At 37.9% G+C, this 72,033-nt stretch overlaps 1 protein-coding gene across 1 annotated transcript; it reads right to left on the bottom strand.

Annotated features, from left to right (window-relative positions):
* Positions 1-25,121: 25,121 nt before the first annotated feature.
* SGPP1 (sphingosine-1-phosphate phosphatase 1) lies at positions 25,122-62,252 on the bottom strand. The gene is made up of 3 exons (XM_044229504.1): positions 61,407-62,252; positions 36,731-36,820; positions 25,122-26,911 (listed from the first exon to the last, which is right to left on the bottom strand). Exons 1-3 carry the CDS (start codon positions 62,118-62,120, stop codon positions 26,360-26,362), a joined length of 1,356 nt encoding a protein of 451 aa, XP_044085439.1. The 5' UTR covers positions 62,121-62,252; the 3' UTR covers positions 25,122-26,359.
* Positions 62,253-72,033: the final 9,781 nt, after the last annotated feature.

Raw genomic sequence — 72,033 nt, 5'->3', positions numbered from 1 at the left:
ACTTATATACTTTATACTACTTAATACTTTATAATGCTTATGTATATATATAAAGTACATATATATGAAGTATAAAGTATTTAAGTATATAATACTTATATAAAGTATATAAGTATAATATACTTATATATAATATAAATACAAATATATATTACTTTTCCACTTTTTAAAAAATAAATACATAAAAATCTTAAAAAATCATAATTTTTTGAGAGAGAGAGAGGGAGAGAGCACACAGAGGAAGAGAGAGAAGCAGACTCCCCACTGAGCAGGGAGCCCAATGCAGAGCTCCATCCCAGGACGTAGGGATCATGAACTAAGCTAAAGGCAGACACTTAACCCACTGAGTCACCCAGGCACCACAGCACTTTTTCACTCACTGGATGACAAAGCTAAAATAATTTCATAATACATTGGGGTGCATAAAATTGGAGAAATAAATATTTTATGGTGGTCAAATTTGGCAGTAACTGTCAAAATGTAAAACGCACATCTCTTCGACCCAACAATTCTGTTTCTGATAATTTATGCAAAAGATATACTGGTGTATGTGCATAAAGATGCATAAGCAAGAGTTTTTACAGCATTGTAATAATACTATATCCACCATAAGCATTATAAAGTATTAAGTATTATAAAGTATATAAGTATTATATACTTTATATTATTATGTATATTTATATATAATATATATAAATTTTGATTGGCATTTCTACTAGATGCTTTTCATTTCAGTGTTTCTTCTTTTTCTTTTTTTTTTAAAGCTTTTATTTATTATTTATTTGACAGATCACAAGTAGGCAGAGAGGCAGGCAGAGAGAGAGGAAGGGAAGCAGGCTTACTGCCGAGCAGGGAGCCCGATGTGGGGCTCGATCCCAGGACTCTAGGATCGTGCCCTGAGCCGAAGGCAGAGGCTTTTACCCACTGAGCCCCCAGGCGCCCCTCTTACTTACTTTTCTACTGGAACATTGGTTTTACTTATTTGTAGAAACTTTATATAAAGGCAGTGCTGGAAATGGGGTATTCTGGCAAGCCTGAAGATATATTGTAGAAGACAGGCTAATATGGGGCAGGGTGTCCAGATAAGGAACACACAGAAAGGGCAGGTAAAAGGATGTTAAAGACCATTTCTATTTGACATGTCTTATAGACCTGTGGTTTGTAGGTATTGCTGACTGGTGTGGTCATCTCTAAGCTGGAATTTGCAGGGTAAGGCATTGAGATTCAGGAATAAAATATTAGAACTTAGGGGTGCCTGCATGGCTCAGTTGGTTGAGCATCTGTCTTCGGCTCATGTCATGATCCCAGGGTCCTGGAATCAAGTCCTGCATCAGGCTCCCTGCTCCACCGGGAGCCTGCTTCTCCCTCTGCCTCTGCCTCTCTGTCTCTCTCTGTCTCTCATGAAAACATAAATTTAAAAAAATCTTTAAAATGCTAGAACTGATATTTAAATTTATTTTTTACCTACAAACTATAAATTAATTTTTACTAATATTTAATATATGGAATGCCACTTGCATCTTTACTCAGTCTGAAGGTCAGATGGTCACATAAGGAGGAGTGGGTATCCAGGAACAAGAACAAGAATTCAGGTGTCACTCATCTGTGTTTGCTCCTTTTTAGCACATTGCAATGCATTGTACAATGGTAAAGAAAAATATCTACCTATTATATTATCTAGTGTTAACTACACTAACCTCACAAAAGGGGTATTTGGTGTCTTGCCAGGATTCTCTTTCCTGGTCATTGCACTCATTCCCCATATGCTGTTGATTCTTGGCTGCTAACAGCTCATAACTGTACCCTTCCACGTGGGAAAATTGCCTGAAATGAAGGGGGCGACCTAATCAGAGAGGTTAGACACTACCATCCCCCTTCCATCCACACCCCAGACAACCTGTTAGCTGATGACTGAATGTAAGGCCTGTTTCCTTTCCTCAAGATGAGATGACTTCCTGGCAACATCCATACTCCAGAGCTCCTTGCGGGATCAGACTGAGGATAAACTTCATATGGAACTCACATCTATGGCTAGCCCTTCCTCCTACTCTGTTTTTTTCTTACTGCCTTACAGGATTCTTCTTAACATCACTCTCTCAAAAAAAAAAAAAAAAAAACAAAAGTAATTGGAATCCTCATCTCAGACTCTCCTTCTTAGGAAACTGGTGAAGACAATAAGCATATAATTTTAAAACAGTCACACAAAGACAAAAGTGGAAAAGATCAGTAATAAAAGCAAAATTGGGGCACCTGGGTGGCTCAGTCAGTTAAGCGTCTGTCTGCCTTCAGCTCAGGTCATGATTTTAGCGTCCTGGGTTTGAGCTCTGTGTCCTTTCCGGCTCCCTGCTCAGTGAAGAGTCTGCTTCTCCCTCGTCCTCTGCCCTCTGCCCTTCCCCGCACTTGTGCACATGGGTGTCTCTTTCTCCAAATAAGTAAAATCTTTAAAAATAATTAATTTTAAAAAATAAAAACATAAGCAACAACAAAATAGATTTTTCTTCTAGTATGGTCTGTTCTTAGCCAAAATATGTGATAAAAATGGCAGTTTAATGGGATCAAACGAGAAGTCAGCTAAAGAATTAGCAACTACAAAGAAGACTATTTGAAATATGGGCTTCTATTCACTTTTCTAGGAAGTGAATCTTGCCTTAGTGACTAAAATGGTTTGAGATATTACCTAATAAATAAAACACTGTTAGCAAGATATTTAAAAATCTATGCATCCAGAATGTGAAGCTAAATCCCAGCAATCTTTTCAGTGATGTTTAAAATTATGGGACATGGGTGCCTGGGTGACTCCGTTGGTTAAGCATCTGACTCTTGATTAAAGGCTCAGGTCTGATTTCAGGGTCATGAGTTCAAGCCCCACATCAGGCTCCACTCTGGGCATGAAGCCTACTTAAAAAACAAAATAAAATTGTGTGACATGCAACATTTTATACAATTTCACATTAAATTAAGAGATAAATGTTTAGAATTCTAAGATCTCTTCTGAGGTTTCTTAACAATGAGAGACAAAACAAAAATAACATTAAAAAGAAACCAATTTACCACAACACTTACACACTATTCCTTCTTGCCACAGTTAAAATAGCTAAAATAAGTTAAAGAATTTATAAAAAGAGACCACTGACACTCATTCTTTTAGGTAACATACACTAAAAAGAATATGCATAGAAAATCTGGTGGAGAATTGAAGAAACAAGGAAACAAGCGTTAGAACAAATTATGCAGTGTGGAAAACTCCTATTAATTTGGATGAATATAAAAGTGTTTTAGTATGTCTCAGCATATGCTATTTGTTAAATTCAGGGTCAATAATGAAATACAAGAAGAACTTTTTTTTTTTTTTTAAGATTTTATTTATTTATTTGACAGACAGAGATTACAAGTAGCAGAGAGAGAGGGGAAAGCAGGCTCCCTGCTGAGCAGAGAGCCCCATGCGGGGCTCGATCCCAGGACCCTGGGATTATGACCTGAGCTGAAGGCAGAGGCTTTAACCCACTGAGCCACCCAGGCGCCCCAAGAAGAACTGTTTTCTTAAACCATTAAAAGAAAGATATCCTAGAGAGAGTATGTTTTTATTAATAAATGGCTTCTGTAATAAAAATTTTTATGGGAAAACAAAACTAACTTTTTTAAAAGATTTCATTTATTAGAAAGAGAGAGAGAGCACTAATGGAGGGGAGAGGGGAACAGGTAGAAGCAAACTCTCCATTGAGCAGGGAGCCCCATGCAGGGCTTGATCCCAATGACCTGAACTGTAAGCAGATGCTTAACTGACTGAGCCACCAAAGGACCCCCAAAACTGATTTTTTTAGTGGGGCAACTGACTTCACTAGAATAAATGAATTTCTGGAATATGGCTACAGTGCTAATAACACATATGAAATTAAATCACTGGATGCATCATTAGCAAGATACAATAACAAGAAAGTTGGAGCCAGACCATACAAATTTCTACAGGATATCATCAATCTAGTACTTTAATAAAACAAGACTTTAAAATTTTAGTGCAACCCTTCATAATACTTTTTAATTATATAGAATGAGTATAAAAATTTTGTATTTTTTATAAAGAGGGAGAGGTTCACTGATTTTCCTGTGGCAAAATAGTTAATAGAGTTGTCAAAGTGAAGAGAAATGACACGTTTTCTTTGTACCAAAAGGAAGGGGTTTTAAATTTCCTGTGTTTCTTGTGCTGACAAGGGACTTTCTGTAAAATGCAGTGTTGGGAAATATTTTGGGGAACAGAAAAAAGGAGCAGTTGATCTGATCATTTCAGGTGACAGTGATCTTTTAACAATGAATGGAAAAGTAATTTCTTATCAAAAGCATGTATAATTTGAAAATACATGTTTGGATATGTTTCTGTTGTGTGATTTTATTGCTGAAAATGACAGTTTTCACCCATAAAACTTCAAGTACATTGAAATTTAGAAATGATTGTCAAACTTTTTTGAAACTTTTATAAATGAAGAGTTACAGTAGATTTTTAATCTATTTGTTAGATTTTAAAAAAAAAAGCAGCATCTTCTGGTTGATGTTAGGGAAGGTGGGTATTCCTAGTGGAATTTCACAGGAATCTCCATAGTTAAGATATAAGATAGAATAAATGAGTATCCGTTTTTTGGTACTCATTCCCTTTGAATCTTACTACCTTTTTGAGGTATGTTTTTCATCTATAATAACATTAATACCAAGAAGTAAAATAAATTGAATGTAAACTCACACTCACAAGTATCTTCATATCCAAGATGTTAAACCAAGATTTTCAAAAGTAATGAAATTTTCTTTATTAATATATTTTGTTAGAGAAAATTATTTGAGAAACATTAATAAGTAAAAATTATTTTAAAGATCTCATTCTTTAAAAATCCTTATTCTGTGTGTATTTTATAATATGAAGAACATTGCCATATTACATATAATTTATTAAAGACTGAGAATGGACACTTATACATTTTTTTAAAAAATTTTATTTATTTATTTGACAGAGAGAGAGACAGCGAGAGAGGGAACACAAGCAGGAGGAGTGGGAGAGAGAGAAGCAAGCTTCCCATCAGGGAGCCTGATGCGGGGCTCAATCCCAGGACTCTGGGATCATGACCTGAGCTGAAGGCAGATGCTTAATGACTGAGCTACCCAGGCACCCCACTTACACATTTTTTATGGTGCATGTACAATCCACAAAGTTTAGTGAATAGTAAGTACTGCATTGAAGAATGCTTCTTATTTTTTAATCAAACTCTCCAAGCTGATACAATTAAGTATCTTAATTAAATTCTAAAATAGGTGAAAATTCAAGATGTAAGAATGAAAATATAATTTTCAGGTGTTTTCCTGGCTAAACAGTCTGAAATTATACATGGAGTAATGAGTGTGTGGAACTCAAACATCCTTTCTGTAATGGGAGAATTACTTTTTTTTTTTAAGATTTATTTTTTTTGAGAGAGTGAGAGAGCAGGAAGAGGCAGTCTCCTTCTCCAGGAGAGAGAGAATTCTCAAGCAGACTCCCTGCTTTGTGGGGAGCCTGATGCAGGGCTCAATCCCAGGACCCTGAGACTGCAATCTGAGCCAGATCGAGAGCTGAACTCTTAACCAACTGAGTCACCCAGGCACTGCTGTGATGGGAGAGTTCTATCAACAGAGCAAACAGATTGCATGCTGCACAGTGGATTGGGATCTGCCTTACTTGTTGATTACAGAGAGCCAAAAGAAACAGGCCACATAAGAGCTGTGGCCTTTCACACATTAATTCTACTCAGTACAGAAAGGTGATTCAATGAATGTCATAGTCTCACCATTTCATCAAGTAGCTAGATCACTCTTGCCATTTGCAGGAGTAGAGAGAAGTCCGCAGCATCCCCCCTAAAATTTTCTTCCCAAGGAATGGAGGCTTTCACAGACATTCTTTCTTACCTTATTGGCTGGGGCAAAAATGTATAAGAATAAAAGAATGAGTTCCCTTAAAAACAGTCAAAATTCTAAAGGCAGCTGATTACAAATTTAATACTCTTAAAATCAATAGCTTTCCCATAAATTAGAAAGACCCAGTAGGAACATAAAATGAATAAAAGATCCTATATACTATGTTAAAAATTATATACTCAGGGACAAACCAAAGAAATATGTCAGGCCTGTGTGAAGCCAGCTGGAGGACACTGAAGATGATTTGAGTATATTTTCCAGAGTCAGCTCACTGGTCATTCAGGAGGACTACTCAGATCCCCTGGATTATATCAGATCACTTAATGTAAATCCACTGTAGACCCATGTATCTATCCCTTAAAGCTTGGCAATTTATGTTTATATGCGCAATTATTTGCTTAATCTTTACTTTGCCTTCTGAATTTCATAATAGCTTTAGAAACAGATACATTACCTTAGTTACATTTACATAACTCCAGTGTCTTGTATAATTCCTGGTGTAACAGGCATTCAGTAAAAGTTTCTTGAGTGAGCGATGAATGAGTGATCAACATGGAAAGACATACATTGTGTTTAGTAAGAAAGCAGTTGTAAAAATACTGTTCTATGTAAACCACACATTGAATATAATAACAATCAGAATATTGGCAGCATTATTTTTTGGAACCTAACAGTTAGTAGTTCATCTAGATTCTGGAGAAGGATGATGGTGATAGTTGCACAAAATGTGAGCATGCAACAAAATTGTACATTTAAAAATGGTTAAAATGCCACATTTTATGTATATTTTGCCACAATAAAAAAATCTGGCTGGCCAAAATAAAAATCCCATCTAGAAATATGAGAAGAGATGAAAAAAAAACCTTTTTTTTTTTTTTTTAAAGATTTTATTTATTTATTTGACAGAGAGAGATCATAAGTAGGCAGACAGGCAGGCAGGCAGAGAGAGGAGGAAGCAGGCTCCCTGCTGAGCAGAGAGCCCGATGTGGGACTCGATCCCAGGACCCTGAGATCATGACCTGAGCCGAAGGCAGCGGCTTAACCCACTGAGCCACCCAGGCGCCCAAAAAAAAAACCTTTTTAATTAATTAATTTATTTACTCTTAAAGATTTATTTAGAGAGAGAGCGCATGCACGAGCAGGATAAGGAGCAGAGAGAGAGAGAGAGAATCTCAAGCAGGCTTCACACCCAATGTGGAGCCCAAAGTGGGCCTCTATCTCAGGACACTTAGTTCATGACCTGAGCCAAAAACCAAGAGTCAGACACTCAACTGACTGAGCCATCCAGGAGAAGATCTGGGAAAAAACTTTTTAAAGAAGAACATTAGGAATAAAGCTTTGCTTGACCTTTAAAAAAAAAAAAAAAGAACATTAGTAAAGGATTGATTTAGTCTTCCTAGAAATTAAAACGTATTGTAAAGGTGCAGTACTTGAAACACTTGCAATTAGATAAATCAACGACTCTAAGTGAAGGCTACAAAAAAAGACTAATATCTGTATGGGAATTTAGTACAGATAAAGATGACATTTAAGAATGAACACAAAGGTTATTCAACATTAGTTTTGGGAAAGTAGGATAGCCAACCCAAAGAAATAAAAAATTCCACTTTGAATTCATGTATAAAATGTATATACAAAATGGTCACTATGTCACTATATTTAAAAACCTGGTGATATCGGGGCCCCTGGGTGGCTCAGTCTTAAGTTAAGCATCTGCCTTCAGCTCAGGTCATAATCCCAGGGTCCTGGGATGGTGTCCCGCATCAGGCTCTCTGCACAGTGAGAAGGCTCTCCTCCTCCCTCTCCCACTCTCCCCCTGCTTGTGTTCCCTCTCTCGCTGTGTGTCAGATGAATACATAAAATCTTCTAAAAAAAATAGCCTATCTTGGGGCACCTGGGTGGCTCAGTGGGTTAAAGCCTCTGCCTTCAGCTCAGGTCATGATCCCAGAGTCCTGGGATCGAGCCCCACATTGGGCTCTCTGCTCAGCAGGGAGCCTGCTTCCTCCTCTCTCTCTCTGCCTGCTTTTCTGCCTACTTCTGATCTCTGTCAAATAAATAAATAAGATCATTTTTTAAAATAGCCATATCTTAAATGTACAAATAAAATACTAGTTAAATTATGTTTTAAGAATACAATAATGGGTATTAAAATTAAGTAGATCCTTATCATACACATTTTTAAATGAAGAAAATTATACAGAACCATATATATATAGCTCATTTTTTTTAAAGATTTTATTTATTTATTTGACAGAGAGAGATCACAAGTAGGCAGAGAGGCAGGCAGAGAGAGAGAGGAGGAAGCAGGCTCCCTTCTGAGCAGAGAACCCGATGTGGGACTCGATCCCAGGACCCTGAGATCCTGACCTGAGCCGAAGGCAGCGACTTAACCCACTGAGCCACCCAGGCGCCCCTATATAGCTCATTTTTAAATTGTAAAAGGATATATATGCTAGTGTATACATTTTATTTAGTTTTTAAAAGTTGGATTTTTGTTGTTATTGTTCCTGTTTGTTTGTCTGTTTGAGACAGAGAATGCAGGCATGTTTCTTTTCTTTTTTTTTTTTCAATTTATTTATTTTCAGAAAAACAGTATTCATTATTTTTTCACCACACCCAGTGCTCCATGCAAGCCGTGCCCTCTATAATACCCACCACCTGGTACCCCAACCTCCCACCCCCCCCCCACCTCCAACCCCTCAGATTGTTTTTCAGAGTCCATAGTCTCTCGTGGTTCACCTCCCCTTCCAATTTACCCCAACTCCTTTCTCCTCTCTAACACCCCTTGTCCTCCATGCTATTTGTTATGCTCCACAAATAAGTGAAACCATATGATAATTGACTCTCTCTGCTTGACTTATTTCACTCAGCATAATCTCTTCCAGTCCCGTCCATGTTGCTACAAAAGTTGGGTATTCATCCTTTCTGATGGAGGCATAATACTCCATAGTGTATATGGACCACATCTTCCTTATCCATTCATCCGTTGAAGGGCATCTTGGTTCTTTCCATAGTTTGGTGACCGTGGCCATTGCTGCTATAAACATTGGGGTACAGATGGCCCTTCTTTTCACGACATCTGTGTCTTTGGGGTAAATACCTAGGAGTGCAATTGCAGGGTCATAGGGAAGCTCTATTTTTAATTTCTTGAGGAATCTCCACACTGTTCTCCAAAGAGGCTGCACCAACCTGCATTCCCACCAACAGTGTAAGAGGGTTCCCCTTTCTCCACATCCTCTCCAACACATGTTGTTTCCTGTTTTGTTAATTTTGGCCATTCTAACTGGTGTAAGGTGATATCTCAATGTGGTTTTAATTTGAATCTCCCTGAGGGCTAATGATGATGAACATTTTTTCATGTGTCTGATAGCCATCTGTATGTCTTCATTGGAGAAGTGTCTGTTCATATCTTCTGCCCATTTTTTGATATGTTTGGCTGTTTCGTGTGTGTTGAGTTTGAGGAGTTCATTATAGATCCTGGATATCAACCTTTTGTCTGTACTGTCATTTGCAAATATCTTCTCCCATTCCGTGGGTTGCCTCTTTGTTTTTTTGACTGTTTCCTTTGCTGTGCAGAAGCTTTTGATTTTGATGAAGTCCCAAAAGTTTATTTTCGCTTTTGTTTCCTTTGCCTTTGGAGACATATCTTGAGAGAATTTGCTGTGGCTGATATCGAAGAGATTACTGCCTATGTTCTCTAGGATTCTGATGGATTCCTGTCTCACGTTGAGGTCTTTTATCCATTTTGAGTTTATCTTCGTGTACGGTGTAAGAGAATGGTCGAGTTTCATTCTTCTACACATAGCTGCCCAGTTTTCCCAGCACCATTTATTGAAGAGACTGTCTTTTTTCCACTGTGTATTTTTTCCTGTTTTGTCGAAGATTAATTGACCATAGAGTTGAGGGTCCATATCTGGGCTCTCAACCGATACCAAAAGACTGAGATGATTCCCTGCATATTCTCAGATCACAATGCTTTGAAATTGGAGCTCAATCACAAGGAAAAGTTCAGAAGGAACTCAAACACCTGGAAGCTAAAGACCACCTTGCTTAAGAATGCTTGGATCAACCAGGAGATCAAAGAACTGAAACAATTCATGGAAACCAATGAGAATGAAGACACTTCGGTCCAAAACCTATGGGATACAGCAAAGGCGGTCCTAAGGGGAAAATACATAGCCATCCGAGCCTCCCTCAAAAAAATTGAAAAATCTATCACACACCAGCTGTCTCTACACCTTAAAGAACTGGAGAGTCAACAACAAATCAAACCAACTCCACACATAAGAAGGGAAATCATCAAGATTAGAGCTGAGATCAATGAGGTAGAAACCAGAGATACTGTAGAACGTATCAGTGAAACTAGAAGCTGGTTTTTTGAAAGAATCAATAAGATCGATAAACCATTGGCCACACTAATCCAAAAGAAAAGAGAGAAGGCCCAAATTCATAAAATTATGAATGCAGGCATGTTTCTAAAGCTATTATGAAATTCAGAAGGCAGTGCAGGGGAGGGGCAGAGGAAGAAGGACAAGTGGACTTCCCACTGGATGCAGAGCCTGACGCAGGGCAGGATCCCAGGACTCTGAGATCAAGACCTGAGCTGAAATCAACAAGAGTCATCTCAGTTAACCAACTGAGCCACCCAGGCACCCCTGAACTTTTAAAATATATTCACTAGGAGCACCTGAGTGGCTCAGTCGGTTAAGCAGTCTGACTCTTGATTTCAGCTCAGGTCTTGATCTCAGGTTTGTGAGATAGAGGCCCACGTCAGGGCTAGGCACTGAACACAGAGCCTGTTTAAGATTCTTCCTCTCAACAACAACAAAAAATTCTCCCTTTCCCTCTGGTCCTCCCCCTCTTGCACTCGCTTAAGAGTGCCCTCGCTCTCGCTCTCTCTCTCTAAAACAAATTTGTGAAATTAAAAACATTTTCATCAAAAAGTTTTTATTTATTCTTTTTAAAGATTTTATTTATTTATTTGACAGAGATCATAAGTAGGCAGAGAGGCAGGCAGCGAGAGAGGAGAAACAGGCTCCCTGCTGAGCAGAGAGCCTGATGGGATGTGGGGCTCCATCCCAGGACCCTGGGATCATGACCTGAGCCGAAGGCAGAGGCTTTAACCCACTGAGCCACCCAGGTGCCCCCAAAAGTTTTTTTTTTTTTAATACTCAACTGATTTTTAGGGAGCTAATTAAATGGTACATCTCAAAGAATTCTGGTGAATTTTGTTTAACTGACATTTAGCTATAAATCAATACACTCTGAAGTACAGATAATATAAAAATGTTCAAATTACTGCTGATCAGTTTAGGCCTCTCAGGACAGTGAAAGTAAGTTGTTAATGTTACTTCCTGATTTTGTAAACCTCCAATATATTGTTTGGAATAGCTGCAAAGGAAGAGAGAGAAGTTCTTTCTTTGGAAAAAACAACTACTGTTTTACTCTTACGTGGTTACACACGTTACTAGATTTTCAAAATAGCACAAATTTTGATTCTAGTGAGAATACACTCTTCATAAGATAAAAATATTCAGACTATCCTAGAAACACCATAAACAGAAATAAAACAAAATCTTTTTTTTTTTAAAGATTTTTTATTTATTTATTTACAGAGAGAGATACAAGTAGGCAGAGAGGCAAGCAGAGAGAGAGAGGAGGAAGCAGGCTCCCTGCTGAGCAGAGAGCCCGATGTGGGACTCGATCCCAGAACCCTGAGATCATGACCTAAGCCGAAGGCAGCGGCTTAACCCACTGAGCCACCCAGGCGCCCCAAAACAAAATCTTTTTAAATCCAACCTGTAGCATCAGAATTTGTATTGAGAACTTATTTGAAACATTTATATATTGTGAACCTTGAAAAAGGTAGCATATGTAGGTTAAGGTTTCACCAATATTACTAATGATATATTTGCTATGTATATAATGTTGGAAATTCCTATCACTGCATTAGTCATGCTCTTTTTTGAACATGGTAGAGAGGAAGATCTGTGTAAGTCTGAGAATGATTAATTTCCAATCTGGTAATACATAGTAGCGTTTTATACTTTGAACTGATTTATTAATTAATTACAAAGTCTTCATCCTCTTGTTATTGATTTGTTTTAGACCTAGAAAAGTGTTCCCTACATCTCCTCAGTCCTTAATCAGGTGAGTTTTTTTTATTGGAGTCTTAAGCTCCAGTAACATAAGAGAGAGATGCATTTTTTTCCAGTTTTATTGTTTTGTAATTATTAGGGTAGTGATTTGTGGGATTTTTTTTCCTGCAATGCAAATGTTCTCAAAGTGAAGTATTTTTTTTTTATGTTTTATTTATTTATTTGAGAGAGACCAAAAGCAAGAGAGATCACAGAGAGAGAGGGAGAAGCAGACTCGCTGCTGAGCAGAGAGCCAGATGCAGGGCTCGATTCCAGGACCCTAAGATCATGACCTGAGCTAAGTGCAGACACTCAACCAGCTGAGCCACCCAGGCGCCCCTGAAATGAAGTTCAGGACTTTCTGCTTGCATAGCAGAAAATAAAATGCTGATTTGAAATATCTGGATAAATTTAGGGAGAAGTCAAAAACTTCAGTTTGTTCAGTTTACTCTAGAAAAAACTGAAGTTATTAAATGTACGTTATTGAATGCATTAGAGTCAGGTTTATATGAACTTTTGTAAACATTCTTCCTTTCTCCTTTCTTTTAAACCTAACTATGATTTATAAGGATTATTATTTTTGAAGCAAGAAAAATTATTTTATATTTATGGTATTTCAATAAAATAATGTCAATTTAGAGCGCCTGGCTGGCTCAGTTGGTTAAGTGTCTGTCTTCCACTCAGCTCATGATCCCGTGGTCCTAGGATGGAGGCCACATCGGGCTCCCTGCTCAGTGGGAGCCTACTTCTCCCTCAGCCCCTCCCCTGCTTGGGCCTCTTTCTCTCTCTCTCCCTCAAATAAATAAAATCTTTTAAAAAAGAATACTGTCAAATTAAATGTTGATAAATGAAGGTAATTTGAAACACAGTAGTTTATGCTGTTGCATGATTATTAGTAACCAGTGATACATGATTTTTGTTGTACTAATTGGAAATGAATTGTTATTGATTTGTTTTCAGTTCAGAATGTTCAGAAAGAGAAAGATGTCACTCTTAAGGTTGTTATAAACAGTGCCTAGAAACTGATGGTGCAGGTATCTATTGAACCCATAGTAGAATTTTTATTATAAATCTTGATCACTAATGGGCATTTTCTTTTTTTTTAAGATTTTTAAAATTTATTTCAGAGAGTGTGAGCAGGGAGAGGGACAGAAGGAGGCACCCCTTTCAGTGTTTGTTTTTTTTTTTAAATATAAGATCGAAAATGCCTGTTAATGGGGCGCCAGGGTGGCTCAGTCAGTTGAGCATCTAACACTTGGTTTCTGCTCAGTTCATGATCTCAGGGTTGTGAAACTGAGCCATGAGTGGGGCTCTGCCTGGGGCATGAAGCCTGCTTGGGATTCTCTCTCTGCCACCACCCCTTCTCTTTCTTTCTCTGTCCTTCTCTGAAACAAAACAAAACACTGAAAAATAAATGTTCTTACTGGTTTTACAAATATGAACCACAAAATTATAGCTCTAAATTGTGAGGTTCTTCTATCTTAGACCTTCTTTCCTGGCATACATAGTGTTTGTAGGTGTGACATTGCCATAAAAGCCTCGTGCCATTAGCACACAGACTGACCAGTGAAGTATCCAGGACCGGTGGAAATAACCAAGTCACAGTCAACAGAGAAAAGTAAGAAAGCCTTGCATAGTGAGCACAGGTTCAGCTGAGTCAGCCCTATGACGTGTAAAGACTGGCTAGATAATCAATTTTCTGACACTAGGTTGGTATCATATGAGGAAACCAGATTTTAATTACTTTAGGTAAAGACCTTAGATAATCACAAGACTGAAAGGGAGAACTTGCTAAGAGAAGCATGCTTTTTTAGACAGCAGGATCTTCATAAGGGATCTATTTTGAAATGCAGTATAATGTTTAATAGAGTTGTAATAGATGTACAAATAAATTGTTGTAAAAGGGAAAAATTTTTGCAGGACATGTAAATGGGTAGTGAATCAAAAGTTGAAAACTGTTCCTCACAGATGAATGTGTCAAAAATTACTGTATGGAATTTTGGTGTGTCAGGAATTGGCTCAGGGTGCCTAAGACTTCTGAGCTCAAGCCATGGGGAGTTAGGGAGAGGGCACTGGAGAGAGGAAGTTCTCTTACTTGTGGGTATTGCTGCCCCGCCCCGGAGTAATCATATTTCTTCCAACTCAGAGCTTGCTTGCTTGTTTGTTTGTTTTCCAATGCTTAATAGACCACAGCTGGTCAATAGACAACAGTACCCTTAAAAGACTTAGTTGGCTCTAACCCCTTGAAAGAGTTTGGCAGGACAGAATCTAGGTCAGGCTCACCAAATGGATTAGTAACTTTGTAACTGTGTAGCTTCTTTAATGAGAAAGTGCTGTTACAATGCAATAACTGGAATGTGCATCCAAATCACCTGGTGGGCTTATTAAGCAAATTGTTGGGTCCTGGTCCTCAAGTTTTGAATTCACAAAGCCTGAGATGGGAGCCAGGAATTTGCCTTTCCACCTGGTTCCTAGCTGCTGGTCAGGAGACTACGCATTGAGAATCATAGCTTTAGGGAGTTGAGCTGATCCCCTTGATATGGTTCCCTAATGTTTCCTCTTTGTTTGACAAATACAAAAGCTTACTTTATTGCTTATGATCAGGTGCTACAAAGTCATTTGATGGATATTGTTAGCTTTAGGTTTTACATTCTTACCGATTCAGATACAGTCTAATCTTAAGATTTAATGTAGACTTTTTAAAACTGTAAGTAACATAATCAGTTCTAGCATGGAGTCTCCACCAATTTCACAAATCTGTAAACCCCAGAAATGTATTTACTGCCTCAGTTCCCAGTTCCTTTTCTCCATTTAAAATAAATCGTTTAATCAATTATTAAAATTTGACTACTGACCCTCCCACATAACACTATTAAAATTTCTTTTGTAAAGGTAAACAAGACATCCATGGCTTTTTTTTCTGCCATCATCCTGAATCCTTCTAGTAGCATTAGACGCTGTCGACCTCTTTGTTCTTCTGGGAACTCTCTGCTCCTTTTTAGTCTAAATTTTAGTGCTTCTTGCGTTGGCTTCATATCTTCTACCTCCACTCTCCTTTGTCCTTGGTAGACAACACTGACTATAGCATTCTGTTAAAAAAGAAAACCATAGCCCCAGAGTGGTGTCACTTAGACCGGGCTTAATACCCAATCTAACTGCAGTTTGAATCTCCCCCAGAAATGTGGCCTTAACTGGGAAGTCAGGAAATTTTTCTTTGTATCAGCACCAATTGAGTCTGTCATCTGGGTCCTCTCCATCCCCCAAAGAAAGATGAGGTAATCTATGTAAGACAGTTTGCTTTTTCCCTTAGCAAGCAGTCCCCTCCGAAATAATCTTTTTCTTTTGCTAATCAATTTCTTGCCATCTCCCCCCACCTTGATCTATAAAAACCTATTTAGTACAACTTCTGGAGGGCCTCTCTATATGCTAGATGGAGTGCTGCCCAATTCATGAATTGTTTAATAAAGCCAATTAGATCTTCAAACTTACTTGGTTGAATCTTGTTATTTATCAACTCCTATCAACAGAACTTTTTTTTTTTTTAAGATTTTATTTGGCAGAGAGGGAGAGAGACAGAGAAAGCAGGGGCAGGGGGTAGGGCAGAGGGAGAAGCAGACTCCCTGCTGAGCAGGGAGCCTGAGGCAGGCTCAATCCCAGGATCCTGAGATCGTGATCTGGGATCATGATCAAGCCTCTGAAGACAGAGGCTTAACTGACTGAGCCACCCAGGCGCCCCCTATCGACAGAATTTAAATAATTCTTCACATAGCCCTTCAGCAAAATACTTAGTTGATTGGTGTTTGTCTTTGAGATGAAACATGTGTTGGGAAGATTGTTCCAGAAGCAATTATATCTATTTCCATGGCTTTAGATTTCACTGGATCAAACATGGCCTGGAGCCCACTACTTCTAAACATTTAGTTAAATGAGACAATTACTTTTTTTTTAAAGATTTTATTTATTTATTTGACAGACAGAGATCACAAGTAGGCAGAGAGGTAGGCAGAGAGAGAGGAAGAGAAGCGGGCTCCCCACTGAGCAGAGATTCCATTGCAGGGTTTGATCCCAGGCCCTGGGATCATGACCTGAGCCAAAGGCAGAGGCTTTAACCCACTGAGCCACCCAGGCACCCCAATTACTTTTTTTTTTTTTAACTTTTTTTTTTTATTTAAGATTTTATATATGTATTTGACAGAGAGATCACAAGTAGGCAGAGAAGTAGGCAGAGGGTGGGGGAAAACAGGCTCCCTGCTGAGGACCCTGGGATCATGACCTGAGCCGATGGCAGAGGCTGAACCCCGTGAGCTACCCAGGGTCCCTGCAATTACTTTTATTTTTAAGACCATTTTGGGATGCTAGGGGGAATAGAGTAAGGACTACAAGAACTTACTGGCCATGAAGAACAATAGTAGCAGATCTGTTGTTTAATTCTTATTTAATCTATTGTTTAATTCTTGCTATTTTTCTTAAAATGGATCATACATTCTTTTAGTATAGCAAGTTTTTAAATATAAAAATTAATGTAAAAAAGGAAAAAATTAATGTAAATAGCAATAAACATTTAAAATGATAGTTGCAGTGTTCAGCATAGTACATTTTAACATTCTAGTATAAATTGCTATAGATATATAAGGCAGGGAACCAAGAGAGATGATTAAGACCATGAGATGATTAAAGACCAAACTTAAGATTATTTGCAGAGGTAATTTTAAAAGTCCTGTTCTATCTTCTTACAGTCCTATGGTGATTTTTGTGATATGAGACAATTTGAAATCTAACTAGCTTGGAACGGAGAATACATTCTTTTTTTTTTTTAAGATTTTATTTATTTATTTGACAGAGGGAGATCACAAGTAGGCAGAGACGCAGGCAGAGAGAGATGGAGAGGAAAGCAGGCTCTCCGCTCAGCAGAGAGCCCGATGTGGGACTCGATCCCACGACCCTGGGATCATGACCTGAGCCGAAGGCAGCGGCTTAACCCACTGAGCCACCCAGGCGCCCCGGAGAATACATTCTTGATGTAAGAATGCAAGGCTTTCTCTTTGGATCTGAGCTATTAAAAAAACAAACAAACTTGTTTTATGTTTAAAAATTTGTTTGTGTATTAATGGCCCTGGGTGGGTTAAGTGTCTGATTCTTTTTTTTTTTTTAGATTTTATTTATTTATTTGACAGATCACAAGTAGACAGAGAGGCAGGCAGAGAGAGGAAGGGAAGCAGTCTCCCCGCTGGGCAGAGAGCCCGACATGGGGCTCGATCCCAGGACCCTGGGATCATGACCTAAGCCGAAGGCAGAGGCCCCAACCCACTGAGCCACCCAGGCGCCCCAAGTTTCTGATTCTTGATCGAAGCTCACATCCTAATCTCAGGCTTGTGAGTTCAAACCTGTGTTGGGCTCCATATGGGGCATGGAGCCTACTTAAAAAATAAATAAATAAAATACATAAAAATTATATATGAGGCTCTTTAAATTTTTGTGAGGAAAGGAAACATGATCTTGGGGAAGAAGACAGCAAGCATATCATCTTATTTACTTATCTTTTGTTGGCTCCCTGCCTATATGTAGTCACGTGCAATTACAAAAAGACACAAGAAGGGGTGGCTGGGTAGCTCAGTCAGTTAAGCATTGGACTCTTGGCCCAGGTCACGAACTCAGGGTCATGAGATGGAGCCCTGCACCCGGCTGTGTGCTGAGCACGGAGTCTCCTTGAGATTCTCCCTCTCCCTCTGCCTCCCCCCTGCTCTCACACACACACGTGCTCACTCTCACTCTCTCTAAAATAAAATTGAAAAGAAAGACACAAAAATATGCAGAGTAGCATTATTATAGCAAAAAATTAGCAATCTGAAAGTCCATTCATAGCATGATGGTTAAATAAACTGTGGTAGAATTATGTAATTATACCATGCAGCACTTTAAAATAATAAGGCAGGGGCGCCTGGGTGGCTCAGTGTGTTAAGCTGCTGCCTTCAGCTCAGGTCATGATCTCAGGGTCCTGGGATCGAGTCCCGGGATCGAGTCCCGCGTCGGGCTCTCTGCTCAGCAGGGGGCCTGCTTCCCTTCCCCTCTCTCTGCCTGCCTCTCTGCCTGCTTGTGATCTCTCTCTGTCAAATAAATAAATAAAAATCTTAAAAAAAAATAATAATAAGGCAGATCCATTCAGTCATACATAAACAAATGTGTTGAGTCCCTACGAAATCTACATGCTGGGAATAAAGCATAGAGTATGACAGATATGGTCTGCCCTCACAGAGCTTCCATGCTAGTGGGAAAAAAATATAAAAAGCAAATAAATAATCATGGTAATTTCAGTGCTATGAACAAAAGGCAAGATGATGTGATAAAAACATGCAGGAGATGGGGAGGGGGGTCTCCATTAGATAAGATGACCAAGGAGCACTTTATTGAGAAGTGCTGTTTAACGGATTTAAGAGGGGAAGGCATCCATATGAAGAGGTAAGGGGTACAGATATTCCAGGCAAGGGAGATGGCAGTGGCAGAGTCTGTGATGCTTGAGTTAGATAAATAGGCCGTTGTGATTAGAACTGAGTTTGAGTCAAAGAGGTAGATAGGGCCAGATTAGGTAGGGCCTTGATGACATTCTGAAGGTGTTGGGATTTAATTTCAATGATAGATCTTCCTTCATTAACACAGGTTTATGTCCTGGTAAAACCCACTGTTAAGCTGTAAATATTGAAGTAAAAAATGCACTTAATACACCTTACCCTCTGAACATAGTTTAGCATAGCCTACCTTAAATGCGCTCAGAACACATTAGTCTCCATTGGGCAAGATCATCCCACACAAAGCTTATTTTATAATAAAGTGTTGAATATATCATGTAAAATATTGAATACTGTACTGAAAGGGAAACACAGAATGGGTGTCTGTGGTATGTATTATCCACACCATCACTTGGCTGACTGGGAGGAGTGTCTCCTGCCACTGCCCAGCATCACAAGAGTATGGTACCACCTATCACCAGCCAGAAAAGATAAAAATTCAAAATCCCATGTACAGTTTCTAATGAATAAATATCACTTTTGCACCATCACAAAGTTGAGAAGTTGAAGGTAGAGCCATCATAAGAAAATCACTGACTGATATTCAGGAATAATGTCATGTTTTCTAACAGAACTTATATTTTTAAAAATGCCTTTCTGCAGTAAGCATTATTAAGTTTTAGAAATGTTCTGGTGAACATTTATGGGGGTATTTTATGTTTGGCTTACTTTACTTTAAAAAATTTTTATGAGGCCCCTCGGTGGCTCCGTGGGTTAGGCATCAGCCTTTACCTCAGGGTCATGATCCCAGGGTCATGGATCCAGCCCTGCATCCCACTCTGTGCTCAGCACGGAGTCTGCTTCTCCCTCACCCTCTGTCTCTCACCACCACTTGTGTTCTCTCTCTTGCTCTGCTCTCTTTCTCTCAAATAAAATCTTAAGGAAAATTTATAACTTGATACTGTGCTCTACAATTTTAAAATGTTTTATGTTACAGGGGTCTTATTTTCAGAAATGCAGCATGAATCTTCAAAGGTTCATACCAGGTTTATGCTTTAATAAGGTCATTTAACATGCCTTATTCAGCATTCTCTTCTGTTTTAGTTCTGAATGAGATTCCCAAAGATTGTTTTCTCCTTTTTCATTTACACATCCATCCCCATAGCTAGCAACATTTTTTCAATGTATTATAGAATTACTGAGCTCTTTGGTGTCTACCATTTCCCCCCTACTTTTATTTTTTAATGAAGAACTATTTAGGGTGATTATAATTCAGAACTATTTGGAGAAAAAGTTGAATTAGGTAGTACTTCAAAGTCGCTTTAAACCTTGCCATTCAAACCAATGTTGTGACCCGTGTAAAGCAATTAACTCATTGTTTCTTTTTTGAGACACTTAACTTTTTAAAGGGGTGTATGCAAACTTTTTGTGGACAAAACAAGATATGCTCCCTCAACTCTATTTCCTTAATGGAAATGGATTAAAAGTTGTGTTTTTTTCCTTTAAATTTTAGTAGTACACACAATAGAAATATTCCCTTTGTTTTTACTTGGTCTAATATAGTTTAATTTTTTCTTAAAGATTTTATTTATTTATTTGACAGAGAGAGATCACAAGTAGGCAGAGAGGCAGGCAGAGAGAGAGAGGAGGAAGCAGGCTCCCTGCTGAGCAGAGAGCCCGATGCGGGACTCGATCCCAGGACCCTGAGATCATGACCTGAGCCGAAGGCAGCGGCTTAACCCACTGAGCCACCCAGGTGCCCCTAATATAGTTTAATTTTAATGTTGAAAGGGATTTTAGAGAATATCAAGTCTGACCTGTTCATTTTATGTGTGGTCATGTGAGGCAATTGTGTCTCATAGAAGGCAATTGTGTCTCATAGAAGACAGAGCTAGTGCCTAAAGGTATAGCAAATTAGAGTCAAAGTCCAAAATAAAGTAAAAACAAAACTTCTGGTCTTCTGATTTCTTCATCTGTAACATACTGGCTTGAGTGTGTTGCTTTTATTCCACCTACCTGTTTTATCGCTGTGTTTTAGAGAGAACAGACACAGAATGGGAACATGAAAGTCAATTCCAGTTTCGTACTAGCGTCTTCACACAAGAGTGGAATTCATACACAACCGTTTTCACAAGAATGGACAAAAGAGTTCTCTGTAAAGTGTCAGAGTCAGGATTTGAGCAAAACTGCTGCTTGCAAGCTCAAAATCTGAAATGAGCTTTAGGAGACATTAACATATCATGACGTGGAATGCATTAAAGTCCCCCAAAACAGAAGTCTATAATCTTTCCTTTCTATTTATAAAACCATCTCATGGAACAGTCAGCCAAGTTTCTTTGGAATGAGAATTTCAGGTGAATGATGTATATGGAATACCTGTACTCAGAGAGCTGCAATAGTCAGTCACATGTTGGAGGGCTAACTGTAAGGTAAATATGTCTTTTTAAAATAAGTCACACATACCCTTAATAACTCAAGAGCCTTCTTAAACAACAGTGTTGAATCAGGAAAATTAGGTGGTTATAGGTGTAGTGGGGATTACCTCATACATGGGGAACATATTTTGGTGTCTGTGATTCTACTAGCAAACACGCTTTCTACACTCACCTTTCACAATCTTCATGTCTCAAGCAGCTGGGGTTAGTCATGTGTGTGATAGGTTCTGACCTCAATCCATAGAAGAAATGTTACAGTCTCAGTATGGTGGGGTAAGAAATAAGTTGAAAAACAGCAACATTATTCCCAGAACATGGCTGGAAATCCCAGAGTGAGTCCCCTGGGGGGCAGTTCTCATTATAGAACACATAAAGGCTGCTTGTAGCTGGTGTGCAGCCTCTTCCTTGTCCTCATGACCCATTTCTTCATGGTCTGTTAGCAGGTTTCTGGGTATAACAGTTTTACATCCACATAGTATAGGGATACTATAGTATATAGGCTCTCTGTCTCTGACAAATAAATATAATCTTTTTTAAAAAGAAGAGAAAAGAAAAAAAAGGGCACGGTAGGGGCCAGTTGGTGGCTCAGTTGGTTAAGCAACTGTCTTCAGCTCAGGTCATGTCCTGCAGTCCTGGGATTGATTCCCACATGGGGCTCCTTGCTCAGCAGGGAGTCTGCTTCTCCCTCTGACCCTCTCCCCTCTCATGCTCTCTCTCTCTCAAATAAATAAATAGAATTTTTTAAAAACCAGGGCATTGTAATAATTACAGGCAAAACATTTCAAGAATCTACATTATCCTTTTTTTTAAGATTTTATTTATTTGTCAGAGAGAGAGACTGAAAGAAAGCAGGCAGAGTGGCAGGCAAAGTCAGAGAGAGAAGCAGGCTCCTTGCCAAGCAAGGAGTCCGAGGCGGAACTCCATCCCAGCAACCTGTGATCATGACCTGAGCCGAAGGCAGTGGCTTAGCCGACTGAGCCACCCAGGCCTCCGGAGAATCTAAATTATCCTTTAATTATTTGCATGAAAAGTGAGAAAATTCCTAGGAGATAAGTTGGTAGCATTTATTTACAACCTGAACTTTTGAACAGCTAAACCTTTTAGAGGTAGGCTATTATGTAATTTTTAGCTTTTTTTAGATCATTGATGTCTTTGAGGATCTGATGGAAGTTGTAGAATTTTTTCCCCCCAGAAAAGTGCAAATACTGAAGCCTGTGTAGGGACTGAGTATTCATTCAACATGTATTAATTGAATGCCTCTTATGTGTCATGTACCCAGAAATAAACGAAAAAGTCAACTACTTTTTTGAATACTTTTAGTATAGTACATAAAGCAGTTTTACAATTCATTCGGCTTTCAGAAAATCAGGGGCAACCTCCTACAGTGCAAATATATTCTGTCATATCCTATTGCTTGCAGTGCTAGGTGCTGGGCTCTTTAAACTTATCTATGGAAATTGCACCAAGACTAAAGATGATGAAAGAAAAAAGACAAAAATTAAATATCTAGTAGTTGAGTATTAACAAACTAGTGTTTGTTTCTGTAAATGCTTTTATTTTTAAAAATGTTTCTTCTGTTTTTCTTTGAGTTTTCCATCCTGTGAATCTCACAAGGAAGGCATTTGTTTATAAAGATCTATAGTGATTTGGTAGGCTGAAAAATGAGTTTTCTAAAATGTCCTTTACAGTTAGCATGTTAAACTCATTTTTATTGTGCTACTTACAGCTTATGTAACCACACTTAAAATTCAAATGTAAAGAGATTTCTTTTTAACTTATGTCTACCACAGAAAAAACTGGAAGAACATGACCAGAATTTGACAAAAAACCCTGCATGGTACCATCCACTATATCCAATTACAGTACTCTTCTCAAACTACTGCTTGTTCCCTTTCTCAAAAAATCCTTAGCAAACAAAAGCTCCCTTCAGAAAAACTAATTCAGCTATAAAGCTGATTCTTATTTTTTTAAAGATTTATTTATTTTAGAGAAAGAATGCACATGCAGGTGTGGGGAAGAGCAAAGGCAGAGGGGGAGAAGCCAACTCCCCAACTTGGGCTTCATCTCAGGACCCTGAGATCATGACGCTAGCCAAAACCAAGAGTTAGACGCTTAATAGACTGACCCACCCAGATGCCCCTAAAGCTGAATTTAAAAAATTGGTTCTTACTCATGTCTAGATTAAACAGGTTTTTAAATCTAGAGAAGACATTCTTTATTAACAAGAATGAAATTGTTTTGCCAATAAAAAAATCTTTGCTGTACAAAACTGTGTTATCATATACTCAACAACATTCCAGAATTTACTCATCCTTATGGAATTTTTTTTTTTGGAAAATTTCTTTTAAATTATACTTGTATCTGGGGCACCTGGGTGGCTCAGTGGGTTAAGCCTCTGCCTTCGGCTCGAGTCATGATCACAGGGTCCTCGGATCAAGCCCCGCATAGCATCAGGCTCTGCTCGGCAGGGAGCCTGCTTCCCTCTCTCTCTCTGCCTGCCTCTCTGCCTACTTGTGATTTCTCTCTCAAATAAATAAAATCTTTAAATAAGTAAATAAATTATACTTGTATCACTTTGTTGTCTTTGAAACATTTAATAAAGATTATGAATAAAGAAAGCTAATAAATAAAAATAATTATGTAAATCTACTGTAGTAGCATTGTTTTATATTAGATCTTAACATGAGTTTCTGGCAGACCTAGTTTTGCAATTCACATATCATGACATTTAATTTTTTCTAATTAGGCTCTACCCCCAATGTGGTGCTTGAACTCACAACCCTGACATTAAGAGTGCTCTACCTACTGAGTCAGCCAAGTACCCCATCACAGCATTTAAAAATTACAGAATGAAATATCCTTATGTTTATACAGCTTGGAAAGAACACCTATTCCTAATATTACGTTTAATTCCTGAAACAATGAATCAGCAGTCAACTACCTATAATACTATTGGCCACAGTGTGCTGAAACTTATTTTATTTTTAAGTTTGTTTTTTTAAAAAAGATTTCATTTATTTATTTATTTTTAGAGAGCAAGTGAGAATGAGTGAGTGGAGGGAATGGGAGAGGGACAGAATCTCAAGCAGACTCCCCAATGAGCACAGGGCCAAAGGTGGGTCTTGATCTCATGACCCTGAGATGATGACCTGAGCTGAAAGCAAGAATCAGATGCTAAACCATCTGAGCCATCCAGGCACCCCTATTCATTAAGTTTCTTAAAGAAATATTATGAAACTTTTCACTAAGAGTACAGCATCAGAATGATCATAATTGGAGCCCAAAGTCAGTTGGAACCCTAAAGAACTTCAGTGTCTTCTATTACTGAAAACAGTACTCTGATTTTAAATAAAATGCTTCAGAGGAAAACCCTGCTAAGCATGAAAATCCTAGGCATATTTTATAAATCTCTATCAGATAATGCAGACACAAATGCATACAAGGCAAACAAAACACCTTCAATTCTGAATTTGGCTTTTATTTTAAAATACACTTAGCATGAACTATTATAGGACAGAAAATAATAAACCACAAAGAAATGGAATATTTTCAAATACCTTTTAAGCTAGATATAAAAATTAATAAGATAGCATAGACCCAAATTATGGGCAATAGTCCCCAAAATTCGATTCATTAAACACATTTTGAAAGAAAAGTTCTTTGCACATTTTCCAACGTACTGATATGTTCCTAAGTGCCTTGGTTTCCTACTAATAGGTAAAGGTCCAAATGTAGTTGCTTTATTTAAAATTATCAGATTCTGTGTTGGTAAAAATTACCATGTCCCTAAATTCTCAATCAGAATTATAAAAATATGAGCTCAAATAGTTATGCTGTCCAAAATAGAAACATCTTAAGTGATAATTCTGGATAATCAGACAGATATTGCACTAAAGTCAGTAATTCCATACCTGATGCTCATTTGTATGGAAAGTTTATTCTCTTCTTTATGAAAAACTTACTACAAATAAACTTAATGTTAACCTAACTACAATTACACTTCAAAATATAAAGGCACAGACAGAAGAATAAAGAATAGTTTAATACAATACCCACGTTTTCCACTGTAGAAATAATAAAAATTGAAAAAAAAATAACAGGATCTGAAATAATGATACTTTTAGATTTTATAATTTACCTTAAGTAGCTAATAAATGGGTAGTAAAAGTTAACACTGCTAAATCCAATCCTTTCTAAATAATTTAGAAAAACGGTTTGTTTACAAACGAAGCATGTGCATTGTCCCATCTATAAATTTCAATTACATTTCCATTCATTGGAAATATCTACCTGCAGTATAAACAATCAAGACAATGTACAAAAAATATATCTTGTTCTTATAACTTACAGTGCACAGAAAAATACCTACAAAAATGGAAATATTTATCCATTCAGCTTCCCAATAAATTAGTTAGAAAGTTTAGCCCATTCCACATTTCTTTCCAAGCAAAGGCTGAAGAATTGAGGGTGGCTTACTTCTAGCCCTGTTAGTTTGACATGTATTTTAAAAATATTTGCCTGATTATATGTAACTTAAGATAGAGTTAGCATCTTATTTTTATATCACAGTATACATGGCATTTCTTAATTCAGCAACAGAAAGGCACAATTAGCAAGCAATAAAATTCAGTACCTGAATTATTAAACTGATGTCCAGAACAACTGCAAATAAAGTACATTCAACACAGTGTACAGAACTTAAAAAAAAAGGAATAAAAAACTAACTTTTCTGGAAATTTGGTCCATTAAAAATGCCTCCCATGTCCAACATCATGGGTAACATGAAAGGTGATGGCAGTGTAAAAAGAGGCAGTAAATCATTATGTGGTAGCATATGAATTCTGGCCTAGTAATTATGCAATTCAATTAGGAAATGGCTCCCATAGTAAATAAATGTTAAATATATCTGTTAATAACAACGTGCCTGTATTAAGTCAAGATATACAGGTACACTGTTTGCATATTATTATTGACTTTATAATACAGCCCCACAGTTTAAAATAACTTAGGTATATTATTTCATATATAACATATATTTGATACGTAACTGTATATTATGTATCTTAATATATATTATATATAACTCCAATTCATAACAGCATAAAACTCTCCAAACATTACATGAACATTCTAAATGGCTACTTATCATTTTCTCCCTGTTAAAATAGCTCAGCTCATCTAAAACAATATCTGGATGTGCAATGATAAAATGCACTGACTCTTATGAATTTACTTAAATAATTATTTAAGTTAAATTCCTGCAAAAGCCTAACTCTGATTTGGCTTTTAACTAGAATATATTTTTAGATACAGGAAACTGATACCCTCCTTTCTTACGAACAGTATTTCTCCATCAAGAGATACCAATAAAGAAAAATATGTAAGGAACCAAAAATGTGATAGAGAAACCAACCATTCCATAGGTAATATACCGATAAGGAAGTTCAACTTCCATGTGTTGTCTTGCTTTTCGAACATCATCACATGGTATGTTGAAGATTTTACAGGCTAAAGGAATGGTGATTTTTTTCATTATATCTCTGACTATTAGTACAAATACCATCCCGATGAGGATCCGCAATATGGCTTTTCCACACAGAGTCACTGTAATGGGGGGCCTAGCTAATGGTAGAACATCCAGAGAAGGATCTAATATTAGACCTATGTTATAGGTAACATGAGATCCACATGCAATTCCAGCACCACTTCCTAGAATCTCAGCTGTGTCTCCTCGGGATGTACTCCAGGTGTCAAGAGTGAAAGAAAAGATCCCCAAGGCTAAGTGAAGCCCGATGATGATTAATGGAGCATATTTGTGAGTTTGATTGAAGTTGTCAATCAGGTCCACAAATGGATAGAAGATAGCTAAGATTAAAATGGTATATAGGAATCCAGCAATAATATCCTGGGAAAAGAGAAGAGTAGAGCTGTTTACATTTTAAATGTTAATAAATATAAATTTTTAAAATGTCACAATTTCAAAATAAACTTTACTAATTGACCATATAAGTAATTAAAACTTTTAGTGATAATAAAAACATTAATTTGACAATAGTAATGAAAGTATTGCTTTCATAATTCTACCTTTTTATAAATTATATATATACACTATACAATAATTTATATTTAAATCCCCAATAATAAACTATGCCTAAATCATGTAGTTTTGATTTCTAGGAAAAACAAGACTACACAGCTCCTTAAACAATAGAAGGATTAGGGTCACCAATCCCAACAGAGTGGAAAATTCACATAAATTCACATATTACCAGTATGAATCTTCGGGTATGCTGTCTCCCAATTTTATTAACCTGTATCCTCCACAAAGGCATTTAGAAACCTGAGTTTTGGCTAAGTATCTGTTTTTAAAACCTAGTTTTTCTTTTTTCTGAGCTTTAGGAAAAAAATCTAGTTTTTCTTCTTTCTGAGCTTTAGAAAAATGTTATGAAGTTTATAGTCTCCTTTGACTTCCTTTATACAGAAGTTAACATTAAACCTTCAAGCTTCATTCATTATATCTAGTAGGTCATTCACTTTCACAACAGTGTAATACTTTGTTGTGTGATTATAAAGTTTATCCATTTTCCCACTGATGGTCATTTAAGTTGTTTATAGGTTTTGGATTAGTTTATTGGTTATGGCTGAGCTCCAGTGCTTTCTTAATTGGTATCTATTCTTTTTTTTTTTTTTTTAAAGATTTTATGTATTTATTTGACAGAGAGAAATCACAAGTAGATGGAGAGGCAGGCAGAGAGAGAGAGAGGGAAGCAGGCTCCCTGCTGAGCAGAGAGCCCGATGCGGGACTCAATCCCAGGACCCTGAGATCATGACCTGAGCCGAAGGCAGCGGCTTAACCCACCGAGCCACCCAGCCGCCCCCATTGGTATCTATTCTTAAGCCAACCAGGGATACTATAAACAGTGCAACTATGTTTCTTTGTTTCGGTGTCTACTGGTATGGGTCTGTGAGAGTTTCCTAGGAACAGAACGGCAGAATCATAGGATATATGCATGTTCAATTTACAAGACAGTAAAAAAATTTCCAAAATGTTTATGAAAGTTTACATCCCATCAATTGTTGGCATTTATTGATGTTTAACTTAGGTTTTCCTGATTATTAAGTATCTTTTCATAAGTTTACAGGTTATTCTCTGTGTAATGTATATTTGTGTCTTTTTGCAGTTTTTTTTTTAAGATTTTATTTATTTATTTATTAGACAGGCAGAGATCACAAGCAGGCAGAGAGGCAGGCAGAGAGAGAGAGAGAGGGAAGCAGGCTCCCTGCTGAGCAGAGAACCCGATGCAGGACACTATCCCAGGACCCCAAGATCATGACCTGAGCTGAAGGCAGCGGCTTAACCCACTGAGCCACCCAGGCGCCCTGTTTTGTTTTGTTTTTTTTTTCTAAGATTTTATTTATTTGACAGAGAAAGAGAGCGCAAGGGAGAGCATAAGCAGGGAGAGTGGCAGGCAGAGGGAGAAGCAGGCTCCCTGCTGAGCAAGGAGCCCACTGCAGGACTTGATGCCAGGACCCTGGGATCATGACCTAAGGTGAAGGCAGACGCTTAACCAACTGAGCCACCTGGGTGCCCCTTTTTGCTGTTCTTTTATATTTTCTTTTTTCTTGCTGATTTACATTATTTTTTCATATGGCCTTCATATAAATCATTTATATAAAATCTTTAATCAATAATATGTTCTATAAACATCTTTTTTGGATTTTGTAGACTGCCTTTTCATTTTCGTTATATCTTTTGGTGAACAGAAGTTCTAAATTTTAATATCATATTTATCATTATTTCTTGTTTAAGAAAGCCTTCCCTACCACAAGATCATAAAGGTATGTTATTCAAAAGTTTTGAAGTTATGAAGTTTGCCTTTTACACTTAGGACTTCAGTATACTTCCCCAAATTCCTGCCATTGTACTCACTGTGCAGCAGTTCTATAAAAACTCTACCAAGGATCAGCAAAGTCAACAGTACAATGCATTGTTCTAACAATATGAAATTCTACATCAGAATACAATGAAATGTAAGAATAGCCAAAGATAGAGACAATTACTAGAGTAAGAACTGCATATGCAGCTAAAACTTTTGAGGAAATTATCCTCTTTAATCACCACCTTCCTAGGAAGCTTAGCACATTGCAGACATGCAGATATTTATTGGATGAATGAATAAAGGAATCCTTTACAGAATTTATCTGTTCTAACAAAATCTGCTAAATTACTTGAAAGTGAATATATTTACTCTGTTTTTCAACAATTACTTTACCACTATCTTTAGGAAAGCATTTAAAAAATTTATTTCCATATAGAACAAGTTTTTGTGGCTATTTTCTGATTCTAAAATATGAAATGAGATAATTTAAAAGTAATTGTGTTCTCTTTATAGAAGTGGCTGCTTTGATAGTAGGTCAAAGAAAGATATAATCACTTAGCAAAATGTTTATGAAAATATGAACTAAGGCAATAAATATCACTTGTATATTCAAACTCCTTAGAAGGACACATAGGGCATTTCGTATCTGGCTTCTATCTAGCATAATGCTCTGGTGGAGCATGTGACTCTTGATCTCAGGGTTTTGAATTTGAGCCCCACACTGAGTACAGAGATTTACTTAAAAATAAAAAACCTTAGGGTGCCTGGGTGGCTCAGTGGGTTAAGCCGCTGCCTTCGGCTCAGGTCATGATCTCAGGGTCCTGGGATCGAGTCCCGCATCGGGCTCTCTGCTCAGCGGGGAGCCTGCTTCTCTCTCTCTCTCTCTCTGCCTACTTGTGGTCTCTGTCAAATAAATAAATAAAATCTTTAAAAAAATAAAATAAAAATATAAAACCTTAAAAAATAACACTTCGATGCCAGATCCCATAATGAATTTATAGACTCCATTTTCTGTCACCTCAGAATTACCTTCCCTTCTATATTTTAGGCAAACCAGTACATATCATTTGAGAGTCTGCTCAGGCACCTATCTCCTTCATAAATTTCCTCTTCCAACCCCCATAATAAGGAATTTCCTCCTCTTTACCTCCATGGCATTTCCAACAAACCTGCTACTACAGTTACCACATTTCTTTGCTTTCTATTTCTGCCAGAAAACCGAGAAGGTTCACAACTCCTGTGCCCTTTAAAAATCACTCAGGAGGGCGCCTGGGTGGCTCAGTGGGTTAAGCCGCTGCCTTCGGCTCAGGTCATGATCTCAGGGTCCTGGGATCGAGTCCCGCATCGGGCTCTCTGCTCAGCAGGGAGCCTGCTTCCTCCTCTCTCTCTCTGCCTGCCTCTCTGCCTACTTGTAATCTCTCTCTGTCAAATAAATAAATAAATAAATCTTTAAAAAAAAAAAATCACTCAGGAACTTTACCAATATTGATGCCTGGGCCAATCCTTAGGAAAAAAAATTTTTTTTTTAAATGTCCTCGGACAAATTGCCAATTGCCAATGATTTTTTTTTTTTTAAAAGATTTTATTTATTTATTTGACAGACAGAGATCACAAGTAGGCAGAGAGGCAGGCAGAGAGAGAGAGAGAGGAGGAAGCAGGCTCCCTGCTGAGCAGAGAGCCCGACGTGGGGCTCAATCCCAGAATCCCAAGATCATGATCTGAGCCTAATGTAGAGGCTTAAGCCACTGAGCCACCCAGGTGCCCCATTCCTTAGAAATTTTGATTGAGTTGAATTGGTAGGAGTAGGACACCAATTTTTCTTTTTTCTTTTTTTTTAAGCTCCCCAGTGATTCCATTTTGCAGCCTCAATTGAGAATCACTGCATTACATATTTATTTTACATATTACCTATTTAGTGATTTCTCAAAGGCAAAGACTTTATCTTATTTATACATAAATACCCAACTGCTGGCACACGGTAAGTAGGCAATAAATATTTGGTTAGTTAAACTGAGACAGAGTATTTCTTTAGACTCATCATACTGATTATATAATCTTGCTTGATAAGAACTCTGTAAGAGAAATAAGAAACTTTTCAACTTATTTCAAAAACTAGAAGAAACTAATTTTTTTTTAAACTTAGGCTAAAGACATTTTCAGGGAATAGTATTTTCTGTACTGAAAATATTGTTGTAATGCTTTACATTTAGTGCCATATTTGATCCTCACAAACACCCTGGTATGGCTCACCTCAAACAACATCATTTTGCTCTTTTGTCCCCTTTCAAGGAGTGTCCAAATTTGATAAAAATTTATGGTTACCTTGATTTCCAGTTTTTTAATAAAGAAAACTGGACTACTATCATAGAGCTATGTATTTAATCTCATAGATTGAAGGTGCTCAATACATTTGTTTAAAAAATGAATATTCTCAGCGTTAGGAATAAATACTGGAGTGAAAAACTAAATTTCAAACATTTTTATTTATTTATTTATTTGACAGAAATCACAAGTAGGCGGAGAGGCAGGCAGAGAGAGAGAGAGAGAGAGAGAGAGCGCGCGCAGGAAGCAGGCTCCCCGCTGAGCAGAAAGCCCGATGCGCGGGGCTCGATCCCAGAACCCTGGGATCATGACCTGAGCCAAAGGCACAGGCTTTAACCTGCTGAGCCACCCAGGCGCCCCTCAAACATTTTTTTTGAATATGAGGTCTTCCATGAAAATTGACTGATACTACTAAAAGTTACCTAAGAATTCTTATCAATTGAATTTTACTGCAGGTACTCAAAAGATTCCGAAAGTGGCCTAAATTGTGACCATGCTTTTGGATATGCAGCTGTCAAATTATATGACTGTCAAACCTCTAGCCTTCATATTTTGAATCCCTAATTGACATATCATTACACTTTTATGACATCATGTTCCTTTGGTTGCTATCTTACCCTTTCTTCCCTACATAAAGGCATAGGTCTTGCGAAATAACTATAGGATTTTGGCCAGCAGGATAAAAGCTGTTGCTTTATTTCTTATTAACTTTTATGACTGATTCAAAATTTTCAGAATATGCTAATGTGGAAGTGTTCTGAGCCTTGTAAATCTCACAAAGAATGTGTACCAAGTTAGAAGTTTTAAATAAATGAGTTTTTTTACATAAAACCATATATAATACATTTACTATAAGGTTAATTGAAAGGAAGAAGGGTTAAGAGCTCTGAAGTCATCTATTGTTTTTTAAATTATAGTTTCCATACCATACATATAAGTCCATATTCATTCCTAGAAAATGTTTTTTACAGTAGCTTAAAAAATGAAAAAAAAATCAATTAAATGACTTTGAGCCTTTTTCCGTTTGATCACTTTTTATATTATTATTACTTACTTTTTATTTATTCATTTATTTAAGTAATCTCCATGCCCAGTTGTGGGGTTTAAGCTCACAACTCCAAGATCAAGAGTCACACACTCCTCTGACTGAACCAGCCAGGTGCCCCTACATTTGATCACTTTAAGAATTCTGTGGCTCAGTCGGTTAAGCGGCTGCCTTCGGCTCAGGTCATGATCCTAGCATCCTGGGATCAAGTCCCGCATCGGGCTCCTTGTCCAGCAGGGAGCCTGCTTCTCTCTCTGCCTCTGCCTGCCACTCTGCCTGCTTGTGCTCTCTCTCTGACAAATAAATGAATAAAATCTTTAAAAAAAAAAAAAGAATTCTTTAAAATAATTCATAAAATTTAATTCTAGAAATATATTTCAGTACAACACAAAATATCCAGTATTCATTATCCTCTACTGTTTTTGCAGAGCTCCAGGAATATTAAACTTAGATTGTTACAAGATTCTCTATACAAATCTACCTCCTTGGGACACCTGGGTGGCTCAGTGGGTTAAGCCGCTGCCTTCGGCTCAGGTCATGATCCCAGGGTTCTGGGATCAAGTCCCACATCCGGCTCCTTGCTCGGCAGGGAGCCTGCTTCTCCCTCTGCCTCTGCCTGTGCTCACTCGCTCTCTCTCCCTCTGTCTCTGACAAATAAATTAATAAAATCTTTAAAAAAAAAATCTACCTCCTTTTCAGATTGAATTATTAATTATTTATGATATTACCCTGCATAGTTAGGGACAAACTGAACTTCCAGGCAACAGAAACAGAAGTAAGGAACAACTGAATTCAGGACATAAACATGATGCTATCAGTGTGATATCAATTTCATGTATAACATTAAAATGTATAGTAGGTGGTTTTAAGCCTTATAGACAAAGTACGCAATAAAGAGAAAATGTTAAAGGTAACAAAAAGAACTTAGAGTAGCAAATAATTTTAGATACCATTAGTTATAGATAAGTTATCTATAATAATAGAGATCTATAATAATAATTTATAATAATAGTTATCATTAATAATGCCCTCAAGTTAATAGATCACATTTGAATGGAATATTCAAGGTTATCAAATTTATGGTAGAAAACAGAAAATATACTAAATTCAGTAAAGACTAATTATATATTAAATCTGAAGTTTTATCCTTTTCATTTCTCCTGATCAGGAAATAGACCTAGAGAGGCTGTTGATTTGCTGAGATTAGAATTCAGGACTCCTGTCATGTCCTAGTGGGTTGTTGGGTTTTTTCAATTATAACATATTTTAGGTGTCCTGCTTCTAATTTCAAAATGCCAGTGATGCCAGCAGTTTTAAACAACAAAATATATTGCTGGAATGCATTTTATTTTATTATAAAGGCACTATTAAGGATAGATTTTGGAATGTTTTTCTTTAATAAAAATTCAAATTTAATGGAAATGCCTGGATGGCTCGGTCTTAAGCAGTTGCCATTGGCTCAGGTCATGATCCCAGGGTCTGGGATGGAGGCCCTCAATTGGGCTCCCTGCTTGGCAAGGAACCTGCTTCTCCCTCTCCCCATCCCTGTTTGTGTTGCCTCTCTCACTGTATCTCTTTCTGTAAAATAAAATACTTTTTAAAAAATTCAAATTTAATATGTAATTATAGAAAAACTAGAAAATACAGATTAACAATAACAAGTACTTATTACCTAGGAATAGCCACTATTAAGACTCTCAAAGTTGAGTGTTCTAGATCTTTGTTTCTGGGTTTTGGGGGGTTTTTGTTTGGTTGGTTTGATGTTTATTTCTTGTTACAAAAGTGGGTTTGAGGGGTACATACTATTTTATAATCTGGTAGTATCTTTCTAAAAAGATTTCCACATATAGACATATAACCTTTCAGTACAATTTTGGGTTAGTGAATTTACAACACATTCATAATCTTACTAATATAGAAACAAAATAGTAGTTTGACAAGTACCCATTCTAGTAACTTAAAATGGCCTGCATTTTTATGAATTTAAATTTTGAAAGCTAGGTTTTAATAATAAAAAACAGACGTAGTTAACTACATTTTTCATGGAATTAAGAAAATCAATTTATGAAAGAAGGTAGATGTTGAAAACAAACTAAGCTGTTAGTCTTTGTGTTGTAACAACAACAAAGCTTACGGCAAATACTGAAGGAAGTGTTCATTATAAATTTATTTAGTACATGATTAGGACTCCCTTATGTTAATGAAGACATCAGCTTAGATAATATGGTATCTAAGCACCTACTGGAAATTCATAGGCCACATACTGCCTATAGTTCCATACTAATTTCACAAAAAATTGTAAAGATACAAATTATTACTAAGAAAATTGTTCAAAACGCAGGTAATTAGCTGAAACATTAAAATACAGGAAAAAGCAAAAATTGTGGGAAACCATTAGATCCCTTATGTAAAAAAAGTGGGGTTCATTATAGGTTTAATTTCATACATCAACTAGCAAATGATTAGAAGCAATGTACTTATTGGTTAGGAAAAACTGTGGTCATAACACAGGGCAGTATTTACATGTTTGCAACTTACCCGTGATTTTACTTTTAAAAGGAAAATAAAAATTTATAATACTACACGTAATAAAATTCAGTAGCTAGTCAGAATAAAACTGATGAAACATTCCATAGGACAAAAAGGTTTTTGAATAAAGGACTAGAGTTATCAGACGCATGATCTGAAAAATACAATATCAATATTGTTTTTACATCAGCTGATTCAAAAATAGGGGCACCAGTATGTAAAAACTGAACTGAACTCAGCTTGAATATTTGACCCATCCACTAAACATGTTTTTTTAAGAACACGTCTTTTAGATTATGTATTCAATATAATCAGATGCTTACTACTCTTTTTATTATGATAATGAACCTATGGGTACTATTATCTAATATCTTTTCCTCAGAAATATCAGGGATCCATTTTTTATCATTCAAAGATGCATAACCATTTGGTAGTTTTTTAGGAGTAATATTACTAACTTTTGGGATTAGAAGGGAATAACTAACAAGGCAAAGAGCTGGATAACATTTTCTCTTGACAAATATTAGATCTGACCTGAAAATATGATACTTCTCTCATTATAAAATTAGTAGATATCAATCAGACAGAATTATGTGTAAATTCACAATTTGTAATTAATACCAATAATTATAAAATTATTGAACACAAATAATGTGCTTACTAATTTCCAACTTCTGGAAATTTACTAGTGAAGTGGCGGCTACTGAAGGTAAGCAATCGAAGTAAAAAATAGAAACCCAGTATTTCTACAGCTATAAAACAGTTAAGTAGATATTTATGAGTAGAAAATTCTAAAAGGATAAGAAGAATTTGTAACCAGTTATAAATTTTTTGATTCCATGAGTTAGTTCATACTTACTTTTTTTTCTGATCCTTTACCTACAAAATACATTATACATTCAGTGTACTAGGAGACACCAGACTTGGTGCAAGGGACAGAGAGAAAACATAGTTATTTTTCTTCTGATGCTTACTGTCTAGTGGGGGTGACAGATTTAAAAAAAAAAAAGCAACTGTAGTTTAGCATTAAGTGCGATGCTAGATTTATGCTCAGGATGCTCTGGAGAAAGGTCACTTAACCAGTCTAGAGACAGGAAAGATGGGGAATGTTACAAGGCTTTTAAGAGATAAGAATGTTTTTGTCTTTGAGGAATGGATAAGATAGTTAGCTAGACAAAAAAGGTATTCCAAGCAGAAGTTACAGCATTCCTAAAGGTATGGAGATAAGGAATACAGTTTACCTTTGAGTAAACATGAGTCATTCAGTATGGCCTCACATTCGTGTTTTGGAAGTCACTACAACAGGAGACTAAACCCTGTGGAGAGGTGTCAGACTGGAAGTAGGGCTACTAATGAAGCTATTACTGTAATCTGGTGAAGAGACGATACAAGCTAGAATTAAAGAAATGCCGATGGGAAGGTGAGGAGAGGCTAAAGAGTACAGGGTCCCTGTGCCACTGCTTTTTAAACTGAACAGCATTCTCAAAAGGGAATAACTGGTGCAAGCGCTAAAATACTCTTGGGGAAAAAAGAAAACTAGAGTTTAATATGTAAATATAAGTGATTTTTTACTATTAATAATAAGTAGAGCTCTCCCTGATTTCTGTATTGCTGGCTTTCACTCAGTGGTAGAAGAGGCATAGAAGAGAATGAGAAGGAAAATCAAACTGAGACTGGAAGGAGGGAGAAACCTTATCCTGAGCATAATATCTGGTTATTTGTGATTGCTGGGAACTGTTTCTATAAAATACATGATTACTAAGTTAAATGTTCATAAAACATCATGTTTATATATTTATGCATTATTATATATTTTTTAGCAAAATAAGATTTATAATAATATTTTCTCAAGTTTCCTATAAGCTTGAAAATGATTATAAAAACTATAAAACTGCCTGTCAATTTCAGAAAAAAACATAAAGCACAATGAACACAAAGTTTTCCTTACCAGAATGGAGTGCATTCCCATGTAAATTCTACTTAGGCAAACTAGAGAACACCAGCAGGGGATAAGAATCAGTCCATATATAAGAGGATACTGAAGGGGAAAAAAAGTAAAATCAGTTAAATAAATTAGGTTAAATTTAAACAAGGAAATAAATCACAATACCACAAAACTCCACAAAAACAAGAACTATGTTTTTACTTTCCATTGTATTCCTTGCACCTAACCCCAAGCATGGCACATAGCAGACATTTAAGAAAAACTTTTGCAGGGGTGCCTGGGTGACTCAGTTGGTTAAATGTTTGACTTTTAATTTTGGCTCAAGCCATAATCTTAGGGTTGTGACACTGAGCCCTGCTTAAGATTCTCTTTGCCTCTCCCTCTGCCCTTCCTCCTCCCCGCCCCTCAGCCCTTGGCTCATTGTGGAGCACGTGCTCTCTTATCAGGGGGGAAAGAAAAATACTTTTGCATGACTGAACAAGTGAATGAAATCTGGGGTTTCTACACTCTTCATTGTGAGAACTGGCTCGTTTTTGTTTCTATAGTCAAGACTTGATCACTGGCATGCTGCAGAAGAAAAACAAGTAGGAGACATTTTTCATGTAGCTCCAAAATGAAATACCTCTGGGATAGTGCTTGAATCTGATCCATGTAAGCATCCTTGCTTCCCTGGGGAGGAAGACTGAGCATTATCTCCCTCTCAGTTCCATCACTGACTGCTATTTGTAGTTTCTCTTGGTACTTCCCTATCTTGTATTCAGTATTCAACACCCTGTAACTGGTTTTCCACTTCTGCCCCTCCAGTAAAATTTCAAATGGTAACCTTTGAGAAAAATTGTGTGTGTGTGGGGGGGGGGGGACTGGAATCAGAAAGTCATAAAAATAGAAAAAAACCAAAGTGTAGATAACTCTTGGTATCGGGCACTAGCGTTAAGACTTGGCTTTGAATCTCCTTGTATTCGAGGGAAAGAGGAAATGATGGATGGACACAGTGGCAAGTTTGTAAAGGAGTAAGGAAGGGGACACAATTGATGCTCTATAACTTCAAATCTCTCCATGAAACTGAAGCCAAGGTGGTTCAATTTAATCAGAATCAACGTGGTTCAATAAGAAGTGAAGTTGAAAGGAGCGAGTTAGTAGGGCTTCAAGAAGCGTGGTAGAAGATTTACTACATAGTTGTTTTGATTTGACTTACCTACTGTATTTGACATGGCCACCACTTTCTTGTAAGTCTAAATACCCTGATTTCTCTAGTACCACATTCTGTTTTCCTCTTTCACCATGTATTTTTTTTCTGTGTTTCCCACACAAGGGCCTATCTTCTTCTTCTTGTTCCTTAAACACTTCCTAAATAAATAAGAATTCTGCCCTTAGCAGTTCTTGGTAGTCTCAGCTTTTATTTTTTAACTACTTCACATGCCAAAGACCTATCATTTCCTTGCATTAAGAACCATATGGCCAGGGGCACCTGGGTGGCTCAGTGGGTTAAAGCCTCTGCCTTCAGCTCAGGTCATGATCCCAGGGTCCTGGGATCGAGCCCCGCATCCAGCTCTCTGTTCGGCAGGGAGCCTGCTGCCTCCTCTCTCTCTCTCTGCCTGCCTCTATTTCTACTTGTAATCTCTGTCTGTCAAATAAAATAAATAAAATCTTAAAAAAAAAAAAAAAGAACCATATGGCCAATGCCTGCACTTGCACCTTCTACTGCACATCTCTCTCTCTCTGGAGTTAATTAAACCCACTATACTTCAAACCAATGTCATCATCCTATCACCCAAATTTGTTCCTCCTCTCATATTACCTATTTCATTTAGAAACCTCATAACCCACATAATAATCTGAGAAACATGAATTATCCTTGATTCCTTCCTTATCCCTCATATTCAACCAATAATCACATCTTGCTGATTCTACCTTCTAAATACGTCTCGATTCTGTCAACTCTTTTCCATTCTTCTTAAACTGTCCTTACTCAGATCCTCATCATTTCTTTTCCAGGCTCTACCTGTTTCTCCAGTGTTCTTCCACATGCATGAGAAACTTGGTTAAGAGGGCAGACAGACATGTAACTATATAGTGAGGTAAGTGCTATGAGAATACCCTAAAAATTCCGAGGGATTCTAAGGGATGGGCACCTAACTTAAAGACGTTAACAAAGTCACCCAGATTAAATACTATCCAAGTTATCCTGGGAGATGAGTAGGATTTAATCTTTAAAAAAAAGGAGTACAGGGCAAAAAAGATAAAAGGCATTATAAACAGCAGGAACACTACGAACAAAGGCTCACCAGCAAGAAACTGTAAGCAGTATGGTTTTCTAGGAGAATAAGCTTACACTTTAGCTGGCGGAAGGCACTAAATAGTGAACATAAAATATGCAAGTTATATGATATTTAAAGATATATAGATTATATAAGATGTGTTAAATACTATGTGTTCAAGTGTGTTAAGTGCTATGAAAAAATAAGAGAACAGGTGTTAAACAGTAATGTTCATCAAATACTCCTTATCCACATTTTTAGGTTCACTTGCACTTAGATTGGGACTATGTGACTAGTTTAGCCAATGAGCTGGGTAAAAGTGACTTATGCCACTTTTAATCATTCTATGAGCTCTCTTCCTTATAGATGTAACCCTGGAAGCCACATGCTGACATGTACACAGGACAGGCAAACTTCCATCAGTCTGGGTCCCTGAAGTCCGGTTGGTTTCACTGGTGAATTTTACCAAACTTTTTACACTTGATCTTAGCCAAAAGGCCGAGCAGCGATACCAAACTTTTTTTTTTTTAAGTTTTTAAAAAAGATTTTACTTATTTATTTGACAGAGAAGGATCACAAGTAGGCAGAGAGGCAGGCAGAGAGAATGGGGGAAGCAGGTTCCCTGCTGAGCAGAGAGCCCAATGTGGGGCTCAATCCCCGGACCCTGAGATCATGACCTGAGCGAGCAGAGAGCCCAATGCAGAGCTCGATCCCAGGACCCTGGGATCATGACCTGAGCCGAGGGCAGAGGCTTAACCCACTGAGCCACCCAGGCGCCCTTTACCAAACATTTTTAAAAGATTTAATATCCACCTTTCTCAAGCTCTTACAAAAAAACAAAACAACAACAACAAAAAAATACAGAAGTGAACACTTCCTAACTCTGTGAAGCCACTATTACCCTGATACCAAAACCAGAGAGACATCACAAAAAAACTACAGATCAATATCCCCTGTTTAAGTACAGGTGCAAAAACCTCCTACAAAATATTAGCAAGCCAAATCCAAGAATTTGTTAAAAGTATTATACACCATGATGTATGATATGGGATTTATCCCAGAAACGCAAGAGTGATTCAACAAAGAAAAATTAATGTGATATATCACATTAACAGAATTCAGAAAAAAATACCCATGATCATCCTTCATAATAAAAGCACTAAAAAATTAGGAAAGAAGGGAATTTCTTCAGCATGATAAAGGGCATTTATGAACTACCTACAGATAACACACTTAATGATGACTGACTGAAGGTTTTCTCCCCAAGATGAGAAAGACAAGATGTCTACCTCTCACCGCTGCTATCTAACACTGTGTGTAAGTTCTAGCCAGAACAATTAGGCAAGAAAAAGAAAAGACATCTAAATTGGAAAGGACAAAGTAAAACTACCTCTACTCATAGACAACATGATTGTAAGAAGAAAGAAAAAAAAGAAAAAGAAAGTCCCATAAGAATCCACAAAAAACTACTAGAGTTAATAAATGAATTCAGCAAAGTTGCAGGGTACAAGATCAAAACACACAAATCAGTTCTGTTTCTATACACCAGCACTTAACAGTCTAAAAAGGAATTTAAGAAAATTCAATTTACGATAGCATCCAAAAGGATAAAATAACCTAGGAATAAATTTAACCAAGTAAGTAAAAGACTGGTACACTGAAAGCTACAAAACATTAATGGAAGAAGTTACAGACCTTGTCTTTGACATAGGATATATTTATACATTAGGATATAATAGATATTATGTATATTCTCTATATGTATGTATGTGTGTATGTATATATATGTACATATCTAAAAAGTCATAGTATTTATTTTAATTATTGTCTCTTTCCTCAAGAATTTAAGTTCGGGGGCACCTGGGTGGCTCAGTGGGTTAAAGGCAGAATTTGGCTCCGGTCATGGTCTCAGGGTCCTGGGATTGAGCCCCACATCGGGCTCTCTGCTTAGCAGGGAGCATGCTTCCCTCTCTCTGTCTCTGCCTGCCTCTCTGCCTGCTTGTGATCTCTCTCTGTCAAATAAATAAATAAAATATTAAAAAAAAAATTTAAGTTCCATGGGGGGCAGGAACTTGAATCTGTTTTGTTCACTACTGTATTATCAGTGACTACAAGTGTCTACATATAGTAGTCAGTCAATAAATACTTGATAAGTAAAGTAAACATAAGCCTTCAGCCACAGGAGAGTATCAGTCTTACCTTATCACATTCATGATAACCTTAGGGTCACAGGCCCATCAGTTCCTGGCCTCAAACCTGGGCCGCCTTAACCTTTAGTTCTAAGAGCATCTCCGGAATCCATCACAATAAATTGGAATCTGAAAACCCTTTTGAGTAAGCTTAGGGAATTTCCAATGCTTGTTTTAGAATAATCACTGTTAGGTAAGGATTCTGTAACTTAAGCTCTTAAAACTAATATACACTTTCTAAAACAAAGTAACCAAATTGTATAGAAATAAAAACAATTTCCTACAATAGCACATTATGAACTATATTTTGTATACTAAAAGCAAAACAAAGCAAAAAACATAATCACAACAGCATGTTTTCCTTCATAGTACTTTCCACACTGGCAGGCTAGTATAGTATATAATAATATATGGGTTCAAAAAGGTAAAATAATAACAAAAACTGACCCATATGCAGTCATTTAATGTATACATTAAGACAAATATGTGAACTAAAGCATTTTCAACTCAATTTCACCTATTTATATCTGGTGTCATCTTACTGTTTCTTTTGAATTCTGAAGTTACAAAGTATCAATTTAGCAACAGAACTCATCAAGTAAATATTATAATTTTAAGTATATTTTTTATTAAAAACCACAATAAGGAAAGTATTATTTAGGGCACCTGGGTGGCTCAGTCGATCTTCCCCCTCAAGGTCACAATCCCAGGGTCCTAGGATCAAGTCCTGCATGGCACTCAGCTGGAAGACTGCTTCTCTCTCTCCCACTACACCCCCACCCGGCTGTATTCCCTCTTGTGTCTCTGTCAAATAAATAAATAAAATCTTAAAAAAAAAAAAAGGAAACTACTGTTTATTACCATCCTATCTGATGTAGACTTAGGTTAACAAAATAGGATCTCTTTCCCAATTTCTGTTACAGGGAAGGGATTTGTGAAAAGGAAAGAAAAGGACTACATGTTTTAGCTTGTATCATTTTACAGCTGCAGGCAGGCAGACCACAGCTTTCCAGACAGTTAGGATGAACAAGAAATTCCTGATTCTCTCTGTGAAAACCAGAGTAGAAACAAGAGAAACTTAGTAAATTCAATCCTTCAGGCAGTTACCCATTCATTCATTCATTCATTCCAATTCTAATGTATCAAAGAAATTTTTATATAATCGTCTGTTGGATAATCTAGCCCTATCTGCTACAAAGCCCCAGAGAATTTTTCCAGTGTCTAATACAGATCCCATGGGGATCTGTTTCTTAAAAAAATCCCTATTCAAATCTCCAGGGTTGGGAGCAAATTTAGCCTGGGGTATGAATAGCTCTTACAGAGCCGCTTCAGCACTTGGGAGGGTAAGTGGAAGAGGAGCAACTAAGTACAGTAATTTTAAAAATGGGAAGAGCACTGCAACAGAAAACTCAAATTGTCTTCTCCACATTGGCAAATTTAGCAATTCTGTAAGAGCCCTAGTTTCTATTTTTATATAAGTCCTCTTCCTCTTTTCCTCTGCAATAACAATCTAACCAACCTTTTTCTCACTTCTGATGCACACATATTTGCAACTGTTCTTTCCTCCCCTTGACTGTCACACTCTACTAATTCCTAACCATCCCAGTCCTTTACTTGACAAATAAACTGGCTGGATTTTTTTAAAGCCACAGTTCATTTCTAGGAAGATGTTACAAGAAGTAAATGTGGATTTGTTCTTTATTGAAGGGTTAAAAGATTAAATAATTTTACTTAACACAACTTACTGTGTACCAGGCACTGTTTTAAGACCTTTAGAAATATTAGCTCATTTAATCATAGAACAACCCTGTGGGGTAGATATTCTAATTCAAATGAAACTGAGTCAAAGAGAGGTCCAGAATTAAACAGGCATTAAGTAATGGAGCTGAGATTCAAACACTGAAAGTCTAATTCCCAAATTTAAGCTCTTAACCACTATACTAAGCTGTCATTGATTAATAGCATGTTGTTTAATTCCTTCTATCACTGTATCAAGCAGATTATCTCTCAGATCTTTTTTATTTAGGTTTTTCTTAAAATAGAGCTAGGTACAAACTTAATTAGAGGTAGAAGGGATCTTAAAGATATTAATTCCACTCTCCTTTCTTTACAGATGAAGAAACGACGCAGGGACGCTTATTCTTCCAGTGGCCTATCCTGATACCTTTTCCAATTTACCATGCTTGTTACTTTACACTTTTATCACTATACAAATAGGTAATAATTTTAAGTTTGGTAGGAGTTTCTAGTTTTTATTTATTTTTTTCTTAAGAGAATGTTGAGCTATTGCTAAATTTATGTTATGTCCTCTAATAAGGAAGTTTTACTTAAATCTTTAGGTCTTATCAAAAAAGCTTAAAGAAAAATTTTAAGTCCTTCACATTATCTTCAAATTAGAAAAAATTTACCAAATGGAGAACAGATCATATGACCTCCTAGATGCTTTTAATTTGACACCACGATCTAATCTTTTCATTGCACAGCCTATTATGGGAACACTTATCTAAACATTCCCTTCTGTTATTCTACTAAACGGTTTTATTCCTACTGATATGCTTTCCTTAACTCTTTAACACACATAATCAAAATTAGTTTTTATATTGTGTCATTTGTCATTCGCATTCATTGAGGTTAGTAAAAGTCAATAAAATGACCTGCAATTAAAGCAATGACAAAAACTGTCTTCAATAGAATTTAGAATTTTCATAGTAATTTTTTTTTTTAAAGATTTTATTTATTTATTTGACAGAGAGAAATCACAAGTAGGCAGAGAGGCAGGCAGAGAGAGAGAGAGGGAAACAGGCTCCCTGCTGAGCAGAGAGCCCGATGCGGGACTCGATCCCAGGACTCCGAGATCATGACCTGAGCCGAAGGCAGCGGCTTAACCCACTGAGCCACCCAGGCGCCCCATATAGTAATTTAAATATGGGACAAAGTCAGGCACCAGAAAAAAAACTATATTTTGAACTCAAGAAATGGATAGTGTATATGTAAACAACAGATGACAAGGCTACCACGTTAATGATATATCTGCCTTGTTTTCATACCCTGCTACTTGAATAAAAATTGATGCAACCTTTCTGAAAAGCATTTTGTCCATACATAAAAAAGCTCTAAGTGTTCATATACATCGACACAGTGATCTCTCTCCTAAAAAGTCTTAGAAATGTGGACCAAGGATTCATATATAAAAATGTTTATCATGTAATTATATACACCATACAATGATGAACAAATCAGTATTTATTGATTATAATGTAGTAGTTTAAAATAAAAATGTAGATAATAGGAATTGAATTATGTAGAGAAAATAAAGTATTATAAGGATACTGAATATCTCACTGAGCCCTAAGGCAAAAGGAAACTAAGGCTTAAAGAAGAAACTGGAGCTATCAACTAGACAGTCACAGGATCCTCTCTTCTTCCATATCCACTTCATCTTTTTCTGTGTGGCAGCTTTTCCGCTCTTTAGTCCAGATGGTAGATGAAGGTTTTTTAAAATTCTTCAGTGGAGAAACCTGCCCAAACTCAGTACTTGTTCTCAATTTTTTTAAAGATTTTATTTGTCAAAGAGAGAGGGAGCACAAGCAGTGGGAGCGACAGGGAGAGAGAAGCAGACTCCCCACCAAGCAGGGAGCCGGACGCAGAACTCCATTCCAGGACCTCCGGATCATGACCTGAGCTGAAGGCAGACCAGACGGCTTAACCCACAGAGCTACGCAGGTGTCCCCTGTTCTCAATTTCTGATGGACAAGACTGCATGGACAAAATATTTGCCCTAAAGTTGAGGGACTCTTAGGGGGTTGTTGATGAAGTTTTAGAATATAGGTGAGGTTCAGTGGGATGGAGGTCCAGAGCCGATGACCAAGAAAGAATTCTTGAGACATCTTTGATGCAAAATGGTTTTATTAAGCACGGGGACAGGACCGGTGGGCAGAAAGAGCTGCTGCTATGGGGTTGTGAGGGGTGGTAGGTTAGTAGGATGGGGTTGGGTAGGTAAGGAAAAGGGAGGTTTCAATAGAACTTTCATATGCTAAAGAGGACCTACAAGATACAGGAGGCATTGTCAAGGTCATTTTTCCCTCTAGCAAGGTATTAACATTAAGATAGGTGGGAGATTAAAAAAAAAAAAAATAGGTGGGAGATTCTTAAAGAATGTCACATATGTCCCACCCAGGAGTGGGGGTAGAGGAAGGTTGCAGGGTGTCAGCTTTTGCTTTGTTCTCAGCCAGCCTTCTGTTCCCTCATCATTGTAAGCTAGGCTGATTCGCCAAAGGTGACTACTTCTTCAGGTGTGGGACAATGGGCTAATTTCATAATCTCTTTGTATCAGTTTCCTCATCTATAAATGGAGATAACAGTATCTATAGTAAGTACAGTCCTATAATATAAAAACTATTTTGCAAGAATATGAAAGTGTTTCATTCATTAAGAATATTTTCTAGAGGGGTGCCTGGGTAGTTAAGTTGGTTAGGTGTCTAACTCTTGACTTTGGTTTAGGTCATACTCTTGGGGTCGTGGGATCAAGCTCCGCATGGGGCTCCCCACTCTGCAGGGAATCTCCTTCTCTCCATCTCCCCAACTTGCACACACACACTCTCTCTCTCCAATCAATCAATCAATCTTAACAAAAAAAAAAAAAATTTTTTTTCTGGGAATTTTTACTGATAGAGAAAAAAGATTAGAGTTCTCTAGAGAAATAAAACCAGTAAGATACACACACACACATAAATGGAGAGGGAAGTCACTGCAAGGAATTGGCTTTATTACTGGATTTATTTTAAAGATCATGGAGGCTACAAATACAAAATCTGCAGGGTATGCCAGTGGACTGGAGATCCGGGAAAAAGTTGATGTCGCTCAAGTCCAAAGATAGTAGGTGAACAGAATCCCCTCTTCCGGGGGGGGGGGGGGGGGGGGGGGAACACAGTCTTTTTTTCTCTTAAGGCTTTCAATTGATTAGATAAAGCCCCACCAATATTATGCAAGATAATCTCCTCAAAATCTACTGATTGAAATGTTAATAACCACCTTAAAAATATCGTTTTTTTCAAAGATTTTTAAATTTGTCAGAGTGTACACATAAGCAGGGGGAGTGGCAGGTAGAGGGAGAAGCAAGGTACCCAGTGAGCAAGGAGCCTGATGTGAGACTCAATCCCAGAACCCTGGGATCATGACTGAGCTGAAGGCAGGTGCTTAATTAACCGACTAAGCCCATCCAGGTGTCCCTAAAAAATATCTTCACAGAAACATCTACAGTAGTGTTTGCCCCCAAAATCTGGGTATCGTGGCCTAGATAAGTGTCCTATAAAATTAAGTATCACACATTATATTAAATAAAAAAGTAAACGCCATATACAATATGGTTGAAATTATTTTCAAATTGTCAGGAAATACCAAAAAATTTAACATTAGGTTTTTTTTCTATTTTTATTTTACAAGTCTTCTATAAAGTTCAGTACTTAGCTTTTCTGTCCTTTTAGCAACATTTAACCATATTAATTAGGGGTGCCTGGGTGATTCAGCCAGGTAAGCAGCTGACTTTGGCTCAAGTCATGATCTCAGGGTCTTGAGATCAAGCCCTGAGTCCTGCTACCCGCTCAGCAGGGAGTCTGCTTGTCCCTCTTCCTCTGCCCCTAACCCCCGTTCATGTTCTCTCAACTAAATATAATCTTCAAAACAAATAAAAAATATTAATTACTAGCCTTTTCTAGAAACACTCTTCTACTTGTAGCTTCCCTTTATAGTATATTCTTTTTATGATACTGTCCAATTTATACTCCTTCTGCATATATCCCTGCGTAAGCCCCCCTGCAGTGTGGCCCTGGAGACATGCTAATACTGTGTTGATCCTACTTTTTTTACTACAACTATTGGATCAGGTATGGACAATTGGTCCTGAAGGAGCAAATCCATTGGCTGGAATGAGCTGATTAGATTGTTTTCTCTAATTATAATTGAATGAAAGTCAGTCATGACTCTCTGTTGTATGCTTGAAATTGAAATAATGTAGAAGCAGGGTAAGGCTGACATGCATGCCAAAGCAGAGAGAGAAGGAAACAAATGAGAGGCCATGTAACCCCAAGAAACAGATGGATGGCACTGCCTGAGCATTCCAGGGGCCTGGCTCCATTCCCTCAGGAAGCCTGACAGCATTTTCTTGATTTTGACTTCCATAAGAAGATATTCCTTCTAGTCCTCAAATAAATTTTCTTTTTTTTATTTAAGCTGGTAGAAAGAACCCCCCGCCACACACACAGCCTTAGTTAGATAATCCCTAAGATCTCTTCTTACCTCTCAAACTGCTACTTGTCAGATTCTGTTTGTTTCTTTTTACCCTATCCATTCCTTAAATATTAATGTATTTTAAGGTTTTTTCCTTAGACCCTCTGTTCTTCTCACTGTATGTACTCTCCAAGGGGCAGTACCACTCACTCTTATCATTCTTTCTGCACATATATGCTGATGATACTAAACCCGTCTAGGTCTCTTTGCTTTGCTTTGCTTTTTAAGATTTTTTTTTTTTTTTTTTTTTATTTGAGAGAGAGAGACAGTGAGAGAGAGAATGAGCGAGGAGAAGGTCAGAGAGCGAAGCAGACTCCCCATGGAGCTGGGAGCCTGATGTGGGACTCGATCCCGGGACTCCAGGATCACGCCCTGAGCCGGAGGCAGTCGTCCAACCAACTGCGCCACCCAGGCGTCCCTTTGCTTTGCTTTTTAATTTAAAGTCAGTTAGGGGTGACTGGGTGGCCATGTTAAGCGTCTGCCTTTAGCTGATGAGGTCATGATCCCAGGATCCTGGGACTGAGCCCCACATTGGGCTCCCCATTCAGTGGGAAGCCTGTTTCTCCCTCTCCCACTCCCCCTGCTTGTGTTCCCTCTCTAGCTGTGTCTATCAAATAAATAAAATCTTTTAGGGAAAAAAAAGCCAACATATAGTACATCATTAGTTTCAGATGTGTTCTATTATTAATCAGTTGCATGTAACACCCAGTGCTCATTACATCACATGCCCTCCTTAATGCCCATCCCCCAGCTACGTCATCACCCCATGCACCTCCCCTTCAGCAACCCTCAGTTTGTTTCCTAGAGTTAAGAATCTCTCATGGTGGGCGCCTGGGTGGCTTGGTTGGTTAAGTCACTGACTTCAGCTCAAGTCAGGATCCCTGCTCAGCGAGGAGTCTGCTTCTCCCTCTCGTGCTTTCTCTCTCTCAAATAAATAAAATCTTTTTTAAAAAAAAGTCTCTCGTGGGTTTTCTTCATTGATGAGTTTCCATTCCATTTTCCCTCTCTTCCCCATGATCCTCTGCGCTGTTTCTTATTTTCCACATATGAGTGAAATCATATAATTATCCTTCTCTGATTGACTTCTTTCTTTTTTTTTTTTTTAAGATTTTATTTATTTGACAGAGAAAGAGAAATCACAAGTAGGCAGAGAGGGAGGCAGAGAGAGAGCCGGGAGGAAGCAGGCTCCCTGCGGAGCAGAGAGCCCGATGCGGGGCTCGATCCCAGGACCTGGGATCATGACCTGAGCCGAAGGCAGAGGCTTTAACCCACTGAGCCACCCAGGCACCCCTGATTGACTTATTTCACCCAGCATAATACCCTCCAGTTCCACCCACATAGATAAAAATAATAAATATTCATCCCTTCTGATGGCTGAGTAATACTCCATTGTACTCCATTATACTGTACTGTATACTATACATTGTACTCCATAATACTCCATTATAGTTGAGTATTTGCTTTCAAATTGCATGTGTGTGTGTGTATATATATACTTCATTGTATATATAACTTCTTTATTCATCTGTCAATGGGTATCTCAGCTATTTCCAGTTTGGCTATTGTGGACATTGCTGTTATAAACATTGAGGTGGCCATGTCCCTTTGGATCAATACATTTCTATCTTTGTGGTAAATATGTCTAGGTCTCTTTCATGTGTAGACCTGTCTCCCAGATAGTTCTGTCTTAAAGACACCTCACATTCAATTAAAACTAAAATGGAATTCTCCTCCTGCTTTCCAGATTTTCTATTTCTATAAATTAAACTACTACTACTCAACTTCCCAAATAATCCTTTACTCCTGTTTTTCTTCCTTACTGCCAACTGGAATTAATCACCACGTCTTGTCAATTCTACCTCTAAATATCTCTTAAAGGTATCCATTTCTTTCTACTCCCACTGACACTATCTAGTTCAGGGGCCAGTAGAGGTTTCTTTTGGTTTTTTTTTTTTTTTTTTTTTTTTTTTTGCCAGTAGAGTTTTTAAAAAAAGATCCAGATAGTAACTATTTTGGATTTGTGGACTACATAGTCAGTGTCACAGTTATTCAGCTCTATTGCTGTAACACAAAAGCATCACACACAATCTAGATATAAATGAACAGACATGGCTGTGTTTCAATAAGGTTTTAGGAATCCCCACTAAAATTATTAATTTCATATAATTTGCACCTGTCACAAAATATTCTTCTTGTGGCTTTTTTCAACTATTTAAAATGTAAAAAAATCATTCACAGTTCACAAGTCATATAAAATCAGGCAGCTGTTCGTAGTCTCCTAGGCCTCCCATCTTTCCTCCCTTGAATTGGTGGAATAACATCTTAGTTGGTCTGGTTTCCCTGCCTCCAGTCTTACTGCTCTCTAGTCCATTTTCTATACTATAGACACAATAGTCTTCCTAAAACAACAATCTAATCTCTCCCAAGCAAACAGACCATATTTTGGGGTTTTTGCCCTGTTATCTGTAGGGCTTGTGATACTGGCTAGTACTTCCTAAAAATGAAAGGATTATATTTGTGGAATTTAATATTGTTACCTTTATTAAAGCTTTTTAGTCAAGAAAAAAGGTACACTTGCAACAGAAAAAATAAATATCATATTAGTTGATACGATTTTTTTCTATGAAGAACAAATGAGATTATACATATAAATTATTAAATTAAAGGAGAGCTGAAAAAAGTTGCTGTTTATATGATCAATGCATAAAAATCAAGCATGTTTCTATCTTCCAGCCCCAAAGTTAAAATATTTGATTTTTAACAAACATTATAACATATAACATGTTATATATATATACACATATAACATATAACAATAACAAAAAATATAAAGTAACTACAAATAAATCTAACAATTTATACTTAATTTATATGAAGGTTATAAGACTCCATTGAAATAAGAAAACCTAAATATATAAGATTCACCATATTCACAGATACATTCAATATTGTAAGGCTATCAGTTCTCTCTACATTCATTTATAAATTCACTGCGATTTCAATAAAAGTCCAGAGTTTTTTATAGAAATTAAAGAACTCATTCTAAAATGTATGTTGAAAGCAAATACTCAAAAACAGCCAAGACAATCTTGAAGAATATGGTAGAGAACTTTCATAAATAAGACTTACTCTAAAGCAATTAATGAGACTTACTCTAAAGCATAAATTAAATAAGACTAAAGCAATTAATAATTACGCTGAAGCAATGTCATAAGGTAAGACTTACTCTAAAGCATGACAGTGATAAAGAGATAGACAAAAAAAAAAGTGAAACACAACAAAGAACCCCAGAATCACACCCATACATATATGGGAACTTGATATATAACCTAAGTGGCATTACAGATAAGTGGAGAAAGGATGAATTATTCAAAAATAGTATTAGGTCAATTAATTATCAGTGTGAAAAAAATTACATCAGATCCATATCTCAAAATATATACAAAACTAAGGTTAGATCAAATTTTTTTTTTAGATTTTATTTATTTATTCAACAGAGAGAGAGAGATCACAAGTAGGCAGAGAGAGAGAGAGGAGGAAGCAGGCTCCATGCTAAGCAGAGAGCCCAATGTGGGACTCGATCCCAGGACCCTGAGATCATGACCTGAGCCAAAGGCAGAAGCTTAACCCACTGAACCACCCAGGCGCCCTAGATCAAATTTTTTAGACATGAAAGTAGTATTTTATCTTTCCAATAAAAAAAAAATAGCAACAGGATTTTTCCTTTAGAGCTAGAAAAACAGGGGCGCCTGAATGGCTCAATGGGTTAAAGCCTCTGCCTTCCCCTCAGTCATGCATGGTCTCAGGATCCTGGGACTGAGGCTGCATCAAGGCTCTCTGCTCAGCAGGGGAGCCTCTTCCTCCTCTCTTTCTGCCTGTCTCTCTGCCTACTTGTGATCTCTGTCAAATAAATAAATAAAATTAAAGAAAAAAAAAAACTAGAAAAACAAAATCCAAAGTACATACAAAAAACTGTATAAACAACTGTATAAACTGTATAAACAAGTGAAAACAGGAAGAATAAGTAAAAAAATATTATAAAGCTACAATAAATGTAATAGTATGGAACTTGCACACAAATATCAGATGTATCAATTTTAAGTAAAAAATATGGATACAGACCCAAGTATATACCTATATTTAATATATGATAAAAGTGACAGTTCAAGTCAGTAGGCGAAAATGGGCTATTGATGCTATTGGGGAATATCAAGTGAGATTCCTTCCTCAAAGAAAGAGATGGTTAAAAGATTTAAGCATATGGGGGGCCTGGGTGGCTCAGTGGGTTAAGGCCTCTGCTTTTGGCTCAAGTCATGATCCCAGGGTCCTGGGATCGAGTCCCACATCGGGCTCTCTGCTCAGCAGGGAGCCTGCTTCCTTCCCCCTCTCTCTGCCTGCCTCTCTGCATACTTGTGATTTCCGTCAAATAAATAAAATCTTAAAAAAAAAAAAAAAAAGATTTAAGCATAGGGCGCCTAGGTGGCTCAGTGAGTTAAACCCAGCCTTTCCACTCAAGTCATGATCTTAGGGACCTCAGATCGAGTCCCACATCAGGTTCTCTGTCAACAGGGAGCCTGTTCCCCCCGCCCCCGCCTCTCTCTGCCTGCCTCTCTGTCTACTTGTGATCTCTGCTGAATAAATAAAATCTTAAAAAAAAGATTTAAGCATAAAAAAAAACCCATCACAGGGGCACCTGGGTGGCTCAGTGGGTTAAGCCACTGCCTTCGGCTCAGGTCATGATCTCAGGGTCCTGGGATCGAGTCCCGCATCGGGCTCTCTGCTCAGCAGGGAGCCTGCTTCCTCCTCTCTCTCTGCCTGCCTCTCTGCCTACTTGTGATCTCTGTCAAATAAATAAATAAAATCTTTAAGAAAAAAAAAAACACCACAATCACCACAGAAATACTGTAAGAAACAACAGTAGAAGGCTATTCTATGTATGATACAAAACCCAGAAACTATGAAACAAAAGATACCTAAAAAAAAATAATTCTGGGGCACCTGGGTGGCTCAGTGGTTTAAGCCTCTGCCTTCAGCTCAGGTCATGATCTCAGGATCCTGGGATCGAGCCCCGCATCGGGCTCTCTGCTTGGCAGGGAGCCTGCTTCCCTCTCTCTCTGCCTGCCTCTCTGCCTACTTGTGATCTCTCTCTGTCTATCAAATAAATAAATATCTTAAAAAAAAAAAAAAAAAAAAAGCCTCTGCCTTCGGTCATGATCTCAGGGTCCTGGGATTGAGCTCCACATCAGGCTTTTTGCTCAGAAGGGAGCCTGCTTTCCTCTCTCTCTCTGCCTGCCTCTCTGCATACGTTGTGATCTCTGTCTGTCAAATGAATAAATAAAATCTTTAAAAAAAAAAATTCTGCTTGGAAAAAATGGTAGGAAGAAAATAGGAAAGCATTTCTAAATCATACATGGACAAAAAGGTAATGTGACCACAATATAAAGGGCTTCAAAAACCAATCAGTAACCCAAGAGAAACAAAAACATATGTCCATGCAAAAACTTACACAAAACTATCCATAGCAACATTATTCAAAATAACCAAAAAGTAAAACCAAATGTCTATCAACAGGTGAAGGGATAAATAAAATGTATATCCATCTGATGGAATAGTACATTCCAAAAGGAATAAAAAGGAATAAAAAGGAATGAAAGGAATAAAGCACTGATACATGCTATAATATGGATGAATCTTAAAACATGCTAAGTGAAAGAAACCAGCAACAGACTATATACTGTATGCTTCCATTTACATGATATGTCCAGAGTAGACAAATCTATAGAGACAAAGTGGATTAGTGCTTGTCTGGGGAGTTGGGGGGGGGATGAAGAGTGACTACTATGCGTATTGGGTTCCTTTGGGGGGTGGTGAAAATATTCTAAAGTTGATTGTAGTGGTGGTTGCACAACTCTATGAATATATCAGAAGCCACTGAAATGCATATTTTAAATGGGTGAATTATATATGAATTACTTATCAGTAAGTTTTTTGTAATATAAAAAACAAGGTAAGTAAAGGTGAGAGGATTTGTTTCTGTCCATAAAGGATTAATGGCTATAACAACAGCCATTCCATTATAAACAGCCAGAAAACTTGACAAATTACATAAAACAACCATTTTCATATACTGGAAAACAAGCAGCATGAACTGTAATTCAGGAGAAAAGGGAAATAAATGAGATGAGCCCTATGATTGCCCTAACTTGCTGCTGGAGGCAGTTTCCAGGCTGTAGCATAGGAGGAGGAACCAAAACAAAGGCTAGCAGTCTCACTGGGTTAAGGGAAGAAGAGTGGAATTCGCAGAGGCCAAAGCAGGCATTAATTTGCGCACAGAGCAAGAGAGGAATCCACACAGAGAATGAGCCCCAAAGAACTGTAGGGGGTCTCTGGAAATTGTTTGCTGAGTACTAATGTGTGCATGCATGGGGTGAAAATCCACCTCTCTGGGGAAAATAGTAAGCCAAACAATTCCCAAAGCTCACGTAAGACCAGAAATGCTTTCCCATTAGGCAGAATACTAAGGGAATTGGGCAGTCTTTGTAGGGTTATCACCTGGAAAGCCTGGCTGCATTAATAGAGCATGTGATTCTCCATCTCAGGCTTGTAAATTCAAGTCCCACACTGAGTGTATAGATTACTAGTAAGTAAAATATTTTTTAAAAAGGTTATCATCTTAGCAATGAGGCCAAATTAGCTCTAAACTAAGGTTATTCTGGATGCTCTCAGCTTAAGTTGACAAGTAATTTAACTGTAACCACGATCAAGTCCGACACTATTTTTTTTTTTTTAAAGATTTTATTTATTTATTTGACAGAGAGAGATCACAAGTAGGCAGAGAGGCAGGCAGAGAGAGAGAGAGGAGGAAGCAAGCTCCCTGCTGAGCAGAGAACCCGATGCGGGACTCGATCCCAGGATCCTGAGATCATGACCTGAGCCGAAGGCAGCGGCTTAACCCACTGAGCCACCCAGGCGCCCAAGTCCGACACTATTTAAAGGAATAAACACAATCTAAAACTATAAAAATTACTAGGCAAAGAAGCCGGAGAATATGATCCGGGAGAAATACTAGAGTCACACAAAGATGACAAAGATGATGGTTAGTGGATAAGAATCTTTAAACAGCTATTAAAATCTTATACTCAAGGATGTAAAAGAAAACAGGAACATAATGGGTGGAGAAATGGAATACTTAAAAAACACATAATTGGAGCTTCTAGATATAAAATAAACAGTATCTGAAACTATATCCCATCCTACTTGAGGAGTCTACCAGAAAATCAGACACTGCAGAAGAAACAATCAATGAAGCTGAAGTCATAGCAATAGAAACAATCCAAAATTAATCAGAGAGCAAAAACACTGCAATCATCATCACCACATCAGTGATCTGTGAGTGACCAGTGTCAACAATTTAACATACATGAAACTGAAGTTCCAGAACAGGAGGAGATGATAGAAGAGGGGAGAAAAAAAATTTTCTAGAAATGCTGGAACATTATACAAAAATAATAATGAATTACTGTTTTATAACATCTAGATATAAAATGTATGACAATAATATAAAGGAAGGGAGAGGGGGAAATGGAAGTATAGTCTTATAAGGTTCTTAAGGTATACTTGAAGTGGTATAATATTACTTGAAGGTAAAGCAACAGTTTAAAAAAAAAAAAATCCCCAAAAGAATAGTTTCGAAAAAGGGGTGCCTGGGTGGCTGTGTGGTTAAGCATCTGCTCAGGTCATGATTCCAGGGTCCTGGATCCAGCCCCACATGGCGCTCCCAGCTCAGCAGAGAATCTGCTTCCCCCTCTCTCAATCCCCCTGCTTGTGTTCCCTCTCTCACTGGCTCTGTCAAATAAATAAATAAAATCTTAAAAAAAAAAAAAAAGAGGGACACCTGGGTGGCACAGTGGTTAAAGCGTCTGCTTGGGGCTCAGGTCGTGATCCCAGGGTTCTGGACTCGAGCCCGGAATTGGGCTCTCTGCTCAGCAGGGAGCCTGCTTCCTCTTTTCTCTCTGCCTGCCTCTCTGCCTACTTGGGATCTCTGTCTGGCAAATAAACAAACAAAATAAAATCTTAAAAAAAATAATAGCTTCAGAAAAAAGAATCAGTAAGTAAAATGCCAGTAATCTAATAGAAAACAAATATGAGAAAGGTTTGAATAGGCAGTACTGGAATAGTCAACTTACTAAATAAATTATGCTACGTTAATATATTGGTGCAGGGGCGCCTGGGTGGCTCAATTGGTTAAGCATTCAACCCTTGATTTCAGCCCAGGTTATCCCAGGGTTCTCGAATCAAGCCCTGTGTCAGGCTCCCTGCTCAGCTGCTTGAGCCTTACTTCTCCCTCTCCTGCCCTTGCTTGTGCACTCTCTCTCTGTCAAATAAAATAAGTAAAATCTTTAAATAAATACATAAATAAATCTTTAAAAAATATATATGTGTATTAGAACTTAAGTAAAATGTGAAAAAATTACACACAACTCTATGTAATATGGAAAGGCTATATAATACAGTAGCATAATGTAATTTTGCAGCCAAACCAGGTTTGAATCCAGGCTCTGTTATGTACTTGCAGTCATCTGGAGCAAATTACTTAAGTTCCCACCACCTCAGTTTCTTCTTCTGCTAACCAGTGATAATACTCAGAGGATTTTATGGGAATCAAAAAGAATTAAGTCAGGTAAAGCATTTAAAACCATTGTTAAATACAAAGTTAGTATCCACTAACTGTTGGGTAAAAGAAAAGGAAAATCTTTCTACAATATACTTCTAAATGAGAAAAGCAGGGTCCAGAACAGTATAGTATGTTACCATTTGTATGAAAAAATAAACTATACAGATACATGTCTATAATAGACAAGACTTTCTAGAAGGCTAAAAAAGAAATTTTTAAGAGTGAATCCCCTGGAATAGAGATTCTGGTAGCCATAGAATAGAAGAAGAAGAGAAATGCCCTCTCCACTTCATATTTTCATGTAAATACTAAATTTTCTATGTATTCCCCATTCAAACAAATAAATTTAATTAATTTTAAATCAAGAATTAATAATAAGCACTTATAAAATAAGGAAAATATGCATTAAAAACATAAGTATGCCACTAGGTAAAAAGAAATCAAAGAGCAAACCAATTTGATTTTTTTTTTTTTTAATAAACTGTTTCTTGGGGCGCCTGGGTGGCCCAGTGGGTTAAAGCCTCTGCCTTCAGATGGGTCATGGTCCCGGGGTCCTGGGATCAGAGCCTTGCATTGGCTCTCTGCTCAGCGGGGAGCCTGCTTCCTCCTCTCTTTCTCTGCCTGCCTCTCTGCCTACTTGTGATCTTTGTCTGTTAAATAAATAAATCTTTTAAAAAATTTATAAAAAAACAAAACAAAACAGAAAAAACGGTTTCTTCTCAGAATTACCAGTGATCAGTTTCCATTGGCTCTTGCAGCCTTTTCTAGTCACTGTCATTTATGACCCACTTTTGTACTTTTGTAGCTCTTACATTTTTTTTTTAATATTTTATATATTTATTTGACAGAGAGAGATCACAGGCAGGCAGAGAGATGGCGGCGGGCGGGGCAGCAGGCTCCCTGCTGAGCAGATGGCCCAATGCAGGGCTTAACCCACTGAGCCACCCAGGCACCCCTGTAGCTCTTACTTCCTGTCTTCCTTTTATCTTTTCATGATCTCAGTATCTTTATTATATACAATAAACTGTATTTTAATAAAGTATATTATATGCTTTTCTTTTCCAAGTTCTTATGTTTATGGCATTTTTTTTTATTTATAGTAGGAAGACAGAAGGAAATGTGAGAAAATCAGCAAAGATTTCAGTCAACAACTTAATATATGTTTAAAACAAATACTTGTAGATATTGCATATGTATGTACATACACATTATCTTCTCAAGGCATATAAAAACTTTTTGTAGTTTAAGACAATCCTATTTCAAAAATATTTATCACCAACAATTCTTTAAAAATCACATCGTGTGATTTGAAATGTTTTCTGCATAAACTCTGGAGTCTGAAAGATTTAAATTTGCCCTCTGAGACTTACCCAGAGCTATGTTACTTTGTCAAGTTACTTCACCTCCTTAACCTCCCTCTACCTTAGTTTCCTTTAAACTTCTATTAATAGTAGAACCAAACATTGGGATGTTTTAAGAGCAGACTAAATCAGGTAATAGACCTTTCAAAAAATGTCTGACCTCTACTAAGATCATAAATGTTAATAATGTTAATTATAGAATTACTATTATTATTATTAAAATTAGTGAAAGGATATAGATTAGTTGGGAATGGGTTTGGCTATAGTGTGGTGATAATTTTTTTAAATGAAATTAATCTAAAACTTTCTTAATTTTATTAAATCAGGTAATTAGAACTTGTTATATGCCATACTATTAAAGAATTAAGAATTTTTATTTTTTGAAAGAACATGCAAAAATAAATACAAAAGGAGTGCTTTATTTTTAATTTTTTATTATTCTTCAAAGGACTATGTTCTTAATACCTGCTGCTCCTTATTCCTTATTTTTTCCCAACTTAGGCTACAAAAGATTCCAACAAATAATATGAGAGTAGTAATTATTGTCCGGGCTAAATGGATCAAGTTAATACCTGGAGAAATGCCATACATTTTCTATCTTGCATCACCATGAATAAAAAAATTCTCCTGGAATCAAATAACCACTTGGAGTCATACTATCCACATCTCTCTTTTGATATTATAACATACCTTAAAAAGATTCAAAAGCTGGAATCGCAATAAAGGTGAGACAACAATGTTGGAGAAATGTAAAATATATTTTAAGGATCAAGAGTTAATTTTACTGAAAGGGGTTTAAGAAAGTACATTTTTTTTCCTCAAAAATCTTTGGGGAAAGTTCAGTAAAATGCACTACACCCTCACTTAGCCAGCAAATGGATCAGAATCTCTGGAAGTAAGGTGCAGAAACCTACACTTTAAACAAGCCCCAAGTAATTTTTTTTGTCCATGACCATTTTAAGAACAAATAAGGACTAATGAAACAAAGGGGTTAACTAAAAAGGCTCTGTGTAGGAGGTGAATCTTGAGCAGATTTCAAGTAGGAACATTAAGTGGCAGGGAGGAGTTCAGTAGTTATTCCATACCAGAGGGATGGTATGTGAGATAAGTCTGCTTCCACAGCCATTTCAGCATCCTGGGCATACAGAAGTAACCACACTTGTCCTGAATAAGCTGTAGGGGCCCAGCAGATGGACAGGACTGTCAACCAAAACTACTATTAGAAAAACACCAGGCTTTCATTGTCTAATTCTTATCCCAAGTTTCCAAGATATATTTTTAAAGATTTTATTTATTAGAGAGTGAGCAAAGTCGGGGGGTGGGGGGTGGTGGCAGAGGGAGAAGTAGACTCCCCACTGAGCAGGGAGCCCCATGCAGGGCTCTATCCCAGAACCCTAAGATCATGATCTGAATGGAAGGCAGAATCTTAACCAAGTGAGCCACCCAGGCGCCCCACCAATGTTTTTTTTCATTACCACCCTGGAAATACAAGCCTCTGAAGTACAATAGTACTGACAGAGAACAGGACCGAAACAACTTAAGCAAAGGGAGGTACTTTTGTTTTCAATTCATAACAAGGATTTTTAAAAAGTAAAAAAAAAAGTCATTTTAATTTTTAAACTAGATTATTACAAACATTTATAAATAGGACTTCCATACAACGGAGGCTTTCCGGAGGTACTTTTGTTTTCAATTCATAACAAGGATTTTTAAAAAGTAAAAAAAAAAGTCATTTTAATTTTTAAACTAGATTATTACAAACATTTATAAATAGGACTTCCATACAACGGAGGCTTTCCTCTTTAACAGCAAATCAATTATTCAAACTTAGAAGTTTACTCAAATTTAGAGTAAAACATGTAAAATAAGAAATTTTAACTAATTTTACAAGACCAATTCTAATAGGTCAGTTTCCACATCTATAAAATGATGTTTGAGAGTAAGTGATTTCTGAAGTCCTGCCTAGCTCAATTTCTAAAACTGAACGACCTACAATTTTCTCAGACTTTGAACTAAATATATTACATTATTCAAAAACTATAATGTAAGTTTATTCGGATCATTCAAATAGCCCTGAAATGTTAGAATACTAGTATCTACAATCCATAAATGATCGGCAGTGCTGTTTTCTGACTTCCTGTTAGCATGTGTTCTGAATAAATGATGAGCAAAAAATAACTTTCTCTTACTTGGACTTCTAACACTAACAGCAAGCAACATAGTTACTCATTGAGGAGTTCTAAAAAAGGCCCTACAATAATAGAATCCTGAACCTCTCATGAAAATAAGAGAAACATCATTAGCTAACTAGTATCACGCCAAATGTAATTTAAATAAGATTTGAAATCTTTATCATTCAAAAAAGGCAGCACTACTTTATAATCTGAATATCCTCTATATTTCCTTTGGCTAAATACAAAGAAAAAAAACTGTCCATGGTACTCTTCCCTTGTAATTCTGTCATTCTTACCCTGCACATTACATACTTTCCATGTTACTGTAAGAGAGATGCACTGCACATAAGCGCCCATGGGGACACGATTTTATCTATACTGGAATTAAATCTGGAATAAGAAAGCGTCTCATAATAGAGTTTTACACAGAATTGAGTATTTCTCAATATAAACTGATTTGGGGGGGTGCCTGGGTGGCTCAGTGGGTTAAGCCGCTGCCTTCGGCTCAGGTCATGATCTCAGGATCCTGGGATCAAGTCCGGCATCGGGCTCTCTGCTCAGCAGGGAGCCTGCTTCCTCCTTTCTCTCTCTGCCTGGCTCTCTGCCTACTTGTAATCTCTCTCTGTCAAATAAATAAAATCTTAAAAAAAAAACAAACCTGATTTGGGGCTCTAAAGGCAAAAAAAAAAAAAAAAAAAAAAAAAGAAATCGAGGAAGACTGAGTCTTTAGACTCTCCATAATTACCAACTTTATTCTTAAATTAAGGGACTGGTATGCAGTAGGAACAAAGCTCCTTACAATTTAAAAGATAAAACAAGACAGCAGTCTAAGAATAAATTTTGTTTCCATAGAGAACAATGAGTTTTCAAACCCATGTAACATTTATGGACCATGAAAAAGTGAGAAATGGGAGGCCAAAAGAAGCAGGCAAAATACAAAATGTTTACCATTAAAAACTCATCCCTGATTGTCAGGCTGGCCCTGCTGTCATATAGAACACTTTTACAAACCCACCAGTCTGACCAAGAACTCTAATTTTAAGAAAAACTTTAAAAGTATGCGTTTTCAAAGCTAATGCAATAGTAATCCCATAGTGGCTCAACAACTAATACTACAGATCAGTGATTCAGAAGGTAATTAAGCTTTGTGTCTATCAGCAAATTAGCAACCACACCCCTTAAAAAAAGAACTCAGGCTGTGTTCCATTAACTTCCATAAACAGCGGCTTTCGTTTAAAATTCATTACTTCATTGCCTAGAACAACAATGTTTGTTTTGGAATTACACTACGGTTTTATAAACAAGACTAAAACAGAGTTAGTTTGGGGGAAAGCAGCGGATATTATGGTAAAAGTGAGTCTTAGTTACCTAACGATGACGTATAAGAACACTATAATTAATTACAATTATATTCTGTGCATCACAAGAATTAAAACCATTTAAAAACTCAACCAAAGCCCGATAATGTGTTACTCCACGAATAGCATTTCCTTTGGGTTCTAAGAAAGGCAGTACTATTAGAATGTAGTTTGACAGCTAAGTCTCTAGGTTTCCCCCGATCACTTTAATTTTTATAAAACCTAGAAAGGGCCTGTTCGCGGGGACTGTGAAAATCCGTGGAAAGAGAGGCTTGGAAGGGGAACGGCCAAATTAAAACAACTGTGCGGAGCGAAAAGAACTCCGGGTTCTCCCGCGGAGAACTCCCCTAGGCACAGCAGGCGAGGAGCGGGAACCTTACCTGCCAGCGGCCATAGGTGAGGAGGACCATGGAGATGGGGATGGCGGTGCCGGACATGGCATGGGTGGAGGGCATGCTGTACTCGGAGTTGTAGAAGACCTCCAACTTGACCACTGGCGGCGATGCGGGCCGCGGCCGGCGGATGATGTCCTTGGTGCACTGGCCCAGGTACATGACCAGCACCCAAATGACCACGAGCCTCCGGCCCACAAGGGGGTCCAGGTTCCAGATCCAGAAGGGGAAGAAGAGGATGTAAAAGAGTTCGTTGCCCAGTTCCGTGCCGAAGCAGAACAGGTAGTAGAGCGGCCAGTTGCTCACGTGGGCCAACTCGCCCTCCTCGCCCGTCAGCGAGTTGCGGCGCAGGGCCCCCACGCGCCGCGGCGAGGCCGGGCCCAGCTCGGTCGCCAGCCCGTTCCGCACGCCGTTGGGAGCGCCGCCGCCGCCGCCGCCGCCGCCGCCGCCGGGCTTGGCGGGACACTGATTGCGGTCGCTCCCGGGCGGCTGGGGGCCTGCGGACGCCCCCGGCTGCTGCTCTCGGCGCCGGGCGTCTCCGGCGAGGGGCGCCTCCGCCTGCTCATCCTCCCTCGGATCCGTGGCGGGAGCGGCGGAGCGGCGCGGGAGCGCTTCCACCCCGCACAGCCGCTGGAAACGGGCCACTTTCTGCGGCTCCTGCAGACGGCCAGCCAGCTGGGCCAGGCGCTGCCTCAGCGACATGATAACGGGACCAGAGCGGCCGGCGGAGGGGAGGACGTCAGCCGCGGGAGGACGGGCCGGCCCCCGGCGCAGTCCCGAACCGTCCCCGCGCGCCTGGCCAGCAGCAGCGGCGCACAGCTGGACCCGATCGGCTCTGCCGAGTGACGGCGCCACAGGCCGCAGCGGCCGCCGCGCGCCCCCGCCCCGCGCGCCCCTCCCCGGCCGCGCGCGCTCCGCCGCCGCCCGCGGCCTCCACGCGCCGGCGCGCGCAGCGCCCCGCCCCGCCCCCCACCGCCGTTCCGGGAGAGGGCCGGGCCGCGCGGGGCGGCCGCGAGCGCATCCGGAGGCGTCTGGGTGCTGAGGCTCGGCGGGGCGGCAGCCGGGAGGTTCGCCTTCACCTCCACCAGGCGTCGCGGCGCTCGGCGGACGGATGTTGCCCGCCCCGCTTCGCCAACTTGAGCCCTCGTGTCCCTCCCGCTGTGGTGCCGGCTCCCTCTGAGGAGCGCTGACTCGGAAAGGCCACGATCCCGGCGCGGGCGTCCGCAGTGCGAAGGGCCGAGCACCCGGACATCCTGCTGGCACAGAATCAAGTGTTTAACGGGTGAAGGAAGGCGAAACCACCACCACGGGCTCGGAAGCGTTGCACTCAGGGCATCACAAGTCATTCCAGAGCCGTCTCTGACGGTTGATGTCCTGAAAGCCACGTGCCCATTGACCAATGGTGGCAAGGCTAGATGTAGGTCCCAGGACAATCCTGGGCCATGAATCAAATAAGAGATCACAGTTATTCTTGACTTAAATGTAGAATTTGCTTTTAATAAATTCTTTTTTTTTAATTTTTTTAAAAGATTTTATTTATTTATTTGTCAGAGAGAGGGGGAGAGAGAGCGAGCACAGGCAGAGGCAGAGGGAGAAGCAGGCTCCCCGCCGAGCAAGGAGCCCGATGTGGGACTCGATCCGAGGACGCTGGGATCATGACCTGAGCCGAAGGCAGCTGCTTAACCAACTGAGCCACCCAGGCGTCCCGCTTTTAATAAATTCTAATAGCTAGGAGGGTTTGCATAGAAGTAATCGGTGACAGTGATTTAGAGTCTCAACCTCCATGCCTCACAAGGTAGAAACTTGACTTCTAGAAAACACAGTTTTTATTAGAAGATCTCTGAACTCCGAATCCAGGAAGTTACTTCAGGTAAGATGGATATCTATAATTAAAGAATATGAACCTCTTCCAAGAAACAGGCTGGAAATTTCCCTTACCGTGTCCGTAGAAATATTTCTTTAGTTTCCCACAGAGAGGGAGTCTCTACCTCCCGCCCCACTTGCTAGACTGTAGCCAGAGAAAGATGAATAAATCATCATCCCTGTTTTAAAGTTGCTCACAGTATCAATGGAGACTGAGATAGGTCTACCTCTCAAGTACGGAGCAGATGATAAATGGTAAAATGGAGACATCATCAACAACATGCTCCGGAAAGGGGAAGGAAAGGTGACTAGAGACAGCAAGAAAGGTGAAAAGTGATCCTCTGGAGCTGGTATCCTAATTAAAGAGCAGCATAAGATCAGGTGGAGAAGCTTACGCAAAGAGAAAAGGGATAAAGACGGGATTGGGATGTGCAAAGATGTATTTGGTGAACAATTAATAGCTCATAGAAGAAGGAGTAGGAAGAGGGAGTGAGTGGAATGGGTTTAGAAAGAGGGGATAGGACCAGATTGGAAAAACCTCGAATGCCTAGTTGGAGATTTTATTTTGTAGTCGGTAGGGAGGCATGGAAGGCTTTTAACCTAGGGAGTGACACCATCACAACTGTGCTTTAGAAAGATAACTGAGAAGGAAATCAAAGATAAATTGCCAGAGGTCAAAGACCAAAGGCCAGGTAAATAATTAGAAGATGATTGCACTAGTCAGGTGAAAAAGAATGAGAGCCTGAACTAGGACTGTGGTTCTGGAAATTGAAAGGAACTGGATAGATTTGAACAGGATTTTGGAACTAGGAAAAATTAAAGCATTTCATTTGAATTCATGGGTCTGCAGGCAAATAATAGTCTGTCCTTGGTTGGAACACGTTGTGTCTAATATTGAGGCATTTATAATCTATGAGGGAGACAAAACCTGAGAAAACATGTAAGTATATTCCAAGATGTAAACCCAGGCATACCAAACAGCTCCAGGAAGTGAGATACAAGCAATCACTACATGGAGTAAGCCCAGAGGCAGCACTGGGTTATGTATGAATGGTTCTGTGAAATGGATCATTAGCTGGCGTTTGGAAACAAGGAGCAACTTGTACAGACAGGTGGAAACAGCCTCAGCGAGGCAGTTTACACGTGTTCTTTTGTCAAAAATAATTCGTTTATAAAGGAATGACTCAGATTCATCCAAGGAATTTCCAATTCTGGGGACTCATTAGCCTAAAAGATAGCAAGAAAAGAAGAAAATATATAAAACAAAACAGAGGTGATATGTATATTTTACGGCTAAATTATGACCTCTTCAATAATGGCATATTTTGTCAGAATGCAATATTCTCTTTAAAGGTAATAGAAAAATGAAATGGGAATTTGGCCTATGACTGCACTGAAGAGAAAAAGAATGTAATTTGACAAAATTTGAAAGGACTGACACTGTCCTGCTGATACCGTAAATCTGTTAATAAGGACAAGGTCAAAAGCACCAAAGCACCATGATGAAAAGAATAGTTTTAGTAGGTTCTATTTACACCTACCTGGAACTTTTCATCTTGAAACTTAATAGAAATTTAAACATTTTTATAACAAAGCATAAACATTTTTTAAAAAGAAAACATTTCAGGGAGGAGGTGGAAAAAAAGAAAAGGAAAGGGAAGGGAAGAAGAGAAAAGAAAAAAGAAAAGAAAAACATTGCTACTAAGTAAGGATATGACTAACTGGATGTGATAGTCAAATGTCTTAGTTTATGTTGCATGTTAAATAAATTTTGTTAGATCCTCCTCTGTACTTCAGTTTAATTTAATGTAATATTAAATAAAACCTTTTTGAGATACATGAACTATAAATGCAAAGTATTGCTGTCATTTCTAAATGGACCTTTCATAAAAGTAGTAGGGAAACACGATATTACCTAAACTAAGGGTTTAGTCTTGGTCATTTTAACTTCCACAGCTAATTTAAGTTGTTTTTTTATCATATTGGGTTGAGATAAATCATTGATTCAACTACTTTTACAAAGAAGTCCTAAGAATTTTACCTTAGAAATACATATTCTAAGTGATATATATTTAAAACTATGCTATACATACTATATATTTGAAGGTTGCTAAGATAATAGATCTTAAAAGTCCTCATAATAAAAAAAAATTGTAACTATGTAAGGTGATGGATGTTAACTAAAATTGTGGTATTCATTTTGTAATGCATATATCAAATCATTACACTATGCACTTTAATACAGACTTCTATGTCAATTATATCTCAATGAAACTGGAAGGGAAAAACTGTTACTTAATAAGAAAGTGATAATATTCATTTATTATTTTTTATTTTATTATTATTTTTTTAAATAATTATTCAGATTCTTTATTAGTCGGAAAGATAGCTCTGATTAAGAATAGGTTACTATTTAAACAATATCCCTTTGTTTTCACTGACTGGTTATTTTTTTTCCCAAGAGATTTACAGTCATTTCTGGTATTCCATAACAATACACTGTACAAGAAATTTACTACTCAGGTTTTGAAAGAGTGGGATTTTTTAATCTTTCACATCCATCTTTTTATCTACAATCCATCAGGAGTGGCTGTTTGCAGCTCTGCAATGAGAAGGAGCCTGAGCCCATATTCAGGAAGGAACAATGGAGAAAGAAGGCTACAAATGATATTTGATTTTCATGTAAATATTATCATCAATTTATTGTCTCTTGCCTGGAATACAACTTAATTTTTTATTTGTTAAACTATAAAATTTATATATTGCTAACTACTTGCCCTAAATTATTATCACTATTAGTAGACTATGTTTGACATGTAGGTGTCAGTACATAACACATTATGGGCAACAAAAAAATGGTGAATATGAATTTAATATTTTTAAAATATTAAACCTATGTTAATTAAATTCTTTGCATATATACCTAATGATTTTATCCTGCATTTTTTATTAGTTTTATATTTCTAAAAAATAGTACTTCCTCTGAATTCTCAAAAAGATGCCTATAATAGCACAAATATAAGTAATATGTGATAAATATACATAAAATTTTATAATTAACAGTTAAAGAGTTTTCTATGCTTTGTGTTTTCTGTACCTCAACATTTCAATCACTTTCTCCCAGAGTAAGATTCTAAGGAAAAAAAAAAAAAACAAAAAACAAAAAACTTACAGAAAATTATCTGAGGGGCAGCTGGGTGGTTGGTTAAGCATCAGCTTGGGTCATGATCTCAGGGTCCTGGGATTGAAGCCCACTTTGGGCTCCCTGCTCAGGAGTCGGCTTCTCCCTCTGCCACCCCTTACCCCATGCTCATGCTCTCTCTCTTGCTCTTAAATAAATAAATAAAGTCTTTTAAAAAATGATCTGAGAGTATTCTAGGCAACAAAATACATGCCTCTCACCCATGCTGACTGAGATAAACATGGAATTCTTTCCTTACATTATATACCATTTATACCAGTTTTTTTTTTTACCCTAAATCTGTAGTACTTCTTTTTAAACCATTTTTTTCTTCCCAAGATTTCCCCCCTTTGTTTGTTAACATCTCTTTCCAGTTCCAGTTTTCTTAAAATCTGATTCATGGCTTTCCCGCCCCCCCCCAGAAATGATTGGAAATACAGGTGTGTACCCAACTCTGAAGATTTATTTTTTTTTTTATTATTTTTGTTGAAGAATTTATTTATTTATTTATTTGACAGAGAGAAATCACAAGTAGGCAGAGAGGCAGACAGAGCTAGGGGGAAGCAGGCTCCCTGCTGAGCAAAGAGCCCGATGTGGGGCTTGATCCCAGGACCCTGAGATCATGACCTGAGCCAAAGGCAGAGGCTTTAACCCGCTGAGCCACCCAGGCGCCCCTGAAGATTTATTTTTATTTTTTATTTTTTTATTTTTTTTTAAAGATTTTATTTATTTGTCAGAGAAAGCGAGAGCAAGCACAGGCAGACAGAATGGCAGTCAGAGGCAGAGGGAGAAGCAGGCTCCCCGCCGAGCAAGGAGCCCGATGTGGGACTCGATCCCAGGACGCTGGGATCATGACCTGAGCCGAAGGCAGCTGCCCAACCAACTGAGCCACCCAGGGATCCCTGAAGATTTATTTTTAATTCAAGACTCGAAGTCTCCAGCCCCATTGACCATTCCAGACACTTTGGTAGGTGTTGATCTGCCCTTAATATTTCTGTTTGTAATATACTAGAATAAATTCTACATTAATCAAAATGGTTCATTTAATTTTCTAAAGGACATTAAGTGTTTTTATAAACTTTAGCTCGGTGTAAATATTTATAAAACGTGTTTGGCATATTTTCCTTATCTTCTTTTTTTATTGAGGTATAATTGACAATGTTATTTTAGCTTCAGTTTTATAATTTAGTAATTCAGCATTTGGATACATTGCAAAACAAGAACCACAATAAGTTTCATTACCATCCGTTACCATACAAAGTTAACACAATATTATTGACTATATTTCCCTGAGCTGTCCATTGTATCCCCATGACTTATTTATTTTAGTACTGGAAATTCGTACTTCCTGACCCCTTCACCTATATCTCCACCCAGCAATCCTCTTCTCCTCTGGCAACCACCAATTTGTCTTCTATATCTATGAGTCTGGGCTTTGTTTTGTTTTTTTTGTGTGTGTTTTAGGTTTCACATATAAGAGAAATCACGTGGTATTTGTCTTTCTCTGTCTAACTTATTTCACTTAGCAGAATACCCTCCAGGTCCATCCATGTTGTGAAAAATGGCAAAATTTCATTCTTCTTAATAGCTGAGTAATATTCCATTGTGTATAGACCATATCTTCTTTATCCATTCATGCATCAGAGGACACTTGGGCTATTTCCATATCTTGGCTATAGTAAATAATACTGCAACAAATATCTCTTTGAATTAGTGTTTTCTATTTCTTCGAATAGAATACCCAGCCCTGAAATTGCTTCATCACACACTAGTGCTATATTTAATTTTTTTAGGAATCTCCATACAGTTTTCTGTTATGACAGCACCAATTTACATTCTTGCCAACAGTCCACAAGAGTTTCTTTTCCTCTACCTCCTCACCTAACCATGTTATTTCTTGTCGTTTTGATAATAGCTATTCTGACAGGTATGTGGAGATATTTTGTTATGGTTTTGATTTCCATTTACCTGATGATTAGTGATATTGAGCATCTTTTCATGTATCTGTTAACCTTCTGTATGTTTTTTGGAGAACTATCAATTCAGATCTTCTGCCCATTTTTAAATTGGGTTGTTATTGAGTTGTATGAATTTTTTTTAAAAGATATTATTTATTTGTTTGACAGAGAGGTCACAAGTAGGCAGAGAGGCAGGCAGAGAGAGAGAGGCAGAGAGACAGGCAGGAAACAGGCTCCCCACAGAGCACAGAGCCTGTTGTGGGGCTCAGTCCCGGGACCCTGAAACCATGACTCGAGCCGAATGTAGAGGCTTAACCCACTGAGCCACCCAGGTGCCCCTGAGTTGTATGAATTTTTTATATGTTTTGGATATTAGCCCTTCATCAGGTATATAATTTGCAAATATCTTCTTCCACTCGGTAGGGTGAATTTTGCCTTTGCTGCTGGTTTCCTTTGCTGTGCGGAAGCTTTTCATTTTGATGTAGTCCCACTTATTTATTTTTGCTTTTATAGCCCTTGCCTTTGGAGTCAGATCCAAAAAAAAAATCATGAATACCGATGTCAAGGACATTACTACCTGTTTTATTCTGGGAGTTTTATGGTTTCAGGTCTTGCATTCAAGTTGTGTTAATTTTTATAAATGGTGCAAGATAATGGTCCAGTTTCATTCTTTTGCATGTAGCTGTCCAGTTTGTATAACATTTACTAGAGAGACTATCCTTTCCCCATTGTATATTCTTGCCTACTCTGTCATAAGTGAATTGGCCATATATGTGGGGGTTACTTCTGAGCTCTCTTTCCTGATTTCACTGATCCATGTGTCTGCTTTTATTCCAATACCATACTATTTTGATTGCTATAACTTTGTAGTATTGTTTGAAACCAGGGAATGTGATACCTCTGGCTTCATTCTTCTTTCTCAAGACTGTTTTGGCTATTCAGGGTCTTTTGTGGTTCCATATAAATTTTAGTATTATTTGTCCTAGTCAACTGCCACTGGAATTTTGATAAAGTTTGCATTGAATCTGAAGATTATTTTGGGGTAATATGGACATTTTGACAATATTTATACTTCCAATCCATGTTCATGGAATATTTTTCAATATCTTGAATTTCTTTGATTAGTGTCATATTTTTCAGTGTACAGGTCTTTCATCTCCTTGGTTAAATTTTTCCCTAGGTTTTTTATTTTTTCTAGTGCAGTTGTAAATGGGATTGTTTTCTTAATTTCTCTTTCTGATGATACATTATTGACATATAGAAATGCACAGATTTTTGTATATTAATTTTATATCCTACAAATTTACCAAATTCATTATTTCTAATAGTTTTTTGGTGGAGTCTTTAGGGTTTTCCATATATAATATTTTGTCATCTGCAAATAGTGTCAGTTTTACTTCTTCCTTTCCATTTTGTATGCCTTTATTTCCTTTTCTTGCCTAGTTGCTGTGGCAAAGACTGCAAATACTATGTTGAATAAAAGTAGGGACGGTGGTACCTGGCCAGCTAAGTCAGAAGAGCATGTGACTCTCGATTTTGGGATTGTGAGTTGAAGTCATATTGGGTGTAGAGGCTACTGAAAAATGAATACATAAAGAGAAAAAGTGGAGAGTGGGCATTCTTGTTTTTTTTCTGATCATAAAGGAAAAAGCTTTCACCTTGCAGCTTTTTACCATTAAGTGTAATATTAGCTACGCACTTGTCATATATGGCCTTTATGTATGCTGAGGTACATTCTCTCTATACTGTCTTTGTTGAGAGTTTTTTTTTTGTTTTGTTTTTAGAGTTTATTTATTTAATGGACAGAGATCACAAGTAGGCAGAGAGGCAGCAGAGAGAGAGGGGGAAGCAGGCTCCCCGCTGAGCAGAGAGCCCAATGTGGGGCTCGATCCCAGGACCCTGGGATCATGACCTGAGCCAAAGGCAGAGGCTTTAACCCACTGAGCCACCCAGGTGCCCCTGTTGAGAGTTTTTAATCATAAATGAAGGTTGACTTTTACCAATACTTTTTCTAAATTTATTTTGTTTTTAAAAATTTTATTTATTTATTTATTTGACAGACAGAGATCACCAGTAGGCAGAGAGGCAGGCAGAGAGAGAGGAAGGGAAGCAGGCTCCCTGCCAAGCAGAGAGCCCGAATCAGGGCTAGATCCCAGGACCCTGTGATCATGACCTGAGCCAAAGGCAGGGGCTTTAACCCACTGAGCCACCCAGGTGCCCTTCTAAATTTATTGATATCATGATTATATTTTAATCTTTCATTTTTTAAATGTGGTATATCACATTTATTGATATGAGGATATTAAACCATTCTTGGATCTCTGGACTAAATACCATTTGATCATGGTTTATGATCTTTTGAATATATGGTTGAATTCGATTTGCTAACATTTTGTTGAGGATTTTTTGTAACTATATTTATCAGGGATATCAGCCTGTAATTTATTTATCTTCTTTCTTTCTTTCTTTCCTTCCTTCCTTCTCTCTTTCTTGCTTTCTTTTAGATTTTATTTTTTATTGATCTCTGTACCCAGTGTGGGGCTCAAACTTAACAACCCCTGGATTAGGAATCACATGCTTTACCAACTGAGCCAGCCAGCCAGGCACCCCTGGCCTATAATTGTGTGTGTGTGTGTGTGTGTGTGTGTTTGTGTGTGGTGTCCTTGTCTGGTTTTGGTATCAGGATAATGCTGGCCTCATAAAATGAGTTTGGAAGTATTCCTTCCTCTTCAGATTTCTGGAAGAGTTTGAGAAGGATAGGTATTAAATCTTCTTTGAATGGTAGAATTCACCAGTGAAGCCATCTGGTCTTGGGCTTTTATTTGTTGGGAAGTTTTTGATTAGTGATCAAAACTCCTTACTATTCAGATTTTCTGTCTCTTCATGATTCAGTCTTGGAGGATTGTTAAGTTACTAGGAATGTAGTCATTTTTTCTAAGTTGTCCAATATTTTGTCATATCGTTGCTCATGGTATCCCCTTACGATCCTTTGTACTTCTGTGGTATCAATTGCAACTTCTCCTCTTTCATTTCTGGCTTTATTTATTTGGGTCCTCCTTTTTCTTGGTGAGTCTAGCTTAAGGTTTGTCAGTTTTGTATATCTTCTCAAAGAACCAGATCTTAGTTCCATGTATCATTTCTTTTACTTTTATTATTATTATTATTATTATTATTTTAAGATTTTACTTATTGTGGCTCCTGGATGACTCAGTCAGTTAAGTGTCTGCCTTCGGTTCAGGTCATGATCCCAGGGTGCTGGGATCGAGCCCCACACTGGGCTCTTTGCTAGGCAGGAAGTCTGCTTCTCCCTCTTCCGCTGCCCCTCCCCCGGCTCTTACTCACTCATGCTTGCTCTCTCTCTGTCTCTCAAATAAATAAATAAATTTTTTTTGAGTTTAAATTAAATTTTTTTTAAATAAAGATTTTATTTATTTATTTGAGAGAGAGACAGAGAGAGCAGGTGTGGGGGAGTGGCAGAAGGAAAGGGAGAGGGACAAGCACACTTCCTGCTCAGCAGGGAGCCTGATGTGGGGCTACATCCCAGGACCCTGAGATCATGACCTGAGCCACCCAGGTACCCCAGTTGTTTCCTTCCTTCTAATTTTGGGCTTTG

This window comes from Neovison vison, chromosome 13 (assembly GCF_020171115.1).
Source record: "Neovison vison isolate M4711 chromosome 13, ASM_NN_V1, whole genome shotgun sequence".
Lineage (NCBI taxonomy): Eukaryota > Metazoa > Chordata > Mammalia > Carnivora > Mustelidae > Neogale > Neogale vison.
This window is presented reverse-complemented; position numbering and strand designations above follow the sequence as displayed.

Excerpts from the sequence above, each read along its gene's own strand:
- SGPP1 (XM_044229504.1), bottom strand. The coding sequence starts at position 62,120 with ATGTCGCTGAGGCAGCGCCTGGCCCAGCTGGCTGGCCGTCTGCAGGAG. Across the intron at positions 36,821-61,406 it reads TCACCTATGGCCGCTGGCAG|TATCCTCTTATATATGGACT; the intron begins GTAAGGTTCCCG and ends TTTCCCCTTCAG. Across the intron at positions 26,912-36,730 it reads TGGGAATGCACTCCATTCTG|GATATTATTGCTGGATTCCT; the intron begins GTAAGGAAAACT and ends CTCTTTTCCCAG.